The sequence below is a fragment of the Centropristis striata genome, chromosome 18, assembly GCF_030273125.1.
Source record: "Centropristis striata isolate RG_2023a ecotype Rhode Island chromosome 18, C.striata_1.0, whole genome shotgun sequence".
NCBI lineage: Eukaryota > Metazoa > Chordata > Actinopteri > Perciformes > Serranidae > Centropristis > Centropristis striata.
In genome coordinates, this window is record NC_081534.1 from 30,132,692 (window position 1) to 30,204,780 (window position 72,089).

The 72,089-nt window shown below is 39.6% G+C and overlaps 3 protein-coding genes across 3 annotated transcripts; 2 read left to right on the plus strand and 1 right to left on the minus strand.

The window, feature by feature from the left end:
• Window positions 1-4,491: 4,491 nt before the first annotated feature.
• LOC131990732 (uncharacterized) lies at window positions 4,492-5,553 on the plus strand. Its single transcript, XM_059355845.1, has 3 exons — window positions 4,492-4,551; window positions 4,790-5,116; window positions 5,243-5,553. The coding sequence occupies exons 1-3, from the start codon at window positions 4,503-4,505 to the stop codon at window positions 5,551-5,553; spliced, it is 687 nt and encodes a 228-aa protein (XP_059211828.1). The 5' UTR covers window positions 4,492-4,502.
• Window positions 5,554-9,730: 4,177 nt separating this feature from the next.
• LOC131990733 (putative nuclease HARBI1) lies at window positions 9,731-10,795 on the minus strand. Its single transcript, XM_059355846.1, has 2 exons — window positions 10,595-10,795; window positions 9,731-10,510 (listed from the first exon to the last, which is right to left on the minus strand). Exons 1-2 carry the CDS (start codon window positions 10,793-10,795, stop codon window positions 9,731-9,733), a joined length of 981 nt encoding a protein of 326 aa, XP_059211829.1.
• A 12,676-nt stretch (window positions 10,796-23,471) lies between these two features.
• Window positions 23,472-29,098, plus strand: LOC131991485 (uncharacterized). Its single transcript, XM_059356939.1, has 7 exons — window positions 23,472-24,000; window positions 24,463-24,792; window positions 24,944-25,213; window positions 25,315-25,407; window positions 26,305-26,400; window positions 26,498-26,526; window positions 28,707-29,098. Exons 1-7 carry the CDS (start codon window positions 23,949-23,951, stop codon window positions 28,770-28,772), a joined length of 936 nt encoding a protein of 311 aa, XP_059212922.1. The 5' UTR covers window positions 23,472-23,948; the 3' UTR covers window positions 28,773-29,098.
• Window positions 29,099-72,089: the final 42,991 nt, after the last annotated feature.

A 72,089-nucleotide genomic window follows, 5' to 3' on the forward strand; every position in this document is an offset into this window, starting at 1 on the left:
GAAATCTCTCGAGGGGCTGGATTGAGTTCATGTCTTTTTTTTTTTTTCCTCTCTCAATTCCAAAATTCAGGATAAATATGAAGGTGATGCGGTGACCTACAGCACTGTGAAAGTTCCCTTTTCTTCTCCTGCTGCTGCTGACACCAGCGACCTCTACGCTACCGTCGACAAACCAAAGAAATAACACGTTTGAGTCAATATCACCATAAGGCCCCTTTGAGACTTCCCCATTTCCCAAAAAAAGTGGAGATTTTCCATTGAACTTCATATATATTGTATTAAGTAGATGTTATGCTGTTAGAATTGTTGGTCAAGCTCCCACACTTGCAAAATGTGTCATATTTGGCTAATTTAGCATGGATGGACCTTCAGTGAGCAACATGACTCGGTTAGCTAGTTGACTGTGTACTGTTTAGCAAATATATTTCAAATTTCAGAAAGCTTTTTATATCAATTGACATTTCACTATGACAGGGTGGACACATTAAGCTTGACAACATTCAGCTAACACATGATGTGATGAAAATTACAAAATAAAAGCGTAAATACTTATTCTGCAACTAGCCACTGTTTCAGCCCAGGCGACAACCTCCGGGTCTGAGCAGGGAGGCAAACCAGGAAGTGCCTTAAGTTGCATTCTACTGAAAATTCCAGCAGGGGGCGCTAAGTTTGGCTGCAAAAACATTTCTGTCCATTAATTTCAATGCAAAATTTGCAAAATTAAACTTCTCAATGATTAATTACCTCAGAATTTTTTTAGGACAACACTATGGTCTCAATCATGTTTACCAGTTTGGTCTCATAACTTTGACCCTTTCACACTGTATTTTCACTTAATGACGATTTGTTCAGTAAAAATGTCTTGTTCAGCATTTGGTTGAACTAACAGACACTCCAAGGAGTCGCTGTTCATTTTTCTGAGATAAGTAACATACATTTTGTTTTTTGCTAGGCAAAACGAACATCCTATTTAATGCTCCAGTTAATGCTAACATGAATTAGCAGCAGCTTCTCTCAGTCAGGTTGAGGTGTAGAGAGGCTGTAGTCAGTGATCAGATCCCTCTCGCTCCTCCACAGTCCAGATAGGGTCTGCTCGCTGTATCGGAAACAAGATGGTGATGCAAGATGGTGACGAGTGTAACGCTGAACTCGATGCGTCCAACGGGCCGCAAACCAATGGGTGACGTCATGGTGACTACGTCCATTATTTATATACAGTCTGTGTTTCAGCCTCCATTTAAAAGACAAATTGACGGGAAAAATGTCACTGAGAGCGTCAGAGGGTTTCTTAAAGGGGTAGTTACTCCATAATGACAGGGTGGACTGCAATTTCAGGGACACATGGACAATCTTTATGATTATGAAAACAGAATATATATGATCAAAATGACTCGTTTTTATCAAACAACTTGTTGTGAACAATATAACCATGTCATTTTTTTAGTTGAATACGTATAATTTAACCACTACTTAAACACACTGTAGAAGGCTGAGCAGTGAGTGGGACATGCCAAAAATCACATACATCCAATGATAAAAAAACAGTATGAAATGAAGGAAACACACTTTAGGAGACTTATTGTGCTGATATGTGTGTAAATGTTTGGCCATTTATAATAAGACCTCAGAGTTTAATTATTTTGTTACATTTTCATGATGACTGAGCGATTCTTACTATGAAAACATCAGATCTGCTGGCGGAGTTTGACCAACACTTCTGCCGCATCACATCACATAATTTAATTAAATTGAAAATAACAAAAATGAATAATAATAATAATAAAGGCTTAGTATGTGCTTCCAGTCTGTCTTTTTGGTGATATTTCATTCATCCAGGTGAAAGTCAACTAAAGTTGTTAGAAATGCAAAATACAAGCACCTTGAATGACAATTTGAGTAAATATATTACATTTACCTCTTACAGTTACATTTCCATTGATGAAAACTAAACATGATCTGACTGCTTGATGTCATTTTGATGTATCTGTATCGTAGTTCAGTGTTTTTTATTTTAATGGCTTTAGATCGAAGTTACGAAAGCAAACTAGCAGAAAGTTACACAGCACTGATCTTGATTGAGCCGCTGTCGAACGGTATACATTGGAAGGTGACAAAAGAGAAAAAAGGAGGAATGAGGAAGTGATAATAGAGGAACTACATTTCTTTGAGAAGCAACTAGATTAGAGACTTGAAGCAGAGAGACAGAGAGGCACGATGGCTGAACTCAGATGGTCTTTTTGTCTGATACTGCTGCTTCAGTTTACAGGTAAGGATTCATAAAATATGTACAGTATATGAATGACAGAAACATTAAAATCAGCTAGTTTTTTTTTGTATAAAGAAGGTCACAGAGGAGGATGCTGGTGATTATTACTGCAGACAGATCAGATCAGGACAACAACAAGGTGAAGATGCTCTGGTTCTCCTGTCTGTTGTTACCAGTGAGTATTTACATCATAATGATTTCAGCTCTGACTGATCCTGGCCAGGCCATCTGCGAGCTGCTTCCTCACTGTTTTCCCCATCTGCCTGTCAGAGAGATCTGCTGTATAGGTACGACCCAGGCTACGGATGGGTTGACTTGCCAGCAGTGGGATCTCCTCACCGCCCGCGACAAAGGTGGTATGGTCACTTCTGACCCCTTTCCTGAGGGACAGACTGCGCGATTTTGAGGGTTTGATCTTAATCCTCGTCCAACCCACAAGCTCGTCAATCCATCTCCAATGAGTCACTGTCTTGTTATGCAGAATGGACCCACTCAGATTGTTTTATATATTCCAAATATATAATATTAGTTTATTGTTATTGATACAATCAGTACATAATGTACTGTCGTTGGGAATTTAGGATGCCTCATTTATGATTAAATGATGCCTTGTACGGGCATAATTATCATAAATAATTATTAATTAAATTATGTCTTGATTTACTCTTAGTCACCTCCAAAATAGGGCACCACTCTGTAAAACAGAGAAAAATATGTGCAATTCACCTAAATCAGTCTCAGAGTTACTAAACTATCAATTTTGAACACTGATTAATAATTAACTTAATAACTATAATAAAATTACCATATTTATATTTAGTAATTGTTGAAGGAATTTGTAATTCTTTTCATAGAAGAGGTTAACATATCGTTCACGTACATTAAATAGACAGCATTTATATTCCAGAAATATATTTATTCTAAATAGATAAATACAAGCACACATCTATGGAGTATAGAGCTACAAGGTGTGTGTGTGTGTGTGTGTGTGTGTGTGTGTGTGTGTGTGTGGCTCCATGTCTCAAGACGAAGAGTCGTAAATATCACAAGTTCGTGGTTGGGGGGGAAAATTGGCCTTCCCTCTCTTGAAGGACAATGGCCATGTGTTGCTGTGTGAGCTACAAACTGTGTTTATTTAAAGCCAATTGAAAGTATATTGTATGTAAATCAGTGTGTGAGTAAATAAAAGAAGTTACTTCAGTTAGTTTGCATGTACGACTGACTGTATAAAACAAGATTAACATATGACTTCAAATGATGTAGCTACACGAATATCACAAGAATAATACTTAAAACACACATATAAACCAAATTATTGATTACAAGTCAAATCCGTTGTACTTAAAGTCTTCGCCCAGTTGAATTACTCACAGTCTAGTTGAGGAAGGGGAGAAATCCTTTAAAAAAAAAGAGAGCGTCAAAGACAGTTTGGTTTCAATAACTTGTCTTCTTGCAAATTAAGTTTTGCTCATCCTTATTTGTTGAGGAAGTCTTCTCTGGCGGTTACAATGAACTTTGTGTTCATAAATTCAACCTTGATGCGCAGGGTAGATCAGAATTGCAGTTGTTTCAGAATTGCTTACGAGAAGGAGATTTTCTGAAAAAGGCCATCACCCTGAGCAGAGGATCTCTGCAGGGGTTGAGGAAGGAGGTGGGGGCTGGTGAATTCAGGGCTCTTGGTCCCCTCCTGAGGGAGATGTAGGTGTTGCTGCTGGGCCAACAGAGGAGAGAGAGAAAGATCAGAGGTCTGCTGGGCCTTTTACAGGAGACCACCTATGGTGTCATAGGTCTCGTGACCAATGAACTCATCTGGTGGTGTTATAAATGCAATGCATCCTGGGGAAGAGGCGTTTGACTGTTCATGTGTCAAACATCACCATGTTGTCTGTTTTCTAATAGAAACTGTCTAAAAAAACAAGCTGCATTTCTGCAATAATTTATCTCAACTAACAATGTGTACAGCTTTCACTTACTCTGTCCAGCTCTTCTTAGGACTAAACATAATGTGCACTTGGATGGTAAAGAATTAACAAACATGAAAATGCTGAAGTAGAAATTGTGACCAGTGTCGAAATCTTTCAAAGTTCAAAGTTAAGTGACAAAAATAGACACAATTCTGAAGAATCACTATGGGGAAGTTCAGAATTTGCTCACCACACAAAAAAAACCCTAAATAAAGCTCAAGATCGGAGAAGCAGAGCTCAGAGTGTGAAAAGCAGAGAGACTGAGAAGAACGATGAGACGGATCAACATGTTATATCTGATTCTGGTGCTTCAGTTTACAGGTAAGGATTCATATAATATGTATATGAATGATGGAAACATTAAAACAGGAGCTAGTTTATTACTATCTTTAATGTAACATACAGCCAAGAAGTGTCTTTTTGCAGCGAGGTGAGTTTAGTGAACTCTTTTAAAGCAATGATGAGGCATACTTTTAACTTTTTTATTTAAATTGTATCCTAAATGATCGACCCTCTGATGTTACTCGTACATTTCTTTATTTCTCTGTCATCTTCTCAGCAGCTGTAACTGGACAGAAGGACCTCTACTTGACTGTCGGAGTTGGAGATGACGTCACTTTGTCTTGTGAAAGTCTGATAGAGGATCAGAATAACTGTGAGAGCACTACATGGATCTTTAGTGAATCAACAAACACAGCAGTAGATCTGATCTCACGTGGCCAACTTGGTAAAAGTGCTGGAGCTAAATCAGACAGACTGAGTGTCTCAGAGAAATGTTCTCTGGTTATAAAGAAGATCACAGAGAAGGATGCTGGTCTTTATGGCTGCAGACAGATCAGATCAGGACAAATTCAAGACTCTTCAGTTACCCTGTCAGTTGTTACCAGTGAGTATTTACATTATAATGACTTTAAACTGTCTTGTTAGAGCAATACACTGAAACATTATGATTGTTATTACAGTGATGAGGCTAATTTTACTCTTTCTTTCACAATATCTCCATCTTCACCAGTGACTGAAGAGAAAAACACTGTTGATGATGAGGTGAAGTTTAGATGCTCCTTGTCGATATATGATCGATGTCCACGAACAGTAAAGTGGCTGTTTCAGGGTCAAGCTGTGGATAAAAACAACCCACAACTGAAGACATCACAGTCTGACTGCTCCGCCTCTGTAACCTTTCCTACTTCTCACTTTGGTTACACATCAAGGTATAACTCTTTTAAGTGTGAAGTGACTGATGGTAACACTCGTGAGGTGAAGCTGTTTTCCTTCAGCCCTCCTCAGTCCTCAGGTGAGAACATGCTGAGCTGTGTAAAGTGATTTTATCATGATGTAAATAATAACTCAATATATTTATTATAACGGTTTGTTGAGTTGTGTTCTTCTGTTCAGGTGAGGACACAAAAGCAGCAACAGCAGCAACAACAAGTGAAATGCCACCAACAACTGGAAACAACCAACTACAAAGTACTGTCATCTCTTTTTCTTCTCATGTTTATGATTTTTTGGTTTAATTCATGGGGGGAATAGAAAGTGTTCAGGTAGATGATTATTGATTCATTTTGAAGAACTCAGAAACATGAATAATGTTGAACACTTTTAAAAAGATGAAATCTGTTTGCACTGATGTCGTCGAACATTTACACACTGTAACAAATGAAAATGAAGTTTATTTATGATCTCTCTCAATTTTATTTTATTTCAATTCAGTAAAGCTTCATTGGCACGAAAGTTAAAAAACCCTCGCTCTCTGTCTCACTCTCTTGATCTCTCTCTCTCTCGCCCTCTTTTGCTCTCTCACACTCTCGCTCTCTCTTTCTCTCTCATTCTTTGGCTCTCTCTCTACCTCTCTCCCTCGCTTTCGCTCTCTCTCGCTCTCTATCGATATCGCTCCTGCTCTCTCACTCTCTCTCTCTCTGTCTTGCTGTCTCTCCGTCTGTCGCTCTTTCGCCTTTTTGCTCGCTCGCTCTCTCGCTAGCTCTATTGCTCTCTCTCGCACTCTTGCACGCTCTCTGCCCGGCTCTCTCCTGCTCGCTCACTCTCTATCACTCTCTCAATCTCTGTCTCGCTCTGGCTCACTCGCTCTTGCTCTCCTGCGCTCTCTCTCTCTCTCTCTCTCTCTTGCTCACTCTCTGGCTTGCTCGCTGTTGCTCTCTCTTTCACTCTTGCTCTCTTCCGGTCTCTCTCTTGCGCTCTCTCTTTCTCACTCTTTCACATTTTTTTTGCTCACTCTTTCGCTTGCTCTATTGCTCACCCTCTGACCCGCTCTCTTTCCCTCTCCTTCACTCCCTCTCTCTCTATCGCTCTCTCTAGCTCTCTCTCCCTCGCTCTCTCACGATCACTCGCTCTCTCGCTCACTCACTTGCTCTTGCTCTCTTTCACTCTCTCGCTCTGTCTCTTCCTTTCTCTCTTGCACTCTCTTTCTCGCTCTCTCTTTTCTCTTTCTCTCTTTCTTTCTCTCTCCCTCTCTCTCTCTCGAAGTCTAAAATCTACAACTGATTTCTTTCTTTTCATTTCCGTCTCTCCAGCCCACTGGAGGTGGATCGTTGTGTCTGTGGGTTTAGCAGCACTCATCACATCTGTTGTGGCGGTCAACATCTGGATAAGAACTAAAGGTGAGAAGCTTTACATTAAATTTATTAACCAGAAGTTTTGATGAACGTGGATTTCCACTGTGGGAACTAAAGTCGACTCTTTCTCTTGTTTTTTCAGAGAAGGAAACCCAGACGGATGAACTCGCTGTGAGTTTTTTAACAACAACATAATGAAATATTTTTATCGTTGGCACACGTGATAATATAATGCAGCTCATTACAACAACACAAACTACAGCAAATTAATCTGAATCAACACCTCTGTGACACAGAGTCCATAAAACTGAACATAATGAGTTCCAGATTAAAGGGCTGGTTCACCAACATTACATCAGACAAGACTTTTAACTGAACCCTCTGAACCCCACCATCCTGAAACTGATGTTTTCTTTAACAACTCGCCAAAAATACACAATTTATCTTAACAAGAAACTGTAAAAACGGGCATTATTATTGGAATTTTAACTTCCAGCAGTCCTTGAACAGATCATAGGTTAAGAAAGTTTCCCTTATGAAAAATATTAATAAAGGGAACCTTAAACTTGTCATTATCACATTATTAATTTATCTTTTTATCACATTTAAAAAGTTGCCAAAAATAACTAGATCCTTTTAAAAAACAATAATTTTTGCTCCTCAGCGGCACTGTAAAGTCGTGATTGATTCTGCTGAGACCAATGGTCACGTGACAAATATTCACTGAAAATGTGTTTACACAGAGCAGAGAGGAGAGGACAGGATTGGTTGGAAACATGTAAATAGTATAATATGTACAATATGTGGAGACCAATTTTCTTATACAATATTTATTTTTATTATTTATAAAAATTTGGGCACTCGGAAAAGTGTTGTATACACAAATTTAATTTTCTTTTCTTATTTCTACAACATGGCTTAATAAGAAGCTCAACAAAAGTTACCAAGTCATCCCCGTATATATCTGCCAACATGTTGCTTTTACATGTTTGTTTATATGAGAAAGTCACCAACGTTTGAGCCAAACTGGAGCCATAAACAGAGCAGAGTATTTCACCGTGGGCGGGGCTCAGACAGCTCCTCCACACACACACAATGGCCGCGTTTCCCAGATTCGCTCGTTCTTAAGGACTTAAGAAGGCTCTTAAGAAGGGTTCGGCTAAGAAGGAGCGCTAAGATAGGGGTGTTTCCCAGATGCGTTCTTAACTGCCTTCTTAAGATCCCGCCAAAGAAGCTTCTTAAGAAGCTCTTAGTGGGAGCTGTCCACCGCCGTGGTGCTGAAATATAAATCAATCGATGCCAGGCAAATCGATCACCCACCACCTTATCAGCGCTTAAGTCACCCCACCTGTGCAATAAGGCTACGTGTGTGTGTGTGTGTGTGTGTGTGTGTGTGTGTGTGATCACAGCTAACAGGTGTATCCGAGTAGTAATCAAGCCATTAACGCATATATACCCCACTGTGGATACGCACACACACGAGAATGGAGAAAGCAGGCAGCAAACGCAGCAAGAGGTCACCCTCGTTTACTGCAGAGGAGATGGCCACATTAGTGGACGAGGTCTGGCAGCACCGCGAGGTGTTATTTGGGGGAACAAGGGGGAAAAAAGACATAACATTAAAAAACCGCATTTGGCAGGCAATAGCCCAGAAGATGTCCCCCTCTAGTCCCTGTGGCCTGCGAGACTGGTGTGCCGTGCGGAAGAAGTGGCAGGAGTTCCAGAGCCAAACAAAAAAAAAAGCGCACAGGTGAGGCGAGAGAGCATGGGCACGGGCGGTGGCGCACCTGGGGGTACAACCCTCACTCCCGACGAGGAAAAAGTCCTCTCCATTATTGGAAAGACGGCCTCTGAAGGCATTAGTGGGGGCATCGATATTCTGGGGGACGAAGGGCTCTCAGACAACAGCGAAGGCGAGGAGGAGGAGCCATCTGGGAGCGGAGCAGCGACCTGCACGTCCCCAGGAGAGGACGACCCCCTGCAACCGAGCCCTGTCCCCGCATGCCAACCAGCAGGGCCCGGTGTCCGCACACGGGGACGCCCCTCCATAACGACCTGCACCTGCAGCGAGACGCTGGTGCGTCTCGAGAGGGAGAAACTGGCGGTGCTGCGGGGGATAGAGGGCCAACTGGAGAGACAGACTGCCCTCCAAGAGGAGATGGTGCGTCTCAAACGTCAGAAGTTGGAGCTGCACCGGAGACAGCTGACACTTGCCGAGGCGCAGTTCAACAGTCCCTCCATCTCGGTCCCAATAATTCTCCCCCAGGACGCAGGTAAGGGGCATTTCTATTTTTTTCCTCCGCATTGCACAATGTATCCCGTTCAATTTCACTAATCAACCTCTCTTCATGCAGGTGATGCAGACGCCCAGTAAAGACAGCGGTGCCATCGCTTTTTGTTTTGTGTTTTAAATAAACTACTTTTCCTTTTCAATCATGTGTTGTGTGGATAATTTTGTATTGAAAAAAGGGTGTCAAACCTAGTGAATAAAAATCCCAGGCAATTTGTATTGTGTCATTGATTTGAGTAGATTCATGACATGTGCGCCCTGACGCACGTGCTTATCCTATCACTACTTTCAGCACCGCTAATTCCCCACTTGTTACCTGGCCTCCTCTATCCAAAAGTTGGATTTCATGTATAAATTTGCATACTGTATGCAAGAATTATTCCTTTACGTCCTGTGCCAGACCTTAAACAGGTAAAGCACCCAAACATTGCAACAATAAATTGGTGTGCGGGACATTATCCGACACTAATTTATTATTTGGGTGTTTTACCCGCACATCTGTTTCACTTCCTAGCTTTCAAGCCCTATACATGATGGTTGATATAATATGGGTTGTATGATGGTAGTGGGTTTGATGATGGGAGTAGGGTGGTGCTGATATTTGTGTTTGGTGGTGACGGGGGTAGGGGCTGAGACTTCAAAAGAGATTCACAAGCTCCTCTCTAGTCTGGACACCAGCTTGGTGGAGTATTGCTCGGGCTTCGCGGGGGTTGAGGGCGTCGTCTTCCGATGTTTCCCCATCGTCATCCACAGGAGGCAGCTCATCTGCTCCAACGCGCACTGCTATGTTGTGCAGCATGGCGGTGACAACAATCACGCGGCAACATTTCACAGGTGACAAGCGCAGTCCCCCTGACGAACGGTGGACACATCGGTAACGGGACTTCCACCTGCCAAACACCCGTTCAATGTGGGTCCTGGTGTGTGTGTGGGCCTCATTGAACCTCTCCTCCTGTGGTGTTGCTGGGTTGGTTACCGGTGTCACGAGGTAACTCCGGAGAGGGTAGCCACTGTCTCCGAGGAAGATGCTCCTGCCGAACTCTCCTCTGCCAGCCTTCTGCCCCACAGCTGAGTTGGCCCACACGAAGCTGTCGTGTGTGCCTCCTGGCCATCTGGCAACGATGTCGGTGATGAGGCCATCGTGGTCCACCACCACCTGAGTGTTGATGGCAGCGTAATGTTTCCTCCCAATCCAGCACGGATCCATCAGGGAGGGATTGTGGATTGGGATCAATGTGCCATCCACGACACCAATCACCCGGGGGATCCCAGCCATGGCGTGAAATCCACGGTGGACCTCGTTCCGCGTGGTGGGCATCCTGATGTGTCTCCGGGCATGGCGCAGGAGGATCGGTGTCACGGCTGCCACACTCCGTGAAACCGATGCCTTGCTGAGGCCGCTGCCGTCCCCCACCACCTCCAGGAAGCTCCCCACTGCGTAAAAACGCAGCGCGGCCAGGAGCTGCACCTCCGGGCTGAGGGCAAAATTGCAGCGGGTTGCCCTCTGGATGTGTGGTGACACGAGCGTGACGAGGCGGTGGATCTCCTCACGAGGAAGCCGGTACTTGGACTGGACAGCCCGGTCCGACAGCACGTCGAGTGGGGAGAAGTGCTGACGCACATAAGCGTTTATATAAACCGTCTGGCTTCGCGCACGGCGACGCTGTTGGTTCGCAGCGAGAATATGCTGTATTGCAGCCATGGTGTCTCACACGCGTGGACTTCGGCAACGCCTTTATATAGACTTGCAGGTGGAGACCCTCTTGATGAGGTTCCAGCTGAGTTCAATTACACCTGTCAGTTTCCCTCATATCTGTGAAATACCACAGGGTTGTTGATGTTTTTATAGCTACTGTAAACTCATATGCAGATGCCGAATGTGTGTGAAAACGTAAGGAGTGATAGTAATGATGATTTATTTTATTTATGTAGCTACAGGAACACATGGGCAATTCTTTATTTTTATATCGTTATTTTTCTTCTTATGCTATTATTTTTCTTGCGTCAGTGTTCTGCAGTTATGAGCGCACTCATTACGCAGGGTTTTAGTATTCCTTTGTGTCCGATATAACTTTCCCTGATGCGGCTGCACTGAGCGTTTGGTCGCTAAGAAGGCTGTTAAGAGTGGGTCAGGGCGATCTTAGACTTCCTTCTTAGTGAAAGATCTTCTTAAGCTAAGAACGACTCTGGGAAACACTTCCTTCTTTCACAGCGCTCTTAAGAGCGTCCCTAAGACGCTCTTAGCGCTTAAGAGCTTCTTAAGCGCTAAGAGCGAATCTGGGAAACGCGGCCAATAACAGTTCATTGATCTTTGACAGGGTGTGTTTGCATTATTATGCTATATTATTACTTCATCAGTGGCATTAAATCAGATTAAGTGGGATTAAAAAGTCTGATTGTGTCGTGTTGTGTTTCACAGGTGCGTTATGATGTAGAGGATGACACAGTGGACTATGAAAACATCAGACCTGCTGAGGGAGTTTGACCAACACTTCTGCCTCCATCACTCCACCGATCAACAAAGAAACTAAACTTTTCTCACCAGCAGTCAGTTCAGAACTCAGCAGCTGGATTTTAACTTCATTTATCAATAAATAAGAATTTAACTCTTGTTAACCTCATTAAGTCGTCTTCCAGCTGCAGATTTCAGAGCTGATTTTAACATTTACTGCTTGTTGTTGAAGCTGCAGCAGCTTGAGCTCAGTGTAATGTGCAGAATATTCATTTTAATCCGCTTTTTTAGCCTTGCTGTTTTTATATTTGTTGTTATTCATTAGTGTGTGTTTGAATCAGTTTTCAGCCTGAATAGAGTTAATAACAGTCTTGTCTTTATTCTATCTCAATATAATCTGCAAATAATAATAAAAGTTCACCTCTAATGCTACACTGTGTTTTGTGATTCATTCAATAATTTAAAGTAAATATTGTTTACTATGAATGTCTGTTGAAGTGGCTGTTAAAGAGTCAAGCCTTGTTGTTCTGAAGGGGGCTCAGTAAGTTAACTAGTAGAAGTAGAAGTACCAACCAGTGGTGGTACGAGTATTCAGATACTGGACTTAAGTAAAAGAATAATCTTTAAAAGTGGTAACATGATGCCTTTGAGTGTTGTGTTATTATATAGTGTGATATTTGGATTAACATGACTGCTGCATTAATGTTTGTTACATTTTACTGCTGTAGATGTTTCAGGTTGTGCTCATTTTACCTCCTTTATATCCTTAGTGGGTAGTTTAATCTGCAGCAATGCATCATATTATATTCAGTTGATTTCTTTATGGTTTTATATCAAAGTTATTAAAGCAAACTAGCAGAAAGTGACACAGCGCTCATTTCCAGTGAGTCACTGTCAACGGTCTAAATAGAGTGAGTGACAAATGAGAGAAAAGCAGGAAGAGGAAGTGACAAAAGAGGAACTGCATTTCTTTAAGCTTAGAGACTCATGACAACAAGAGACACAGAGAGACACGATGGCTGAACTAAAATGGATTAAAATGTCTTTTTTTCTGATACTGCTGCTTCAGTTTACAGGTAAGGATACATATAATATGTATATGAATGACAGAATCATCAAAAAGTTAGTTTATGATTATCTTTAAGGTTAGTTGCAGTCGAAAAGTCTCTTTTTGCAGCGAGGTGAGTTTAGGGAAGGAAAGCAATGATGAGGCGTATCTTCAAACTTTTATTAAAAATATGTTGAAATCTAGAACATTTCAGCAGAAATGTTGGTTATGTGCTGGAGTTTTACAATACAGCCACACTCTTAACTTCCTATTAAGTTATAATTGCTTTACTTTGCGACGAATACTCACACTCCTTGGTTTCCTGTTAATACAAAGTAACCTCTCAGGCTTTTATTCTACTGAAGTACTTCTTGCTTTTCAATGACTACTCATTGATTCATACATGTTGCACAATATCTAACAGCTGAGAAAGGTCATTTAATGTAGCTCACACCTCTCAAACTCCTCTTGTTTTTTCAAAAACGCTGAGTCTTAACAACATAATATAAGTCTCATCAGAAAGATAAATCTCTAATGAATGTGATGACATAGGTTTCATGTCTGTAGTAAAAAAATGTGAGCAAGATCGCTGGTTAGAAAAATGTCTTTTTCTGTTTCTCCTTGAAACCCATGGTCCTACTTAACATTAGTCTCTATGGGACAGTTGGTTGGAGTTGCTGTCACATTCAGGCTCACTGAGCCAAATCTGAGAGTCTGATTGATTCCGTAGTAGGATGTCTGCGACGGGCACAAATTTATCTGCAACCTTCCCTAAAAATGATTTATGAAGAGAAACAGTTGTGGGAACAAGCACAGGTTTTTCCTCCAAATAATCTGAAAATTTCCCAGCCTCCCTCCACTCTAGCTGTGATGTCATCCACTCTAGCTCTGAACATTCCATCCAATACACACCCATTATAAACTCTGAAACGCTCTGAAAAAAAACTAAAACGTCAACTGCGATTTTGTGAAAAGCGTGCAAGGAGTCAAAATGTCCATATGGCCCGATAAAGTCCCAAGTCTCTTGACCAGTTTAAACTTTAAATATTTTTTCTATGATAAAGTATAGCGAATAGGCATAGCCCCAAAGTGAGGTGTTTCTGGGCTCTTTTTGCATCGATTTCCCGGAACATTTTATCGCAGTTTTTTGCGATTTTTTATGAAAATGGTGAGGCAAAATACATAGCACACCATTCCTGATCATTCTGCATTTTTTCATATATGTTTTTTGATGATGTATCTTTTTTGTCGTTGCTCTGCATGGCAAAGATTAAAAAGGGCTTTGCATACAAAATGATCTGAAATTATATGAAATTGTATCTAAAATGATCTTCCAGCTGATGTTTGTAGTAAATGTAATATTTCAATTCTTTATTTTTATTTCTCTCTCATCTTCTCAGCAGCTGTAACTGGACAGAATGACCTCTTCTTGACTGTCGGAGTTGGAGATGACGTCACTTTGTCTTGTGAAAGTCTGATAGAGGATCAGAATAACTGTGAGAGCACTGAATGGTTCTATGTTCATCCAAGAAGCAGAACACCAGTAGATCTGGTTAGAGGAGGTCAGCTTGTTGAAGCAGCCAGAGCTAAATCAGACAGACTGAGTGTCTCAGAGAAATGTTCTCTGGTTATAAAGAAGGTCACAGAGTACTATGTTGGTCGTTATTACTGCAGACAGATCAGATCAGGACAATATCAAGATTCTACAGTTGATCTGTCTGTTGTTACCAGTGAGTATTTACATCATAATGATTTCAGCTCAAACTGTTGTCTCGTTGAAACAATATACTGAAAGATTGCAGTGTTAACTTTAATTTTCTCATTCATTATTTTGTCTTTCTCTCTGAATATCTCCATCTTCATTAGTGACTGAACTGAACCACAATGATGTGACATTCAGATGTTTGGTGAAGCCATATCTACAATGTCCACGCAAAATTAAGTGGCTGTTTCAGGGTCAAGCTGTGGATAAAAACAACCCACAACTGAAGACATCACAGTCTGACTGCTACACTGATATAACCTTTCCTACTTCTCACTTTGGTTACACATCAAGGTATAACTCTTTTAAGTGTGAAGTGACTGATGGTAACACTGGTGAGGTGAAGCTGTTTTCCTTCAGCCCTCCTCAGTCCTCAGGTGAGAACATGCTGAGCTGTGTAAAGTGATTTTATCATGATGTAAATAATAACTCAAGATATTTATCATAACAGTTTGTTGAGTAGTGTTCTTCTGTTCAGGTGAGGACACAAAAATAAAAACAACAGCAGCAAGAGAAGTGACACCAACAACTGGAAATGAAAGAGCAGGCCCCGATGATGCTTCAACAAAAACTTACTGTATGTAGATTTTTTTTATCACCAAAAGTAAAAACTTCACACGTAGTTCTCTTACAGGATTTTGAAACAAAATGCTCAAAATACTTTATTATCTTTGCAGATATGTTGGTCTACATCATTGTGGCTGCAGTTTTAGCAGCACTCCTGATAATCATTGTGGCCGTCATCAGCTGGAAGAGAACTAAAGGTGAGAACATCCACAGGTTAAACTTTTATCAACAAGACATTTAGTAAAACGTGAAGCTGAATCCAGACCCTTTTTTGTCTTATAGGGAACAAAACCCGGAGGAATGGCGATGCTGTGAGTTATTTATTATGAATTTTAATACTGTTGCTGATAGATCAACATTAGTTGCTGTCTTCTATTAAAACTAAGAGGTTGCTGCACTAAACATCAAACAAATTACTACAAAGTCGCTTTGAGTCCCTTTGAAGCTTTGTGTCTTTTTCAATGCATTTTTTGTCTCTTATTGTTGTAATTTTGAGTCTCTTTGTTGTAGTTATGATCAATATGAACAGGGAAAACAGCCACACAGAGACACAAAGCAACTAAAAAGAGACAAAAAGCAACTACAAAGAGACAAAAAGCAAATAGAAAAAGACAAAACACAACTACAAAGATACAAAAAGCAGCTACAAAGAGACAAAAAGCAACTACAAAGAGACAAAAACAACTTCAAAGAGACAAAAAGCAACTACGAAGAGACACAAAGAAAATACAGAGAGACAAGGCAACTACAAAGAGACACAAAACAACTACAGAGAGATACAAAGCAACTACAAAGAGACACAAAGCAACAACAAAGAGACACAAAGCAACAACAAAGAGACACAACACAACTACAGAGAGATACAAAGCAACTACAAAGAGACACAACACAACTACAGAGAGATACAATGTCATGAGCTTTCTCTCTCTGCCCTGTTAACAGCACTAATTGCTGCTGCTCCAGTCTCAGCTCTGTCTGATCAGCCACACCTGTATCTACTCCTGCACTAATTAACCTGCCAGCTGCACTGCATTCCCTGTTCATCACCCTCTGTATATAAGCCCTGGCTTTCAGTACCTCCTTGTCAGATCGTCTGCAAACCAGTACCAGTTACCCTGCCTGTCTTCATACGCCTCCGACTCCTACCTGTGATATCGGACCTGCTCAACTACGTCTTTCATCTTCTGCCCCGTGACTCCGGACAATCATCGAGTGTGCTCTGGAACCCACCCCGCCATCTCAGTGAGACGCCTCACAGCTTTGGACTCACACCCATACACTCCCTTTCCCCAAATCCTTCAATAAACTGTTTAACGTGACGCTCTTGTGGTCCTCGTCCTGTTTGGTGTCTGACAGTACGATCTGACCAAACATGGACCCAGCGCACGTCCCACCCAGCATGGAACCCGACGAACCTGAACAACCCACTGCCATGCAGCGCCTGGAACACACAGAGAGAGAGGTTAACCGCATGACTGATGACATTGCCTCCCTGCTCCAGGTCGGCCATCAACAGCAACAGCAGTTCCAGCAGCAACAGCAACAGATTCAGCAGCAGCAACAACAACTTGCCATGGTTATTCAACTTCTTACCAACCTTACTCCTCCGTCAGCTTCAGCCAGTCTGCCCACCGGCCCAGCTCCCGAGTCATCTGCCCTGGTCACTGCCGCCGCTGTTGCTGTATCCCCAGAACCCAAGATTGGCAATCCAGAGCGGTTCAACGGCGACCCAACTCAGGTACGGGCATTCCTGACGAGCTGCCGTGTCCAGTTTAGCCTGCAACCCCGAACCTTTGCCACTGAAGGGGCTAAAGTAGGTTATGTGATCACACACCTGACGGGACGGGCTCGACTGTGGGGAACGGCTGAGTTCGAGCGCCAGACCCCTGCATGTGCTACCTTCAACCTGTTCGCCGAGGAGATGCTCAAGGTCTTCGACTTGGGATCCACAACAGCTGAGGCATCACAGACCCTGATGAGTATTCGCCAAGGCAGAAGGACCGTGGCGGATTACTCCATCGATTTTCGAACAGTGGCAAGTCGGAGCTCCTGGAACGTGGAGGCGTTGGTGGATGCGTTCCTCCACAGCCTGGCGGACTACATAAAGGATGAGTTGGTTTCCCATGATCAACCCTCCACCCTCGACGAAGCCATTGCTCTGGCTGTCCGCATCGACCGCAGGATCCAGGCCCGTCATCGAGAGAGAGGGCGCAACAGTCCATCCACCAGCACACGGAGCAGCCCGACTGCTCTCCCGTCTTCTCCTGCCCCACCATCTTACCAGCCGGACCAGCCTGAACTGATGGAAATCGGCCGCGCCTCCCTAACCCCTGCAGAGCGGCAGCGACGCATCACCTCTAACCTGTGTCTGTACTGTGGCGGTGATGGGCATCGAGTCGCCACCTGTCCAGCAAAAGCCGGAGCTCACCAGATGTAGGAGGAATCCGGCTGAGCTCAATGAACATTCAGTCCTCCATCAATCATAAAACCCTGATCCAAGTCTGTCTTTACCTGTCTGATACAACCCACACTCTGGCAGCCCTGGTAGACTCTGGCGCAGAAGCAAACATTATGGACACAGAACTTGCTCGTCAGCTGGGCTTGGAAAGCCACCGCTTGGCCGCTCCCGTTCCAGCCCGGGCCCTGGACGGTCACGTACTTGGCACAGTTACCAGCATCACAGCCCCCATCTCAATGTTGGTGTCAGGCAACCACCAAGAGACCATCTGCTTCCACCTACTCTGCTCCCCGGGCCAACCCCTAATCCTGGGCCACCCATGGCTCCGTCTCCACAATCCTCACCTCGACTGGGCCTCCGGAACTGTCAAAGAGTGGGGAGATGACTGCCACCTGACCTGTTTGCGTGCTGCCTCGCTGCCCACCAGCTCAATACCCCCCAGCACTGCCCCTGACATTTCTAATGTTCCTGAATGCTACCATGGCCTCCGGCAAGTGTTCAACAAGACCAAAGCTACATCTCTGCCCCCACACCGTCCGTACGACTGCGCCATTGACCTTCTCCCTGGATCTGCTCCACCTAAGGGTCACCTCTACTCACTGTCTCCTCCAGAAAGAAAGGCCATGGAGGATTACATCAGGGACTCCCTAGCAGCTGGAATCATCCGCCCATCTTCTTCTCCAGCTGGTGCCGGGTTCTTCTTTGTGGGAAAGAAAGATGGTTCTCTTCGGCCCTGCATTGATTACCGAGGTCTGAACGACGTCACAGTGAAGAACCGGTATCCACTGCCCTTACTCACCTCTGCTTTTGAGCTGCTCCAGGGATCCACAATTTTCACGAAACTGGACCTTCGTAATGCGTACCACCTAGTGCGCATACGAGAAGGCGACGAGTGGAAAACAGCATTCAACACCCACACCGGCCACTACGAGTACCTGGTAATGCCATTTGGCCTCACCAACGCACCAGCGGTATTCCAGGCTCTGGTGAATGATGTGCTGCGGGACATGCTGAATAAGTTCGTCTTCGTGTACCTGGACGACATCTTGATTTTCTCCAGAACTCTGTCTGAACACACTCGTCATGTCCAACTGGTCCTCCGTCGCCTCCTGGAGAACTCCCTCTATGTCAAAGCAGAGAAGTGCGAGTTCCATGTTCAGTCTGTGTCATTCCTGGGATACATCGTGGCTGAGGGAAATATCCAGATGGACCCCGCAAAGGTCTCGGCAGTTACTTCCTGGCCAGTTCCGGAGAATAGGAAGAAGTTGCAACAGTTCCTTGGCTTTGCCAATTTCTACAGGAAGTTCATCCGGAACTACAGCACCGTCGCCGCTCCCCTCCTGAAGCTGCCATCTGCTAGAGAGACTGCCCAGGTTGTTATAGATCATGTCTTCCGTCTACACGGGCTGCCCAAGGACATTGTCTCAGACCGAGGCCCACAATTCACCTCTACATTCTGGAAGGAGTTCTGCCATCTTCTAGGGGCCACAGTAAGTCTCACCTCTGGATTTCATCCCCAGTCCAATGGTCAGTCAGAGCGGGCGAACCAGGAACTGGAGAAGGCGCTCCGATGCATGGCTTCCCGTAAGCCCCAGGCTTGGGCGCAACAACTGACATGGGTAGAGTACGCCCACAACTCCCTCACCTGTTCTGCCACTGGTATGTCACCTTTTCAGTGTGTATATGGCTACCAGCCCCCTCTGTTCCCCAGCCAGGAAGGAGAGGTTTCCTGCCCGTCTGCCCTCGCCCATGCTCGCCGATGCCGCCGCACCTGGTCACAAGCCCGTGCCACACTACTCAAGTCAGTGACCAGCTATGCCACTGGGGCTAACCGTCGGAGGACACCAGCACCCACTTACTGTGTTGGCCAGAAGGTGTGGCTGTCAGCCAAGGACCTGCCGCTGAGGGTGGAATCACGTAAGCTAGCACCTCAGTTCATCGGCCCATTCCCTATCCAGAGGGTCATCAGTCCAACCGCGGTCCGGCTCCAGTTGCCAGCTTCCATGAAGGTGCACCCCACTTTCCATGTTTCGAAAGTCAAACCAGTGCATGTAAGCCCGCTGGTCCCAGCGGCACCTCCTCCTCCTCCTCCTCACCTCATCGACGGTGGGCTGGTGTACACCGTTCAACGCCTGCTTCAGTCCAGACGGAGGGGTAGGGGCCTCCAGTATCTCGTCGACTGGGAGGGCTATGGGCCTGAGGAGAGAACCTGGGTGCCGACCAGTCGAATTGTGGACCGGACTCTCATCGCCGACTTCCACCGTCTGCATCCGGACCAGCCTGCCATCCGTCGGGGTCGTCCTAAGGGGTCCCGTCGCTCCTCCTGCCCAGTTTCTGACCCTGCCCTGGCCCCTGATGGCACCTCTCAGGCCCCCTCGGAGGATGAGGCCATGGAGTCTGACCGCTCAGAGGAGTTCTGACCCTCCGCCGGCTCCCCCTCCGCCCGCCCAGTTTGATGTTTTTTGGGGACTTCTGGGGCCGTCCCTTAGGGGGAGGGTTCTGTCATGAGCTTTCTCTCTCTGCCCTGTTAACAGCACTAATTGCTGCTGCTCCAGTCTCAGCTCTGTCTGATCAGCCACACCTGTATCTACTCCTGCACTAATTAACCTGCCAGCTGCACTGCATTCCCTGTTCATCACCCTCTGTATATAAGCCCTGGCTTTCAGTACCTCCTTGTCAGATCGTCTGCAAACCAGTACCAGTTACCCTGCCTGTCTTCATACGCCTCTGACTCCTACCTGTGATATCGGACCTGCTCAACTACGTCTTTCATCTTCTGCCCCGTGACTCTGGAACCCACCCCGCCATCTCAGTGAGACGCCTCACAGCTCTGGACTCACACCCATACACTCCCTTTCCCCAAATCCTTCAATAAACTGTTTAACGTGACGCTCTTGTGGTCCTCGTCCTGTTTGGTGTCTGACATACAAAGCAACTACAAAGAGACACAAAGCAACAACAAAGAGACACAACACAACTACAGAGAGACACAAAGCAACTACAAAGAAAAACAAAATTACCACAAAGAGACACAAGAGTCTCTTAGTTGTATCTTTGCATGCTTGTTTTGCATGCTGTTGGAGATGTTTTGGTCTTTTTGTGATACATTTGTATCTCTTTGTAGTTTCTTTGTGTCTCTTTGTAACGGTTTCTCATGCGGTTGGGCTCTTTTTGGTCTCCTTTTGTCCTATGTCCTTTGTTCATCTTTTTTTCTTCCCCTCATTTTGTTTTCCTTTGTTGTTGCTTTTTGTCTCTTTGGGGTGATTGGGTGTCTCTGTAGTAATTTTTGCATGTCTTTGTTGCTTCATGTCTCTCTGTGGTTGTTTTACCCTCTTTAAAGTCATCGTAAGTCTCTTGGTGGAGTCTTTTCAGCTGTTTTTTCATTGGATGTTTTGGTTTCTTTGGATTCTTTTTTTCATCTCTTAGTAGTTGCTTTGTTTCTCTTTGTAGTTGTGTTGTTTCATTGTGTGTGTGTCTTTGAAGCTTTGTGTCTTTTTCCAGACAGCTTTCAGTGTCTTATTTGTAGTAATTTTAGGTCTGTTTGTAGTAGTTTTGTGCTTCTTTGTGGTCATTTTGTCTTCCTTTGTAGTTGTTTTTCTGTCTCTTTGGGGTAATTGTGTGTCCCTGAAGTCAGTTTGCATCTCTTTGTAGTTACTTTATGTGTTTTTGTATTTGCTTTGTGTATCTTTGTGGTTGTTTTCCCTGTCAATAGTCACTTTGAGTCTCTTTGCAGCTGTTTTGCATGCTTTTGGAGTTATTTTGGTCCCGCTGGATTCTTTTTGTATCTTTTTGGTACCTGAAACCTGCACAGATTTACTTGATATGCTGCACAGGTGTTATTTGTATTGCAGCCTGACAGCATGTGCATTGACTTGAACTTGCTCTTTGTCCAGGGCCTGACCTCAAACCTTGCAGGGACTCCGTCTGCTCCAGAGGCCAGTCAGGACCCGGTGAGATCACACACTTCACACTGTACAAAGCTGCACCCACTGGTTTGTAGTTCTATGAGACAATTCTTGTTTTCTCTCTGTAGGCTGATCCTGAAGACGGTGTTTCCTATGCCTCCGTCAGCTACACCAAGAAGAACAACAGTAAAGTAAGCTGACTGATTGTTATAATGATGGAATTGTTTAATTTTTTAACATTGTGTTGTGTTTGTGTGGTGCTGGATATCATAGTGATGCATTATTCTAGTCGCTTCATGTCATTTTTGTGTTGTCTTTTTTGTTTTCCAGGTTCGAGGTACAGATGATGATGATGATGGTGAAGGTGATGCAGTGACCTACAGCACAGTGAAAGCTTCTTCTTCCTCTGCTGCAGCCTCTGCTGACCCCAGCGATCTCTACGCTACTATCAAGTAGAGTACTGGAGTACATTTACTTAGTTACATTGAAGAAGATATTCAGATCCTTTCCTTCTAAAGTAAATTTAATAATTATTACAAGTATTAATAGCAAAGTACTTGTTACAAATACTGTTCAGAACCCAAATATGTCAAAAAAAACTAAAAAATATATTGTTTTGGTGGATTTCAATTCTAAATGTACCCTTAAATTAAAAAAAAAAATAATTAAAATATATTGTAATTTTTGATCCTGTCCATTCAAATGGATGGAGAAAATGAAGAGGAAAAATGGTAAAAAAGGACAACAAATTAGTCTTAAAGCAACATCATGTTTCGTTTTGTAAAAGAGGTTATGGTGCCGCTGAAATTACCACTTGCCTCTTCCTGCGCGGTGTAACTTTGGTAGACGGGTACGAACTCTACATGGTTCTGCTGCAACACCAGCTATGTCACGGATTTTGGTGAAACTGGATCATATTTTTTGGATAAAATGGTTTCTGGTCTTCGTCTGACTGTATTGCTGCCAATCTCTGTGATTTATGGAGTTTCCTGATGGACAGAAAACATGAAAGCGTTGCTTGTTGCTGAAGGAAAGCCTCACGCTAACGGCTTCTAGCTCTGCTGCAGGATTACTCAGAGCACTGGGGGAACGTTGTTGTTTACACCACGAGAACAAGAGCTTTGGACCATTGTGAGGACGAGGTTTTCAGGCCCAGGAGGGGTTGTTGTTGGTGTCGTGCAAGACCTGGGGCCCGGTTTAAAGGCAAGAAAACCTGGTTCAGCTGCCTCAAAAAGGCAACAAGACCAGGACGTTATGGAGGAAAATAGTGAGGAAAATAAGAGGGTGACTGAGCAAGAGGCCAGCCAACAAGGGAAAATCTCTGACTGATCTTTAGATTTTTAGATAAAATGTTGCATGACACCAAGACGTCAAGCTGGTCTTCTTGCTTTTGGACTGATAAGTAATATTAGCTGGCTTGTTAGGTTTTGTGTTGTTGCACTTGCTTGAAGTTTGGCTCGTTGTTTTATTTATCCACAAGTAATATATAATATAATTAAGAAAAATCAACAAAATAGAAACATTTAAACATAAGCTATCTCAAGAATTGGTATGTTTTTGTTTCTATAAATATATACAAGTTGTTGTTTTTTAAATACCTGAGTTGTGTATTCTGTGTAAATGATCTATGGGATGCATTATAAGCTGTTTGTGTCATTAGAAAATCAAAACAGAGTACTTGGATCCTCCATCCATTCTAATGGAAGACCCTTAGTAAAAGCTATACATCTGTATAGTTCTGATTGTGCAGCAACATGTTTCCTTTGTGTGTTACGATAATATTTGATGTTTTTGAACTAATATTACTGCTATATTTACTGATGTAGATGTTTAAGGTTGTGTTCATTTTAACTCCTTTGTATGCTGTTGCAGGATGCATCATATTCTATAAGATCATCATATGTTTGTTGCGTGGCTGACCTGTGAGAACCTCGTGTCTCTAAAAAGTCAGAAAAACAGCTGTTTTCAGCTTTGGGAATAGGAGTTTTCCAGCTTATCCAAGAGGGTATATATACAGTCATGGGGAAAAAATCCTCATTTGCTCATTTTACCTACTTGATGTACTGTCATGAGGAGTAGAATTATAAAGTTATAATATAAAATGGAATTACTCAAGTAAAGTACAAGTACCTCAAACTTGTACTTAAGTACAGTCCTTGAGTAAATGTAGTCTGTTATATTCTAACACTGAGGATCACCTTGTTGCTCCAGCTGCATCAAGACAGAAACTCTGCTGGGGGAGGAGTTTCTACAATTCTACAATGTCATTTAGCAGATGCTTTTATCCAAAGTGACGTACAAATGAGAGTTAATACAACACAAGCAAGGATGAAGTCAAGAAACATAGCAAGAGTAACCTTCCACTTCCTCTGTCCAGCTCTTCTTTTTATAACCGTGCAACTAAACATGATGTGTACTTGGATGGTAAAGAGTCATGTCGAAATTGTGGCCAGTGTCGTAATTCCAACAAACATGACAACAGCAACAAACAAAACAAAGGCAACAGATCACACTTTGATAAGTGACAATAATAGACACAATTCTGAAGAAGTCACTCAATGACGAAGTTCACAGTTTGCCCACCACAGAAAAAAACCTTAATAAAGCTCAAGATCGGAGACGCAGAGCTCAGAGTGTGAAAAGCAGAGAGACGGAGAAGAACGATGAAACGGATCAACATCTTGTTATATCTGATTCTGGTGCTTCAGTTTACAGGTAAGGGCAAGTTAAATTATATTACTAATAACTTTAGAAAATGACTTTCATCAGCTCAGACAGTCAAGTGAATGCCAAAAGAGAGAAAATGAGGAAGTGACAATAGAAAAAGTACATTTCTTTAAGATGAATTAGTTTAGAGATTTAAAAGAAGCAGAGAGACAGAGAGGCACGATGGCTGAACTCAGATGGTCTTTTTGTCTGATACTGCTGCTTCAGTTTACAGGTAAGGACTCATATAATATGTATATGAATGATGGAAACATTAAAAAAAAGCTAGCTTATTACTATCTTTAATGTTACATACAGCCAAGAAGTGTCTTTTTGCAGCGAGGTGAGTTTAGTGAACTCTTGTAAAGCAATGATGAGGCATACTTTTATTATTTTATTGAAATTGTATCTTAAATGATCTTCCCTCTGATGTTACTCGTACATTTCCCTATTTCTCTGTCATCTTCTCAGCAGCTGTAACTGGACAGCGTAACCCCTCCTTGACTGTCAGAGTTGGGGATGACGTCACTTTGCCTTGTGAAAGTCTGATAGAGGATCAGAATGACTGTGAGAGCACTACATGGATCTATGTTCATCCAAGAAGCAGAACATTAGTAGCTCTGGTTAGAGGAGGTCAGCTTGTTGAAGCAGCCAGAGCTAAATCAGACAGACTGAGTGTCTCAGACAAATGTTCTCTGGTTATAAAGAAGGTCACAGAGGACAATGCTGGTTATTATTACTGCACACCGATCAGATCAGGACAATATCAAGATTCTACGGTTGATCTGTCTGTTGTTAAGTGTGAGTATTTACATCATAATGATTTCAGATGAAACTGTTCTCTTGTTGAAACAATATACTGAAAGATTGCATTAAATATTATTACAGTGTTTACATTAATTTTGTCATTAATTATTTCGTCTTTCTCTCTGAATATCTCCATCTTCACCAGTGACTGAACAGAAAGACACTGATGTGACATTCAGATGCTCCGTGAATTCGTATTATCGATGTTTCCACACAGTGAAGTGGCTGTTTCAGGGTCAAGCTGTGGATAAAAACAACCCACAACTGAAGACATCACAGTCTGACTACACTGATGTAACCTTTCCTACTTCTCACTTTGGTTACACATCAAGGTATAACTCTTTTAAGTGTGAAGTGACTGATCGTTCCAATGGTGAGGTGAAGCTGTTTTCCTTCAGCCCTCCTCAGTCCTCAGGTGAGAACATGCTGAGCTGTGTAAAGTGATTTTATCATGATGTAAATAATCACTCAAGATATTTATCATAACAGTTTGTTGAGTTGTGTTCTTCTGTTCAGGTGAGGACACAACAACAACAACAGCAGCAGCAACAACAGCAACAACAACAACAAGTGAAATGCCACCAACAACTGGAAACAACCAACCGCAAAGTACTGTCATCTCTTTCTCTTCTCATGTTTATGATTTTTTTGTTTAATTCATGGGGGGAATAGAAAGTGTTCAGGTAGATGATTATTGATTTATTTTTGAAAGAACTCAGAAACCTGAATAATGCTGAAATCACATGAACACTTTTAAAAAGATGAAATCTGTTTGCACTGATGTATTCGAACATTTACACACTGTAACAAATGAAAATGAAGTTTATTTATGATCTCTCTCAATTTTATTTCAATTCAGTAAGGCTTTATTGGCACGAAAGCCAAAAATCTCTCGCTCTCTCACCCACGCTCTCTCTCTCTCGCCCTCTTTTGCTCTCTCGCTCTCTTTCGTTTTCTCTCACACTCTACCTCTCTCGCTCTCGATCGGTATTGCTCCTGCTCTCTCGCCCTCTTTTTCTCGCTCACACTCTTTCTTTCTCTCTCACTCTCTGGCTCTCTCTCTACCTCTCTCGCTTTCGCTCACTCTCTCTCGATATCCATCGATATCGCTCCTGCTCTCTCGCTCTCTCTGTCTGTCTTGCTGTCTCGCTCTCTTGCTCTCTCTTGATCTCTCGCTCTTTCGCTTGCTCTATTGCTCTCTTGCTCACTCGCGCGCTCTCTCTCTCTAGCTCTCTCAATCTTTATCTTGCTCTCACCCTCTATTGCTCTCCTGCTCTCTCGCTCGCTCACTCACTCACTCGCTCTCACTTGCTCTCTCGCTCTATCTCGCTCTCTCACTCACTCGTTTGCTCGCTGTTGCTCTCTCTTTCACTCTCGCTCTCTTTCAGACTCTTCCTGTCTCTCTCTTGCTCTCTCTCTCTCTCTCTCTCTCTCTCTCTCTCTCCCTCTCTCTCTCTCTCTCTCTCAGTCTAAAATCTACAACTGATTTCTTTCTTTTCATTTTAGTCTCTCCAGCCCACTGGAGGTGGATGGTGGTGTCTGTGGGTTTAGCAGCACTCATCACATCTGTTGTGGCGGTCAACATCTGGATAAGAACTAAAGGTGAGAAGCTTTACATTAAATTTATTAACCAGAAGTTTTGATGAACATGGATTTCCACTGTGGGAACTAAAGTCGACTCTTTCTCTTGTTTTTTCAGAGAAGGAAACCCAGACAGATGAACTCGCTGTGAGTTTTTAACAACAACATAATGAGATGTTTTTATAGTTGGCACACGTGATAATATAATGCAGCTCATTACAACAACACAAACTACAGCAAATGGATCTGAATCAACACCTCTGTGACACAGAGTCCATAAAACTGAACATGATGAGTTCCAGATTAAAGGGCTGGTTCACCAACATTACATCACACAAGACTTTTAACTGAACCCTCTGAACCCCACCATCCTGAAACTGATGTTTTCTTAAAAACTCGCCAAAATAAAAAAATAAACAATTTATTTTCCCAAGAAACTGTAGAAACAGGCATTATTATCGGAACTTGAACTTCCAGCATTCCTTGAACAGATCATAGGTTAAGAAAGTTTCCCTTATGAAAGGGGAACTTAAACTTAAACTTGTCATGATCACATTATTTATTTAACTTTTTATATCATTTACAAAGTTGCCAAAAATAACTAGATTCTGTTATAAACATTAAATTCTTCTCCTCAGCGACACTGTAAAGCCATGGTTGATTCTGCTGAGACGAACTGTCATGTGACAAATATTTACTGAAAATGTGTTTACACAGAGCTGAGGGGAGAGGACAAGAGAGGTTGGAAACACATAAATAGTTTAATATGTACAATATGTGGGGACCAATTTTCTTATACAATATTTGTGAAAATTTTGGGCACTCAGAAAAGTGTTGTGTATATACAAATTTAATTTTATTCTGTTATTTAAAAAATATTCATCAGAGAAATTCAACTTGCATTATTTCTTTTGTTCATGATTTATAACTGTGTTATTCAGCACAAAATTGTTCACACTTACAGCCATGATTTTGCTGACTCCATAAAGCTGCAGGACTTTATTATGTTATTATTATTTTACTTGTATTATTCCATAATTAATGTTGTAGACCTGTCACATTTATTACAACATGGCTTAATAAGAAGCTCAACAAAAGTTACCAAGTCTTGAAGACATCCGGAGCTGGATGAGCAGGAACTTCCTCAAACTGAACGGCAATAAAACCGAGGCCCTGCTCATTGGCTCCAAATCCACCCTCACCAATACACAACACACCCCAGCTCCACCCATCATCATCGACGGATTCCCTGTACCCTTCTCCTCCCAAGTCAAGAGCCTCGGCGTCATTCTGGACAACACCCTCTCATTTGCACCCCATATTCAAAACATCACCCGGACTGCATTCTTCCACCTCCGCAACATCTCCAGACTCCGCCCCTTAACTGACCCAATCCAGCACCGAAATCCTGGTCAACTCATTTGTCACGTCACGCATCGACTACTGCAATGCCCTTCTCACTGGACTCCCCACCAAACTCATCAACAGACTGCAAATAATTCAGAACTCGGCCGCCCGGATCATCACCCACACCAAATCAGCTGACCACATCACCCCTGTTCTCATTCAACTCCACTGGCTCCCGGTACAATACCGCATCCACTACAAGAACCTCCTCCTCACCTACAAAGCTCTCCACAACCTAGCCCCCACTTACCTCTGCGACCTCCTTCATGAATACACTCCCTCCCGCTCCCTCCGCTCATCCTCTGCCGGACTATTAATCACCCCCACATCACGCCTCAGTACCATGGGTGCCCGATCCTTCAGCTGCTCAGCACCCAGGCTCTGGAACTCCCTCCCCCTACACATAAGACAGTCTGACACCATCACAACCTCCAAGTCACAACTCAAAACTCACCTGTTCAAACTGGCATACACTCTGTAACTGGACACTACTTCACTTGCTTTTATCACATTGTCTTGTTTTTACCATGTCGTGATGTTTTTACCATGTTGTCTTGTTTTTAAAGATGTTTATGATTTTAGACTTTGTAAGGTGACCTTGGGTGACATGAAAGGCGCCTATAAATTAAATGTATTATTATTAAGTCATCCCCGTATATATATCTGCCAACATGTTGCGTTTACATGTTTGTTTATATGAGAAAGTCACCAACGTTTGAGCCAAATTGGAGCCATAAACAGAGCAGAGTATTTCACCGTGGGCGGGGCTCAGTCAGCTCCTCCACACACACACAATAACAGTTCATTGATCTCTGACAGGGCGTGCTTGCATTATTATGCTATATTATTATTTCATCAGTGGCATTAAATCAGATTAAGTGGGATTAAAAAGTCTGATTGTGTCGTGTTGTGTTTCACAGGTGCGTTATGATGTAGATGATGACACAGTGAACTATGAAAACATCAGACCTGCTGAGGGAGTTTGACCAACACTTCTGCCTCCATCACTCCACCGATCAACAAAGAAACTAAACTTTTCTCACCAGCAGTCAGTTCAGAACTCAGCAGCTGGATTTTAACTTCATTTATCAATAAATAAGAATTTAACTCTTGTTAACTTCATTAAATCGTCTTCCAGCTGCAGATTTCAGAGCTGACTTTAACATTTACTGCTTGTTGTTGAAGCTGCAGAAGCTTGAGCTCAGTGTAATGTGCAGAATATTCATTTTAATCTGCTTTTTAAGCATTGCTGTTTTTGTATTTGTTGTTATTCATTAGTGTGTGTTTGAATCAGTTTTCAGCCTGAATAGAGTTAATAACAGTCTTCTCTTTATTCTATCTCAATATAATCTGCAAATAATAATAAAAGTTCACCTCTAATGCTACACTGTGTTTTGTGATTCATTCAATAATTAAAAGTAAATATTGTTTACTATGAATGTCTGTTGAAGTGGCTGTTTAAGAGTCAAGCCTTGTTGTTCTGAAGGGGGCTCAGTAAGTTAACTAGTAGAAGTAGAAGTACCAACCAGTGGTGGGACGAGTATTCAGATACTGGACTTAAGTAAAAGAATAATCTTTAAAAGTGGTAACATGATTCCTTTGAGTGTTGTGTTATTATAAAGTGTGATATTTGGATTAATATGACTGCTGCATTAATGTTTATGTTACATTTTACTGCTGTAGATGTTTCAGGTTGTGCTCATTTTACCTCCTTTATATCCTTATTGGGTAGTTTAATCTGCAGCAATGCATCATATTATATTCTGTTGATTTCTTTATGGTTTTATATCAAAGTTATTCAAGCAAACTAGCAGAAAGTGACACAGCGCTCATCTCCAATGAGTCACTGTTGACGGTCTAAATTGAGTGAGTGACAAATGAGAGAAAAGCGGGAAGAGGAAGTGACAAAAGAGGAACTGCATTTCTTTAAGCTTAGAGACTCAGCACAACAAGAGACACAGAGAGACACGATGGCTGAACTCAAATGGATTAAAATGTCTTTTTCTCTGATGCTGCTGCTTCAGTTTACAGGTAAGGATACATATAATATGTATATGAATGACAACCATCAAAAAAGTTAGTTTATGAATATCTTTAAGGTTAGTTACAGTCGAAAAGTGTCTTTGCAGCGAGGTGAGTTTAGGGAAGTAAAGCAATGATGAGGCGTCTCTTCAAACTTTTATTAAAACTATGTTGAAATCTAGAACATTTCAGCAGAAATGTTGATTATGTGCCGGAGTTTTACAATACAGCCACACTCTTAACTTCCTATTAAGTTATAATTGCTTTACTTTGCGACGAGTACTCACACTCCTTGGTTTCCTGTTAAGACAAAGTAACCTCTCAGGCTTTTTTTCTACTGAAGTACTTCTTGCTTTTCAACGACTACTCATTGATTCATACATGTTGCACAATATCTAACAGCTGAGAAAGGTCATTAAATGGAGCTCACACCTCTCAAACTCCTCTTGTTTTTTCAAAAACGGTGAGTCTTGACAACATAATATTAGTCTCATCAGAAAGATAAATCTCTAATGAATGCGATGATGTAGGTTTCATGTCTGTAGTAAAAAAAATGTGAGCAAGATCGCTGGTTAGAAAAATGTATTTTTCTGTTTCTCCTTGAAACTCATGGTCCCAGTTAACATTAGTCTCTATGGGACAGTTGGTTGGAGTTGCTGTCACATTCAGGCTCACTGAGCCAAATCTGAGAGTCTGATTGATTCCGTAGTAGGATGTCTGCGACGGGCACAAATTTCTCTACAATCTGCCCTAAAAATGATTTATGAAGAGTAAAAGTTGTCGGAACAAGCACAGGTTTTTCCCCCCAAAAATCTGATAATTTCCCAGCCTCTCTCCACTCTAGCTGTGATGTCATCCACTCTAGCTCTGAACATTCCATCCAATACACACCCATTATAAACTCTGAAACGCTCGAAAAAAAACCCTAAAACGTCAACTTCAATTTTGTGAAAAGCATGAAAGGAATCAAAATGTCCATTTGGCCCAATAAAGTCCCAAGTCTCTTGACCCGTTTAAACTTTCAATATTTCTAGGATTAAGTATAGGGAATAGGCATAGCCCCAAAGTGAAGTGTTTCTAGGCTCTTTTCGCGTCAATTTCTGATTATTTTAAATGGGAAATTTTATCAAATTTTTTTGCGATTTTAACGAAAATGATGTGGCAAATCTCTGACAAAATATATGGCGCACCCTTCCTGATCATTCTGCATGTTTTCATGTATCTTTTTTGATGATGTATCTTTTTTGTTGTTGCTCTGCATGGCAAAGATTAAAAAGTGTGCTTTGCATACAAAATTTCCTGAAATGATATGAAATTGTATCTAAAATGATCTTCCAGCTGATGTTTATAGTAAATGTTTTATTTCAATTCTTTATTTTTATTTCTCTGTCATCTTCTCAGCAGCTGTAACTGGACAGAGTTACCTCTCCTTGACTGTCAGAGTTGGAGATGATGTCACTTTGCCTTGTGAAAGTCTGATAGAGGATGAGAATAACTGTGAGAGCACTGAATGGTTCTTCAGTGATTCAAGAAGCAGAACACCAGTAGCTCTAGCTAAATCAGACAGACTGAGTGTCTCAGAGAAATGTTCTCTGGTTATAAAGAAGGTCACAGAGGACGATGCTGGTCGTTATTTCTGTAGACAGATCAGATCAGGACAACATCAAGATTCTACAGTTGATCTGTCTGTTGTTAAACGTGAGTATTTACATCATATTTTCAAACTTAAAATCATTGTTACAGTGATGAAGTTAATTTTACTCTTTCTCTCTTAATATCTCCATCTTCATCAGTGACTGAAGAGACGGACGCTAATGATGAGGTGACGTTAAGATGCTTCGTGAAGACACAGGGACGATGTGGTCACACAGTGAAGTGGCTGTTTCAGGGTCAAGCTGTGGATAAAGACAACACAGAACTGAGGCTGACACAGTCTGACTGCTACGCCTCTGTAACATTTCCTACTTCTCACTTTGGTTACACATCAAGGTATAACTCTTTTAAGTGTGAAGTGACTGATGGTTACACTGATGAGGTGAAGCTGTTTGCCTTCAGCCCTCCTCAGTCCTCAGGTGAGAAACCAGGTGAGAATAATGATGAGCTGCCTAAAATCACCTCAAACTGATGAGAGTAACTTTCTAAAAGATTTGTTAATTGTTTGGATTTAAAGATAAAATATGACATCACAACAGTTTGTTGAGTTGTGTTCTTCTGTTCAGGTGAGGACACAAAAACAACAACAACAACAACAACAACAACAGCAAGAGAAATGACACCAACAACTGGAATTGAAAGAGCAGGCCCCGATGATGATTCAACAAAACTGCCAGGTAGTCACTCAACAATTTAATTAATCTTATTCTTTATTATTTTGTGTAGTTTTCAACCTTGTCTGAACCACACCTCCTGGAAGAACTAGTAGAGAGTTTTATATACTACTTGAATATTGTGATTTTACTGTATGCAGATTTTTTTTTTTTTTTTAACCAAAAGTAACTGTTTGATTTGGTTCTCTTACCGGATTTTGAGCAGAACAGAAAGCTGCAACCAAAATGCTTAAAATACTTTATTATATTTGCAGATATGTTGGTCTACATCATTGTGGCTGCAGTTTTAGCAGCACTCCTGATAATCATTGTGGCCGTCATCAGCTGGAAGAGAACTAAAGGTGAGAACAACCACAGGTTAAACTTTTATCAACAAGACATTTAGTAAAACGTGAAGCTGAATCCAGACCCTTTTTTTCTCTTCAGGGAAAAAAACGCAGAGGAATGACAATGCTGTGAGTTATTTATTATGGATTTTAAAACTGTTGCTGATAGATCAACATTATTAGCTGTGGTCCATGAAAACTAAGTGGTTTTACTAAAAGGTCACTTTGAGTCTCTTTGTAGCTTTGTGCCTCTTTACAGGATTTTTTTGTCTCTTATTGTTGTAATTTTGATTCACTTTGTTGTAGTTATGATCAATATGAACAGGGAAAAACAGCCAGACAGAGACACAAAGCAACTAAAAAAAGACATAAAACAACTACAAAGAGACAAAAACAACTACAAATAGACACAACGCAACTACAAAGAGACAGAAAGCAACAACAAAGACACAGCACAACTACTAAGATACACAAAGCAATTACAGATCCACTCAATGCAACTACAGAGAGACACAAAGCAACTACTTCTCTTTGTAGTTGTGATGTTTCATTGTGTGTGTCTTTGTAGCTTTGTGTCTTTTTCCCAGACAGTTTTCAGTGTCGTATTTGTAGTAATTTATGTCTGTATGTAGTAGTTTTGTGCTTCTTTGTGGTCATTTTGTCTTCCTTTGTAGTTGTTTTTTGTCTCTTTGGGGTAATTGTGTGTCCCTGAAGTCAGTTTGCATCTCTTTGTAGTTACTTTGTGTGTTTTTGTAGTTACTTTGTGTATCTTTGTGCTTGTTTTCCCTGTCAATAGTCACTGTGAGTCTCTTTGTGTCTCTTTGCAGCTGTTTTGCATGCTTTTGGAGTTATTTTGGTCCCACTGGATTCTTTTTAAATCTCTTTTTGGTACCTGAAACCTGCACAGATTTACTTGATATGCTGCACAGGTGTTATCTGTATTGCAGCCTGACAGCATGTGCATTGACTTGAACTTGCTCTTTGTCCAGGGCCTGACCTCAAACCTTGCAGGGACTCCGTCTGCTCCAGAGGCCAGTCAGGACCCGGTGAGATCACACACTTCACACTGTACAAAGCTGCACCCACTGTTTTGTAGTTCTATGAGACACTTCTTGTTTTCTCTCTGTAGGCTGATCCTGAAGACGGTGTTTCCTACGCCTCCGTCAGCTACACCAAGAAGAACAACAGTAAAGTAAGCTGACTGATTGTTATAATGATGATATTGTTTCATTTTTTAACATTGTGTTGTGTTTGTGTGGTGCTGGATATCATAGTGATGCATTATTCTCGTCGCTTCATGTCATTTTTGTGTTGTCTGTTTGTTTTCCAGGTTCGGGGTACAGATGATGATGATGATGGTGAAGGTGATGCAGTGACCTACAGCACAGTGAAATCTTCTTCTTCTTCTGCTGCTGCTGCAGCCTCTGCTGACCCCAACGATCTCTACGCTACTATCAAGTAGAGTACTGGAGTACATTTACTTCGTTACATTCCACCACTGATACATTTTTATTAGAAATATTTCCAGTCCCTTTTGTGAAAAGGATAAGTGGTGGAGAAGGTATTCAGATCCTTTACTTCTAAAGTAAATTCAACAATTATTACAAGTATTAATAGCAAAATACTTAACCCGTTCAGAACCCAATTATGTCAAAAAAACAAAAAAAAAATATTGTTTTGGTGGATTTCAATTCTAAATGGACCCTTAAATTAAAAAAAATATGTATTAAAGTATATTGTGTTTTTTGATCCTGTCCATTCAAATGGATGGAGAAAATGAAGAGGAAAATGGTAAAAAAGGACAACAAATTAGCAACATCGTGTTTCATTTTTTTTATGCTACACTGGCTTGTAAAAGAGGTTATGGTGCCACTGAAATTCCCACTTGCCTGTTCCTGCACGGTGTAACTTTAGTAGACGGGTATGAACTCTACTCGGTTCTGCGGCAACACCAGCTATGTCACGGATTTTGGTGAAACTGGATCATATTTTGTGGATAAAATGGTTTCTGGTCTTCGTCTGACTGCACTGCTGCCACTCTCTGTGATTTATGGAGTTTCCTGATGGACAGAAAGCATGAAAGCGTTGCTTGTTGCTGAAGGAAAGTCTAATGCTAACTGCTTTTCGCTCTGCTGCAGGATTACGCAGAGCACTGGGGGAACGTTGTTGTTTACACCACGAGAACAGGAGCTTTGGACCATTGCAGGACGAGGTTTTCAGGCCCAGGAGGGGTTGTTGTTAGTGTCGTGCCAGACCTGGAGCCGGGTTTAAAGGCAAGAGAACCTGGTTCAGCTGCCTCAAAAGGCAACAAGACCAGGACGTTATGGAGGAAAATAGTGAGGAAAATAAGAGGGTGACTGAGCAAGAGGCCACCCAACAAGGGAAATTCTCTGACTGACTTTTAGAGAGCGTTGTGCAATAAAATGTTGCAAGACGCCAAGCTGGTCTTCTTGCTTTTGGACTGATAAGTAATATTAGCTGGCTTGTTAGGTTTTGTGTTGTTTTATTTATCCACAAGTAATATATAATATAATTTAGAAAAATAAACAAAATAGAAACAATCAAACATAAGCTATCTCAAGAATTGTAATGTTTTTGTTTCTATAAATATATACAAGTTGTTGTTTTTTAAATACCTGAGTTGTGTATTCTGTGTAAATGATCTATGGGATGCATTATAAGCTGTTTGTGTCATTAGAAAATCAAATCAGAGTACTTGGATCCTCGATCCATTCTAATGGAAGACCCTTAGTAAAAGCTATACATCTTTCATATAATATGTTGACTAGTATTATTACTATATATATAACAACATTTTAAATTTATTTTAAACACAAATTGTGTACTTTAACAATATGAATAATAGATTAAAATGTGCCTTATGCTGAAAAAGGGTGTGTGGCTCTACTGCTATCCACTTTAGTTGATGTGAAATGCTGTAATTGGCTGATAGGCATCCAATCAAATATATTTGAGCTTTTTGGGGGGAGTGAGATGACAGTAATGTAGAGATTCTAGAAAACCTATGTCCGTTGGATTGGAGTATATTTCGTAAGGTATAGATTGTGCAGCAAAATGTTCCCCTGTGTGTTACTATAATATTTGATGTTTTTGGACTAATATTACTGCTATATTTACTGATGTAGATGTTTTAGGTTGTGTTCATTTTAACTCCTTTATATGCTGTTGCAGGATGCATGATATTCTATAAGATCATCATATGTTTGTTGCGTGGCTGACCTGTGAGAACCTCATGTCTCTAAAAAGTCAGAAAAACAACTGTTTTCTGCTTTGGGAATAGGACTTTTCCAGCTTATCCAAGAGGGTATATATACATTCATGGAAAAAATTAGATTAAAAAAATATTAGTGCATTGTTTTCTTGAATTTTTAATTGAATTGTTAAATGTACATTTGTTTGGACACATAAATGGCTCGAAATCAGCTACTTTTGTTGTTATCATTATATTTGTCCCAAAAAATTTACCTTTAGTTGTTATCAGGCATTAAAAAGAACAAGAAATTGAAGCAAAAGGGTGTTCTAATATGACATGACTCTATATATATATTATATATACACACACACACACACACACACACACACACTCAAAAACACACTGGCAACTGTATTAGGTACAACTGTTCAACTGTTCTCAACTTCCTTAAATCATGCAGAAAAAATATTTTTTCATTGCTTTTTTTAATATATATTTGTTAGGATGTGTGTGTGTGTGTGTTTGAATGAGTTTTCAGCTGATAACATAATCTGTAAATAAATAAATGTTCACCACTAATTCTACACTGTGTTTTGTGATTCCTTCATGTGCTCTCAGTGTAATAATTTTCAACTAGAAAATTTCCTCTGGGGAAATTCTGAAAGGGACACGGGGACTACTGCTGGTGTGTATATTATATAATATATATATATATATAAGGAGCACACCTACAACGAGCATTCCTTTTCAAGTATTTATTTATACAGCAACCTATGACCTTTAACCTCAAAATGTGTGTGTGTGTGTGTGTGTGTGCGCGTGTGCGTGTGTGAAACGTGTATATGGAGGAGTGTGCATGCTTAAGCGTGCATGTGTGTGTAACTAAAATCATATAAAGTTACGTGTGTGTGTGTGTGTGTCTGGTTCTCTCTTTCTGTTAGAGATGAATCAAAGGCTTTGGGGTTCGACCAATCAGAGCAGAGCAATCAACGGAACTAGAGAAATTTTGATTGTGTCAATGCCTCTGAACCGTGATTATCGTGGCTTATCGAAAGGGGCAGGGATTAAACAGGGACTCTGTCCTGAGTTCACTGACACCTCATACAAGTCTCTAGGACAAACGGTTCACTAGTTAGTAAAAGGGGCGTGGTTAATCAAAAGGGGCGGGGTTATCAATGACTAGTTAAACAGGGACTCTATGCCGAGTAATCTGACACCTTATACAAGTTTCTAGGACAAACGGTTCATTAGTTATGAAAGGGGGCGTGGTTAAAGCAAAAGGGGCGGGACTCTATGAAATATTGTTATGTAGAACTGGTAAATGATGAACCATCATCATGCATGACAAGTTTGAGGCAGATTGGACAATGTATGGTCGAGTTATAAGGTCTTGTGTTTTATGAAAAAATGCCATGTCTGTTCAGTTAGAGTAAACTGACAGTTTTCAGTTAGAATGTCTGTTTTCGAAGCCTTGGTAGCCAAGCAATCAGGTGGCCAGGTGGGGTCGACCAATCAGAGCAGAGCAATCAACGGAATTAACTGCCGCTGTAGAATGTTCCGGCACAGTGACAGCAGCTAGAGGTGGACAGACTGGAATTTCTGGCCTCTAACAGAAAGCCTTTTTGGCAAAACCATAATACCTATCATTGATCCGACTTCACTTTGAGCGTCCAGGCTACACATGTTTTTTTGTGAAGAAAAATGAAGAAATAGCTTTGTAACAGCGATCTGAAAAACTATTAAACTATTAAATATAAATAATAATAAATATAAATATAAATAACTATTAAATATGTTTTTCTACAGAAAACTTCCTGCGTTTTTAATATGGGAGCCAATGAGGCTGTTGGTGCGTGTTGGTGGCGCATCTGTGCGTTGTACGCCTAAACTATAACTCTGACACCTTTACCAGAGGATTGTGAGTGAGAGGACAAATTTTCCTACATTTCTATGTATAAATTATTTCTGTAGAGTGGAATTTGCAGCCTGGAGCGCAGTTTTCAATTTTATTTTTTGACAATTTTTTTCTCTCCCTCTACACTCTGGCGATGATGTCACACACTGTGACACAAACAATCCGTGCAATACACACCCATCATAATCTCAGAATTTCTCCAAAAATGATCATGGTCATTGAACAGGGATTGATAAAAAACTATATGACCTATCGAAATGTGGATTAATACACCAATACACAAGACTTGTGTCTACTGTTTAAAGTTTAAATGGAGTCTGTAGGTGAAATTATGCCGAAGAAAAAGACGTTTGAAAATCTCCAATTATTGTTCTTCTTCGCTCATTTTTTTTCGCCCGTCCCATTCACGTCAATGCAAAATTTCGCCCAGTTTTTCGCGACTTACGTCACGAAAAATTCATATTCCGTAAAAGTAATAGCACACCGATCCCGATCAAACCGCACATTTTGATATATAATTTGTCCTGCAACTTCTCTAGTTGCGGGATGAAATTGTGTCCGGAAGAGGAAGAAGAAAAAATCCACAGTGTAACAATAGTGCTCGGGGCTTTGCACAGTGCACTGGTCCCTACAGCTAGTTGCTGAGTTCATTGGCGTCTCTTTGTCCTAATAATGTGGACTGTCTGTTCCTGTGAGCCTCGTGTGTTTCTGGTGTTTATCCAGTTCTTATTAGAGGGTAAAACCTCCAGAGCTCTGCTACCCACAATGTTACCAAATCACTTCTCCTTTAGTTTAAGATGAAAAAACAACCTCATGCAAAGAGGAACCGAAGGGTCTCAGACCAGTAAAACTTCATCTTATGTGTGTTCTCTCCCAGCTGCTACAGTATCATCATGTTGCTCCAGCTGCATAAAGAGGGAAACTCTGAATATGTTTTCTAATAAACACCATCTAAAAAAACAAGCTGCATTTCAGCAAACATTTATCTAAACTAACAATCTGCAAACGATCAACTTCCTCTTCTTCTTCTTTTTTGCTTGATGAACTTGCTGTCAGCCACTTTAATGTGTTTGTTCAAAATCATGTGTTTTACATTGGGATACGTAGTTTATACAGGTATTGCAATTTATACTTTCAAACAGGTATTGCAATTTACAGAGGGTTAAAGTTAAAAGTTCAAGTTAAAAGTTATTAAAGCAAACTAATAGGAACTGACACAACACTCATCTTGGTTGAGTCACTTCAGAGTAAACTTGCGACATATGAGACAACGTAAGGATATGAGGCGGGGAGGGGGGTGGAGGGGGGGTAACATCACCAATTACAGGAAGTACAGACAACACACGGTCAACTCCTTTTTTTTTCTAATTAAAGCAAACTAACAGGAAGTCACACAACGCCCAGTCACTTCTTTAGAATAAACTTGTGACATATGAGAGAAAAGAAGGGTGACGATAACTATGACGAAGTGACATTTCACCAATGAGAGAAAGTTAATGCAACATTTGTCCATAAGAAGCAAGTCTTTCAGAGTCTTAGAGGAAGAAGAAGCAGAGAGAGACACAGAGAGGAACGATGGCTGAACTTGGAGGGATTAAACCGTCTTTATTTCTGATGCTGCTCCTTCCGTTTACAGGTAAAGATCTGAATTACAGAAACATGATGAAAATACATTAATATCAGAAATGTTACTTTATTACCAAATGTTAATTTAACCAAGACAGACGAGCAGCCAGTTTGTTTTCTAGTGAGTTTAGAGAAGTCCTGAAAACCAGAGCAAAATGTTATTGTCTGTAGAATGATCTTCATACAGACTTTAATAGTATTTATACTTTATTTTATTCTTTATTTTTCAGTGATTGGGCAGACAATCAAAAAAGTCAAAATTGGAGATGACGTCACTTTGTCTTGTAAAAGTCTGATGGAGTATCAAAATAACTGTGACAGCACTACATGGCTCTTCACTGATACATGTACCGCAGGAGTAGAACTGATCACACGTGGCCAGATTGGTGAAAGGGCTGGAGCTAAATCAGACAGACTGAGTCTCTCAGAGAAATGTTCTCTGGATATAAAGAATGTCACAGAGGAGGATGCTGGTCATTATAACTGTGGACAGATCGGATCAGGACGACGAGACTCTGTGGTTATTCTGTCAGTTGTTACCAGTGAGTATTTACATCATCATGACTTCAAACTGCCTTGTTGGAGCAATAAATTATAGCAATACATTATAATGATTGTTATTACAGTGATGAAGCTAATTTTACTCTTTCTCTCACAATATCTCCATCTTCACCAGTGACTGAAGAGAAAAACACTGTTGATGATGAGGTGACGTTCGAATGCTCCGTGAAGTCAAATGACCATTGTAGACACAGAGTGAAGTGGCTGTTTCAGGGTCAAGCTGTGCGTAAAGACGACCGAGGACTGAAGACATCACAGTCTACCTGCTCCGCCTCTGTAACTTTTCCTACTTCTCACTTTAGTTACACATCAAGGTATAACTCTTTTCAGTGTGAAGTGACTGATGGAGTGACTGATGGTGGCACTAAAAAGATGCAGCAGTTTGCCTTCGGCCCTCAGTCCTCAGGTGAGAACATGTCCAGCAGTTTAATATCTGATGGGGATAATTATCTTAAATATTTGTTAATTTTAAAGATTTTAAGTTATGACATCACAACAGTTTGCTGAGTTGTTTTTCTGTTTAGGTGAGAACACACTAACAACAGAATCAACAACAACAACAACAGAAGCAACACCAACACCAAAAACCAACAAAACAGCAGGTAACAGTGATGCTTCATCAGAACTATCAGGTAGTGACTCAGCACTTTGTGGATCTGTCTCTGTGACACTTGTTGCTGTGGGTTTATTTTCTCTAATCCACTCAGTTTTCTGGTTTGTGTTGCTTCATAATTAAACGGTTAAATGTTTTGACATGTTCCAAGCAGCTGATTTTGACACCTCAGTATTTTGAAATGTTTGATCCATTGGCACACACACACTGATAGAAGCAAACAGAGCTGTTAGAGTGAGGAAAGGTTGGAGCATGTAGCAATGTTCAACTTCTGCTTTTAAAATTTATAATACAACAAAATAACTAAAGAGATGCTTTAAAGATTTAGATAAGATGGAACACAACATGCTACTGGTTGAATTAGTTGTTGGGTAGAAATATGATTTCAACTTCAAATTTTAGGGGAAACCCCATTTTATTAAAAAACTACAACTCCCTAGACCTCTCTTCAGTACTTATGTCAACATCAGTACCATAGTTGTAGTTCTTCCGTTTTAGGGTTAGGGTTGTGAAATCATATTTCTACCCAATATATCGAATATCACACACTGTCTAATAAATAATTATACTGCATGTAGATTATCTATACTAAAAAACTACAACAATGTTTGTTTAATGAAGATATTTTAACTAAAACAGGAGAGCAGCGCCGACTGCTCTGCTCACGAAATGGAATGGAGCCCGAGGCATTTACAGTGAAGCGCAATTCAATGAGGTCACACCACACATCCGGTAGATTACAAAATAAAACAGCGGACAAATCTGATCGTAAGTCGTCACTTTGTCAACATTAGTGTCTCCCTTCAACAACAAAATTATCCCGTTATCTCGAAATAACAACTGTCGTTTTCCGGAGATAATTTTATCAAGATCTATGAATGCATGGCCGTTTAGGGCTTCCGTAGAGAACATCTAGTTCTATTTCTTATACTGAATATATTTGACCTTATCTCCGGTTTTACTTGGAGCTTGAAGGCAGAATGAAAATCCAGAGGGTCACTAAAACCAGCAGGCTGCATCCTCAGGAGATCACAAAGTGTTCACGTCAATCTATTTAATAGTTGTTGAGATATTTCAGTGTGGAACAAAGTGGAGACAGGAGTGTGACTTGTGCTTCTGATGTGCTTCTGTGTTGTTGTGTGTTGCTCAGCTTGTGCAGGCTGGTCCTCTCTGGACTACGTGGTGTTGGTGATGCGTGTGGCTGAACTCCTCCTGGTGACTGTGATCACTGTTCTTCTCATCAAAGATCGAGGTCGGTGACAAAGTTCACACCAACATTTAGTTCACACTGATTCACACAAACTGTCACTGTGGCAAAGAAACTAAGTTCATTAACTACCTGAGTACAATTTTGAGATACTTGTACTTTACTTGAGTATTTTCATTTTATGTAACTTTATACTTCTACTCCACTACATTTTAAGGCAAATATTGAACTTTTTACTCCACTACATTTAGCTGACAGCTTTAATTACTTTTCAGGTTGAGATTTAACATAAAATATATCCATCCATCCATTCTCATCAGTTTATCCGGGGCCGGGTCGCGGGGGCTATGATCAATTTAAAGTTATTCAACTTTTTTTTCAGTATACAGTATACATGCAGTATTATACAGTATATTAAGTAGTTAAATAAACCCTGTCTTTATTAAATTAAAACACTGCTTACATAAAAGCATCAATACAAATAATGTCATAATATATTTAGAATATATAAAACAATCTGCACTGTGAAACCCAATATTGCTTGTTTGTTATCATAATTATTTTTTCCGTTTCAATTCAACAAAGATTTGTGCAAATAGTCATTATAACTTAAAATATTGAGTCAAATACCAAGATTTATTTGAGTTAGCTCCATTCTCTTTGTTGTCTGTGTCCATTCTGCATAACGAGTACTTTTACTTTTGATACTTGTTCCGACCTCCAAGTTCCGACTTTCGGTGTAAATTAAACACACCATAAGATGTTACAGTAAGAACCTTGACCCGCCTTCAAAATAAATCAAACACATGTAGCTTTCAAAATAAGAGCACATGGATGTGTTAGCAGAGTCCACCACAGAATTTGCAAGAAGACTGTCAAAATAAGATACCTTAAATAAAACATAGAAGAATCCTTATTATCCCTAGCAATAATTCATTAAAATATGCAATGATTAAGATGGAATAGTGGCATTAGAAAGTGCGAGAGGCACCAAATTTAGGCTTTTAGGGCAAAAATGTTCTCTGGGACAGCATGCACCCGGACCCCCCTACTCTGTTTGGGTCCCTCATCATAGTCTCAGAAAATCCTGACAGATGGAAATTGCTCAGCAGTATGTTGAGGGTGATGAAAGGAGGAGAGATGTTTTTGGGTCCTTTATTGAGTCACCTTCAAGTCAGTAAATTTGTTTGGCTGCACTGGGAATTTCATGTACAAACTTCTGTTTATTTATGTAAATATGTTGGTTGTTGTTTACACTAAATATCTTTTAAATAAAACATATTTGGGTTAAGGCATGGAGCAGTAAAATAACTTTTGAACCCCAGTTCAAAAATCCCATCTGCATCCCTGCTTTTACTGCAGTAAATGATCTGAATACTTGTTCCACCTCTGCAAACTGTCACTTTTTCATCCTAAACTGTGTTTTATTTTCCAGGGAGCCAGAGAGCAGCTGGTGACAACAAGGTGAGTAGAAAAGAACTAAAGTCAGTCGGCGTAAATGATGTTAATCTGTGGCTGCTGATGTAAAGCAGGACAGTGAGGCGTTCAGGGGCAGCAGGCGGGAACTGACGGTGCGTTCAGGTTCTGTGAGAGTGAGGGTTTGTTTGTGTTGTGTTTCACAGGTGGATAATAATAATAAAGGTGGAGACGGTGGTGTGGTGAACTATGCAAACGTTGGAGAGCCTTCTGTCTCTGTCAGAATGTGATGAGCAACCAGCTTCATATCAACATCGACTCAGCAGCAGAAAGACTCCACTGCAGCTGCAAACATCACATTTATACCAGCAGCTGAAGCTCCCAGATAACAAAAGGCTCATCACATCATTTTGTTGTTTATTTTCCATCTTTTTTTACAATATTCAAGTCTCAAGTTTCATCACTTATCAGGGAACTCACTGTGAGTTTTATTCAATTTATTTTCCTTCATCAGTTGTAAAAAACAAACTTCAGTTAAGAATTCAACAAGCTGGATTTCAACTTGAATTCTTTTTAGTTTCCTTCAATGTTTTCTTCCAGCTGCAGATTTCAGAGCTGATTTTATATTTACTGCTTGTTGTTGAAGTTGCAGCAGTTTGAGCTCAGTGTGCAAAAAAAATCATTTTAATCATTGTTTTTGTCATTGTTGTTTACATATTTTTTGGGATGTGTGTTTAAATTCATACAGGTTATTTTCCAGACATTTACTGTTTTATTTTACTTTTTTCTTGTTTTTTTTCTTTTCTACATTCAGTGTGAATGCCATGAAATGGTCAATTATTTTATGACAAATATTTATTTTTATTCTATTTATTTTTTATTTAATTGCTTAATGATGAATGTTTAATTACAATTTAACATAAAATTATATGTAAAAATACAAAAAATACACATATTGCTGAATGTAAAATTAAGGAAAATTTCTGTTTAATGTCAAAAAAAATGTGAAAAGAAATTAAACCTGTAAAAATTAAAATGCAGAAATTATCCATATTTTTTAAAGGAATTATCTGTAAAAAAAATAACTTACAGTTTAAATGTTCACTGTTACATTAAAATGTAACTTAAAACTTTTCTCCCCTGCAGTCAGTTCAGAACTCAGCAGCTGGATTTTAATTTCATATATCAAGAAAAGAGAATTAAACTTTCGTTAACTTCGTTAAATCATCTTCCAGCTGCAGACTTCAGATCTGATTTTATATTTAATGCTTGTTTTTGAAGCTGCAGCAGCTTGAGCTCAGTGTAATGTCTCTGTGTGCAGAATAATTATTTGAATCTACTGTTTGGGGATATTGTTGTTTTTAAAGTCAGTAAGAGTCTTCTCTTCATTCTGTCTGATAACAATATAATCTGTAAATAAATAAATGGTCTTGAATGTTAAATTACAGTGATTTCTATTTAAAAAAAATACAAAAACTATACATTAATTGCTGAATGTAAAATTAAGGAAACTTTCTGTTCAATGTAAAAACAAACAACGTTAAAATAAATATTAAAGAAAACATGTAAAACATTTGGCAGCAAAAATTTAAAACACTCACTGTCATATCAAGTTAAAAATAAATAAAAAATGCTAGTTAGTCCACAGTTATACCAGATTTATAAAGAAATGATCCGTAAAATAACTTACAGTTGTTTACTGTTATTTGTGAGTAAGTATGATTTTTTTATATATATTTTTTAAACATTTTTCTACAGTGTACTTTCCCTCTTCACCTCTTGATAGAGTAACACAGTGTTTACCTTAAAAGGATCACCAAATATACATTGTTTATCATAGGAAGAAACTGTAAAAAAAACAAAACAAAAAAACAGGCATTATCATCTGAATCACTTAATTCTACATGTCTCTTTTAAAATTTTGCAAAAAATAAAGCTTTTGCAATAATCAGATCCTGTTAAAAACAATAAATTCTGCTCCTCAGAGACACTGTGAAGACATGATTGATTCTGCTGAGACCAACGGTCACGTGACAAATATTCACTGAAAATCGGTTTACACAGAGCTGAGAGGAGAGGACAGGAGAGGCTGTTTACACAGAGCTGAGAGGAGAGGACAGGAGAGGCTAAAAATGCAAATAATAATTTGGTCATATGGGGACCCAATTTTTTTGGAAAAGTATTGTATGTATAAATTCCATTTTATTCCAATTAAAAAAATGTCAAAGCAATTCAACTTGTGCTTTGTCTTTTTTCTGTTATTCTGCATAATTTTTTTTGAGTTGTTCCCACTTCTAGCCACAATTGTGCTGATTCCATAGAGCTGCAGGACTATTTTAGGTCCTTTAGGAGTATTTTTATAAACTGTGTTTTTCCGTCTTTGACTTAAATAAAGGGCCTGATTATTTCTTCCACCACTGCCAAATTACAAATGAACTCTAATGAGACTTCTTTAGACTCTGTGCTAGGCAGTGTTCGGAGGTTGGGATTCAGGCTTGTAACTGGAGGGTCACCGGTTCGAATCCTAAGAATGACGGGTCAAGACTTGAAGTGCCCTTGAGCAAGACACCTAACACCCCCACACAGCTCCCCGTGTGCATTAATGTGCTGCCCACTGCTTCTTGCATGGTGTGTTCACTGGTGTGTGTAAAAAAGGATGGGTTGAATGCAGACGTTGAATTTCACGATTGTGGGACTAATAAGGGAATCTTAATCTTAATGAATAACCATATCTTCACAATCGAACCTTGTGCCCAAGCCCAAATATTCAAGGACCAGGTTAAGGTTGATAAACCATAAAAACATTTTAATGTTTGTAAATTTAACTTTCGACAACATCTGTTCCTCTTTCCTCTGTTGTTATCAAACTATTAAGAGTGCAAAAATTTTCCTTGAAGCAAAGTACATTATCTACTTCCTGTGATCAGTAAAGTGTTGCTTTATCATTGTGAATTAATTTAATTAATTAGTATTAATTTTGCGGTTTTTGTGATTAAAAAAGTCTTCACTTATTTAGCTGTTTAATAAGTTTATTCACATTCCACCTCCTCTTAGTTGGCTAAGACTTTACTTGGATAAAAAGAGACATCAATGAATGAATTACTGCAAAACAAACATGAGCAGGTCAAGCTTAACAAAATATTAAATAAATTAAATCAACATGAGAAAATCTGCTCGACTGTGATATACAGTTATTGCATGTCAACCCCAATTTGGCAATACATGTAATAATGGCAATACAGACAATACATGTTATATAAAACTCAAATAGAAACACACTCATATACTGTTATCTAAGATTAGCACATTACTGAGCACAAGAAAGTTCATGACGACAACTTCCTCAAGCAAAATGTGTCATATTTTTATGCGATTACATTTTAAGCATCTACCCGTCCATGTGTTGCATTATGACTTCCCCTTTGCAACACAAGTTAACTTAAGACATCCACTTTTAAGTGAGAAGCTATTTACATTCATCCATCCTGGACATGATCACTAGAAACATGAACAGAGATCAGCAAAGACTCTGTTTGTTACTTCAGTGTAGCATAGAGGTTGCCTGGATCAGCAGAGGAAGCGTTCACCGTGCTGTAGGTCACTGCATCTACGTCATCATCACGTTTTCTCCCAATCTTGATAGAAAAAACAATATGTAAATGACACAAAAGGATATGTCACTACTTCTCCTAACCCCCCCCCCCCCAAAAAAAAGAAAGACTATTACCATAAAGAGACACAAAACAACTTTGATAAAATGCAAAATGTCGACAAAATGATGATAGAGAGGAAAACTACAAAGTTACTCAACATGGAGAAACAGAATAACAATAGAGATAAAAACAGTAATAGGGCCTAAAACGACTACAAAAGGACACAAAAAGACTACAAAGTGACACACAATGACCACAAATAGACACAAAATGAACACAAAGAGACAACAAAATTACTACAAAGGGACACAAAACAACTACACCCCCCCCCCTAAAAAAAATGACTACAAAGGAAAAACGACCATAAAGAGTCACAAAACCACTTCGAAAAGATGCAAAATGTTGACAAAATGACTATAGAGACAAACAAACTACAAAGGGAGTCAACATGAATACAGAATAACAACAGAGATAAAAACAATAATAATAATAAGACACAAAGACACACACATAATGACCACAAAGAGACACAAAATGACCATGAAGAGACACAAAGCAACTAAAAGTGACACAAAATCACCAGAGAGAAATAAAACCGCTAAGAAAAGAAGCAAAATGTTACTAAAATGACTATAGAGAGGCAAAGTACATAGACACAGAATGACAATAGAGACAAAAACAACAATCGGGCCTAAAAAGGACTATAAAAGGAGCCAAAAAAAACTACAAAGAGACACAAAACAACTAATAGAGACACAACAACCATAAACACAACAACAGATGACAAAAAACATCTCCACCAAACCTCACTCAACCAGCTCAAACTGCTCTGTTAAATAAAAACCTGGCTTCAAACAAATTTTCTCAAACGAAACTGCGACAAATCTGAAATCATCATCATCGGTCTAAAATCAGTCATCAAATCCACCAACAGCTTCTCCATCAACATCGTCGGGTTCCCAGTATCCACCTCCTCCCACATCTGGAACCTCAAACCCCTCTCCTTCGACCAACACATGAGAAAACTCCCCAGGACCGCCTTCTTCCACCTTAAAGCAGAACAATGCAGCATTTTCAACTTAATAAAACAGTTTAGGAATCATTGTGATGGTAACATGACCTATGTGGGCGCAAATTTCAATCTTCCCTGCTGTCTCTGGGTGGAAAACCAGCCCTGCAAGATCTGAACTTGCCACCCGGTAATGGTAAATGGACCTGCACTTATATAGCGCTTTTCTAGTCGCTTTGCGACCACTCAAAGCGCTTTACAATACAGACTGCACTCATTCACCCTTTCACACACACATTCATACTGGTGGCAGAGGCTACCCTAAACTGTCCCACCTGCCACCATTGGGAATTCATTCACACACCGATGAACACAGCGCATCGGGAGCAATTTGGGGTTCAGTATCTTGCTCAAGGATACTTCGACATGTAGGCTGCGATGGTCAGGGATCGAACCACCACTTCGGTTGGGGGCCAACCAACTCTCCCAACTGAGCCACAGCCGCCCCGGTATTGGAGGATTGGAGAGTCTTGGCGAGAAAAAGAAAGGCTTTACGGCAATTCTACACTCACTCACACACCTTTCAAGCACGGGTTAGCCACGCCAGCTAGCTATAAGAACAAGCTGTTCATGTTTGTACTGTTACATGTTCGTCAGGGCTGAGCCACCAAAAATACCTAAGAAATGGTGTTCGGTGGAGGAGGTGAGGGAGAGGAAGAAAGCAAGAGACAGTTAAAGAGGGAACCTCGGTCGGGCGTTAGCCAAATGTTGACAGCTACAGGAAGCAGAGGGATCCAAAACAGATGCTGACCTGGAGATTCTGCTCATGACATTCTAATTACCACTTAATCTCCTGCTTATTTGGTATAGTAGTGTTTGTAAATGTGTTCAGTCCATTACCATTGTTGGTCACTGGCTGGCTATCGGCTAGCTCCAAAGCTAATGTTTGTTTTCAGCAGCAGCTGGATTGCTATCGACTGTTGCATTGGGTTGTTGCTATCAATGTCTACAGACAACTGAGATTATGTGTTTGGTCACTGTATGTCTCTTATATGGAAGAATTCAGAATTGCATTTCACTTTGTGTCTTACGGTGCTACATAATAACCTATGCTAATAACTCAGAGTCTATGTTGGCTCCGTTAACAACAAATGCACATGTGAGTGAGGGTTTTTTACGATAGTCTGTTTTGAAATATACACCCCAAAATTGTAGGGAGAGCTCCCGGACCTCTTTTAAAAACCTCCCCCGCCTCTGCCCATCCCTCTCATCAAAGCCTTCATCACCTCCAGACTTATTTACTGCAGCAGCCTCCTCTATGGCCTACCATCCAAAACCCTCAAAAACTATCCAAAACTCTGCTGCCCGCCTCCGCACCCTCACACGGACCGGCAACCACATCACCCCTGTTTTTTATAACCTCCACTGGCTTCCTGTTCCTCAAAGGATCCACTACAAGCTCCTCCTATTGACCTAAAAATCTCTCTATAACAAAACTAAATAAAAGCAAAGTGAAAATATACGATTCTACGCCGATGATGTTGGTGTTTACAGGTGCATCAAATTAGAATATCATAGAAAAGGTTATTTATGTCAGTAATTCAATTCAAACAATTCCTCATAAATCATCACAAGTAAAAGCAGTTAGTCAGCTGACCTTGGCTTTGCTGTTGGTCTTCTTGGTGTAGCTGACTGAGGCGTAGGAAATACCATCTTCAGGATCAGCCTACAGAGAGAAAACATCATGGCTTTATATGGTTATTTGATGTCTAAATCTTAGCTTTACACCCACATTCTCTTCTGGTAAAGAAGAGTTACACCATTGAACTTCCCCTTTCCATCTTGATTGCACATTCTCAAGCCCTGAGAACTGTTAGGTCTATATATAGTTTGGAGAACAAACTTGTGATTTCACCTTGTCCTGGCTGGTTTTTGGAGCAGACGGGGTCACTGCAGGGTTTGACATCTACACATATTTAACTACAATCTAATAAATGAATGCAATATGACTTTGTTTTTCTTGACACTGTCAGTTTGTGCAGAGATGGATAACTGAACAGGCCTTCAGCTGCACAATGTCACTCAAAGAGACCACGAAGAGACGCAAAATGATCACGAATAGACACAACAACTACAAATGGACACAAGTTGACTATAAACAGACAAAAACAGCTTAAAGAGACATAATATTACCACTGGCACATCACATTACAACAAAGACACAAAACAACTACAAATTGATACAAATTGACTACAAAAAAACTCCAACACAATTACCATAAACACAACACAGCTAAAGAGACACAAACAAACTACAAAAAGGCACAAATGAAGAGACACAAAACAAGAAAAAGAGACACAAAATGACTACAAAGGGACACAATACAACTAAAAAGGACACAAAATTGCCGTAAAGAGACACAAAACCACTTTGAAAAGATACAAAATGTTGACAAAATGACTATAGAGAGACAAACATCAGGAGGGGCGACCGCCCACCCTCGTGCCTCCATGGTTGAAAAAGCGCGCTAAAGTGTCCTCTAGAGTGGTGAAAATGAGAGGAAGTGCCTTATTGGCTGCTCTTTACTCGTGCAAAAATGAATGGGTGCCCTCTAGGGTGGTCCTTCATATCATTAATTATGATGATTTGCCCTCTAGTGCAAAAAAACGTGATAATGTGCCTTAATAAGTGCCCTTCTAGTGCCCTTCTGGTGCCATGGTGCCTGTCTTTGGTAGCCGACGAACTGGGAACGCGAAAGAGGCGTTGCTTTCATGTGGCGTCGCTATGACGAACAGCTACATCGAGTGGTACGCAATACGCAATGGATAACGAAGCAAAAAGTGGGTTAATAGTCTGCCTGTACTCGTTGTAGAAAAGCGCAATTAGATGCCAAGTTAGAAAACACGTTGAAGTACCCTTTACCCTTGGAATAGAGAGAAAAAGAATCCCAGTGAAGAAAATGATCTGCAGTGATTAAAAAAATGTCACAGGAGGATATCAATAAAATTATATAATACAATATCACCGAACTGTGAAAAATGTTATGTGAGGTTTTTGCTCTCATTTAGCTACAATGATAGCCTGGGTATACCCAGACTGCCTTGCGCGCTCGAATTTGATTTCGAACCTCCAGGCGGTCTGGCAACGAGGCGATTATCTTAGCCCTGTTTTAGGGATCCAATCACAGAGCGGGGAGGGACGGTGAGACGATGACGCGTACTACTCGGCACTTGGAAGCTTTCCGGATCCAACATGGCTGCTGCGGACGCGAAACTCTCTTTAGCTGTAGATGGTGTTTTAAATAGTTTAGAGCGAAAGTTGAAAGGCGAAAGGTCTCTCGGCAGCTCCGCTGTCCCCCGGCTCGTAGCGAGATCACCGGTAGCGGGACTATTAGCGCCGCACGGGCGGTTTCTGCGGCTCGTTGCGCCGAGCCGGTGAGACCGCCGGTCACCGCCGGTGATCTCGCTCCGAATCGGGGGACAGCGGAGCCCCCAGAGACCCGCAGCAGCTTGTTTGTTGCCCATAAAATCAGTGGATGTGTGTGGCTGAATGACATGAGGGGGAATAAAGCGTGAAAATAAATAATCTTGCAGAAAGCGAGAACTGGAGAAGCAAAGCAGCAGCAACACTCTCTCACAGACACACACACAACAAACATCCATCTCTGTTGCTCTACTACGTCATCTGGTATAACTGATCTGATTGGCTAAGAGCTACCTACAGACGCTTTGATAGACATTCTAAGCGCCCAATAAACGGCTCTGGAGGATCGTAAACCACACCTCCTCTACGGAGAAATACATTGTAGGTGTCCAGACCTAATCTCCAATGAGATTTGGTCTGGTGTTAGCCAGGCTACTACAATGATGCATTTTACTTAAAAATGTACACATTTTATCCCGGGGGGATCCCCCTAGATGGTTCAGTTTGATGGTTTTAATTGTCAGTACCATATCATTAATTACTTTAATCTTCTTTTAACTTCATGCTAATCTTTATCAAGGATGAGGACTATTTCATTAAACATGATGCATCATAGCTTTTTGCGCATTTTGTGGAGCCCCATGTTGTGCAGAATGTGCCCTTTTTATTTTTTCGCCCCACCCCTTCAAACAGCCTGAGTCCGCCACTGGTGAGATGCAGTAAAGAACAGTTTTTATACTCACAAGCTCGTCATTCCTCTGCGTTTTGTTCCCTGAAAGACAGAAAAGGGTCTGGATTAAGCTTCCAGTTGATTATTAATGTCTTGTTGATAAAAGTTTAGCCTGTAGATGTTCTCACCTTTAATTCTCTTCCAGCTGAAGACGGCCACAATGATTATCAGGAGTGCTGCTAAAACTGCAGACACAACGATGTAAACCCACATATCTGTAAAGATAATACATATATTTTAATCACCTTGGCTGCAGCTTTCTGTCCTTCTTGTAAGAGAACTGCGTGAGATGGTTTCAACTTCCAGGTGTTAAAGGTTCTGTTGTTGTTGTTGTTGTTGTGTCTTTACTTGAACAGATGAACACATCAACAAACTGTTGACTGTGATGTCATATTTAAACTTTAAATCTACATAATTCTCATCAGATTAAAGTAATCGTAAGCAGCTCAACCTGGAATTTTACCTGAGGACAGAGGAGGGCCGAAGGCAAACAGCTGCACCTTTTTAGTGCCACGATAAGTCACTTCACACTGAAAAGAGTTATACCTTGATGTGTAACCAAAGTGAGAAGTAGGAAAGGTTACAGAGGCGGAGCAGGTAGACTGTGATGTCTCCAGTTCTCGGTCGTCTTCACGCACAGCTTGACCCTGAAACAGCCACTTCACTGTGTGTCTACATTGATCATATATCGACACGGAGCATCTGAACTTCACCTCATCATCATCTTCCGTCTCTTCAGTCACTGGTGAAGATGGAGATATTGTGAGGGAAAGAGTAAAATTAACTTCATCACTGTAATAACAAACATTATAATGTTTCAGTTTATTGATCCAACAAGACGGTTTGAAGTCATTATGATGTAAATACTCACTGGTAACAACTGACAGAATAAGTGTAGAGTCTTTAGGTGGTCCTGATCTGATCTGTCTGCAGCCATAACGACCAGCATCCTGCTCTGTGACGTTCTTTATAACCAGAGAACAGTTCTCTGAGAGACTCAGTCTGTCTGATTTAGCTCCAGCCCTTTTATCAATCTGGCCACGTGTGATCAGTTCTACTGTCGGTACGTTAAGTTTAGCAGTGAAGAGCCATGTAGTGCTGTTACAGTTATTTTGATCCTCCATCAGACTTTTACAAGACAAAGTGACGTCTTCTCCAATTTTGACAGGGATGGAGGGCTCTGACTGCCCGATCGCTGTTGTTAAGAAGATGAGAGAGAAAAATAAAGAATAAAATAAAGTTAAAGTAACACTATTAAAGTCTGTATGAAGATCATTTTACACACAATAACAGTTTGCTCTGTATTCCGGGACTTCTCTAAACTCACGAGAAAACAATCTGACTGCCCGTCTGTCTTGGTTAAATGAACATTTGGTAATAAAGTAACATTTCTGACATTTATGTATTTTCTAATTTATGTTTCTGTAATTCAGATCCTTACCTGTAAACTGAAGCAGCATCATCAGAAATAAAGACGGTTTAATCCCTCCGAGTTCAGCCATCGTTCCTCTCTGTGTCTCTCTCTGCTTCTTCTTCCTCTAAGTCTCTGAAAGATTTGCTTCTTATGGACAAATGTTGTATTAACTTCCTCTAATTGGTGATGTCACACCCCCTCATATCCTTACGTTGTCTCATATGCCGCAAGTTTACTCTGAAATGACTCAACGAAGATGAGCGTTGTGTCAATTCCTGTTAGTTTCTTTTAAATCAGAACTTGAATCCTCTGTAAATTGCAATATCTGTTTGAAACTGTGTCGTTTTTGAATTTAGACAAAAACTACACTGAACAAAAATATAAACGCCCCATGTCAAATTTTAGAATTTTCATTATCATTGAAGCGATTAAAAGTACATTTTTGTTAATGACTTATCTTCAGATCACCGTCCATTACATCTTGATATTGGCATCTGCAAAGGAGTGACAATCCTTTGAACACGTTGGGGGTCAGGTTGAAGAAACTGAACGTTCAATATCTTGTACATGCCCCCAAAAGACTACAAAAAGACGCAAAATGACCACAAATAGACACAAAACAACTAAAAGAGACACAGAATGACTACAATGGGACACACTACAACTACAAAAAACCCAATACTACAAAAAGACACAAAACAACTTTGATAAAATGCAAAATGTCGACAAAATGATTATAGAGAGGAAAACTACAGTTACTCAACATGGAAAAACAGAATAACAATAGAGATAAAAACAATAATAGGGCCTAAAACGATTACAAAAGGACACAAAAAGACTACAATGAGACACACAATGTCCACAAATAGACACAAAATGAACACAAAGAGACAACAAAATTACTACAAAGGGACACAAAACCATAAAGAGTCACAAGACCACTTCGAAAACATGCAAAATGTCGACAAAATGATAATAGGGAGAAATAAACTACAAAGGGAGTCAACATGAAGACAGGATAACAATAAAGACAAAAAGAATAATAGGGCCTAAAACCACTACAAAAGGACAAAAAGACACACACAATGACCACAAAGAGACACAAAATGACCACGAAGAGACACAAAACAACTAAAAGTGACAAAAAAACTACGTAAAGAAGCCAAATGGGGACAGAAAGAATACAAAGAGACACACAATGAACATGAAGAGACACAAAACTAATAGAGACACAGCATTTTCAACTTAATAAAACAGTTTAGGAATCATTGTGATGGTAAAATAATCTATGTGGGAGCAAATTTCAATCTGTCCTGCTGTCTCTGGGTGGAAAACCAGCCCTGCAAGATCTGAACTTGCCACCCGGTATTGGAGGATTGGAGAGTCTTGGATAGGAAAAGAAAGGCTTTACAGCAATTCTACACACACTCACACACCTTTCAAGCACGGGTTAGCCACGCCGGCTAGCTATAAGAACAAGCTGTTACATGTTCGTCATGGCTGAGCCCCCAAAAAGACCTAAGAAATGGTGTTCGGTAAGTACCACTTTGTTTTCAGCTTATTTCTTGTAGTAGTGTTTGTAAATGTGTTCAGTCCATTACCATTGTTGGTCACTGGCTGGCTAACAGCTAGCTCCAAACCTTCCAGAGTTCATTAGCGTCTCTTTGTCCTCATAATGTGGACTGTCTGTTCCTGTGAGCCTTGTGTGTTTCTGATGTTTGTCCGGTTCTTATTACAGGGTAAAACCTCCCACAATGTTACAAAATCACTTCTCCTTTAGTTTTCAGATGAAAACAAACTGCAAAGATGCAAAGAGGAACCAACAGGGCTCATGTTGTTTGAACCAGGAATGTTTTGTTGTCTTTTCCTCCGGGGAGGTTGGGAAATGTAGTTTCTGTCTAAATTCAGTCTGAAATATTACACAGTTTTAAACAGGTGTTGCAATTTTGTCTCAGAGGGTTCAAGTTTTTATTCAAACTAATAGGAAGTGACACAACACACAGGCACTTCTTCAGAGTTAATTCACGTCACATAAGAATAATAACTAGACAAGGTTGCACATCAACAATTAGAAGAAGTTAATGCAACATTTGTCTATAAGAAGCAAGTCTTTCAGAGACTTAGAGCAGTGTTATTCAATTATTTGATTGCTTAATTGTCTTTAATGTTAAATTACAGTGAATTCTATGTAAAATATATTTATATATATATATACATAGCCGCTTGAGCTCAGTGTAATGTCTTTGTGTGCAGAACAATTGTTTGAATCTACTGTTTGGGAATATATTTGTGTTTAAAGTTAGTAAGAGTCTTCTCCTTATTTTGCCTGACAACAATATAATCTGTAAATAAATAAATGGTCTTGAATGTTAAATTACAGTGGTTTCTATGTAAAAATGAATACATTATATATATATATATATATACACACACACAAACAAATTTTATTGCTGAATGTAAAATTAAGGGAACTTTCTGTTCAATGTAAAAACAAACAACGTGAAAATAAATATTAAGGAAAACATGTAAAACATTTGGCAGCAAAAATTGAAAACACTGTCATATCAAAGTTTTCAAAAAATAAAAAAAATAAAAAACGTTAGTTATTCCATAGTTAGTTTTAAATGTAAAAAAATAATCCATATTTTTAAAGAAATCATCTGTAAAATAACTTACAGTTGTTTACTGTTATTTGTCAGTAAGTAAAAAAAATGTATATCTTTTAAAAAAATAAATTTTACAGTGTACTTTCCCTCTTCACCTCTTGATAGAGTCACACAGTGTGCTTATCTAAGCCCAGTGACATTACTCACAGTCAAGCTGAAACAGGGGGGAATCCTTTTTGATGGCATGGAAGGAAGGATGTTCCAGGTTGAATTTCAATAATTTGCTGTCTTGCAAATTAAGTTGCTGATTCGTCCTTGTTGTTGAGGTGAAGCTTTCTCTGGCAGTTGCAATGAACTTTGTGTTCATTAATGCAACTTTTGTGCGCAGAGAAGGTCGGAGTTGCACTTATTTCAGAATTCCTTATAAAAGGAGATTCTGAATGAAGTCTCAGAAGGAAGAAGGGCTCACCTCAGCAGGCTCTACAGGGGATGAGGGGGAAGGGCTGGTGACTCCAGGGTCCCCTCCTGGAGGGAGCTGCTTCAGCAAGCACGGTAGAAGAAAATCATCATGGTCTCACAGGAATCCGTGAAATAGCCACGGATTTGCTTAACTCAAAATCCGTGGAATAGCCACGGAATCACTCAAATTTCCGTGAAACTGACATGGATTTTGTTACAATGCAAGTTAATGAAAGTTTAGTGAAAAAAATCAATGTTTTGACTTAGTTTCTGCATGAAAATGGATTTTGATTACATTTCTAGTGAGAAATACATGTTTTATTTTCTAAATATTCACTCAGTGAATGTACATAATCACTTTGTGGCGAAGATCTCGCCAGAAAAAGACGATCCGCTATGTTTTATTTTGAAATCTCCCTGATCCTCTGTGTATTTAACGGATCAAACCTTCGCCCATTACATGCCTTGTGTCTGAGGTTGATTTGCTGATCAACATATTATTCTGTTGCAGCGGGAGACACTAATGTTGACAAAGTGACGACTTACGATCTACGAGTTACGATCTACGTTTGTTCGCTGTTTTATTTTGTAATCTACTGGATGTGTGGTGCGATCTCATTGAATCGTGCTTCACTGTAAATGCCTCGGGCTCCATTACATTACGTGAGCAGAGCAGTCGGCGCTGCTCTCCTGTTTTAGTTAAAATATCTTCATTAAACAAACATTGCTGTCTTTTTTTAGCATAGATAATATACATGCAGTATAATTATTCATTAGACAGTGTGTGATATTCGATATATTGGGTAGAAATAAGTTTACACAACCCTAACCCTAAAACGGAAGAACTACAACTATGGTGCAGATGTCGACATAAGTACTGAAGAGAGGTCTAGGGAGTTGTAGTTTTTTAATAAAACAGGGTTTCCCCTAAAATTGGAAGTTGGAAATACTTAATTAGTGGCTTTCCATGGGTTTGAGGGGATGTCAATCACATTTTTGGCATCAGACTTTAAATATTGTCTTGTTCAATGGGGGATTTTTTATTTTTTCAGCATATCTTAAAGCCCCCCCACTCCCACCCCTTAGTGACTATGCTCACATTATAGTCCATGTCAACACATTTCTATAACAGTAGGTCTCATGTCTGTAACCATTTTTGTCCCTTAGTTATAAGCCTTCAAATATGTCCCAGGGTTAAGGTTCAAAGGTCAATATCTCAAAGCAAGAATATTATAGAACCTTGAAATTGATATATGTTACTCTCCAGGCCAAGACCTTTCCGGTGATGTATTTGGTTTAGCTCTATGACAAAGTTTTATTGTTTTCACATCTCGCACTCAGAGCACTCAAAGTCATGTCTGAACATTAGCCTCTTACGGCACATGTCCAAGATTTGAAAGGTATGAAAACATATTTCTACCCAATATATCAAATATCACACACTGTCTAATGAATAATTATACTGAATGTATATTATCTATACTAAAAAAAGACAACAATGATTGTTTGATTAAAATATTTAGTCAAAATATTGATTTTTTCACTAAAAATGAGAGAACTGACCGCCATGTTTTTTGTTCTGACCGCCAGAACCTTGAAAGTCACGTGACTTGGAACAAACCAATAGGAAAAAATATCCATGGAATAGCCACGGGATATGACTGTCATTAACTTGCATTGTAGCGAAATCCGTGTCAGTTTCACGGAAATTTGAGTGATTCCGTGGCTATTCCACGGATTTTGAGTTAAGCAAATCCGTGGCTATTTCACAGATTCCTGTAAGACCAGGTTGAAGAAAAGAAAAAAGAAGGGAGGGAGGACTGGTTCCCTGATAGCAGACCAGTGGACCACCTGCGGTGTCAAAGGTGCCTTGACCAATGAGGTGACCTGGAAGGTGTCGTAAAATGCAAGGCACCCCGGGAAAGTTCCTTAAAAATGGCGCTGACCTGCCATTTTTGTGAGTTGACTCAGAAAGCTGTTGCATTTAGTCCACAAATGTTAAAGTCCACAAATGAACCCAAGATTTACCTGTGGTACAATCCCAACACCTGTAAAAATTTAAATGCAGAAATTATCCATATTTTTTAAAAGAAATTATCTGTAAAATAAGTTACAGTTCATTCACTGTGACATTAGAACCTAAAACTTTTCTCCCCTGCAGTCAGTTCAGAACTCAGCAGCTGGATTTTCATTTCATTTATCAAGAAAAGAGAATTAAACTTTCGTTAACTTCATTAAATCGTCTTCCAGCTGCAGATTTCAGATCTGATTTTATATTTACTGCTTTTTGTTGACGCTGCAGCAGCTTGAGCTCAGTGTAACTTCTCTGTGTGCAGAAGAATTATTTGATTCCACTGTTTTGGGGATATTTAGTGTTTAGAGTCAGTAAGAGTGTTCTCTTTATTCTGTCTGATCTAATCTTTAAATAAATAAATGTTCACCACTAATTCTACATTTTTTTTTGTGATTCCTTCATGTGCTCACAGTGTAATAATTTAAAATAAGTTTTAACTGTTTAAACTGTTTGTTGGAACTCGTCTCAGTGGCTCCAAACCTTCCAGAGTTCATTAGCGTCTCTTTGTCCTCATAATGTGGACTGTCCGTTCCCGTGAGCCTCGTGGGTTTCTGATGTTTATCCGGTTCTTATTACAGGGTAAAACCTCCAGTGCTCTGCTACCCACATTCTTACCACTTTTCAGATGAAAACAAACTGCAAAGATGCAAAGAGGAACCAACAGGTCTCATGTTGTCTGAACCAGGAATGTTTTGTTGTCTTTTCCTCCGGGGAGGTTGGGAAATGTAGTTTCTGTCTAAATTCAGTCTGAAATATTACACAGTTTCAAACAGGTGTTGCAATTTTGTCTCAGACGGTTCAAGTTTTTATTCAGAAGTAATTAAAGCAAACTAATAGGAAGTGACACAACACCCAGACACTTCTTCATAATTAATTTACGTCATATAAGAATGTTTACTAGACGAGGTTGCACATCAACAATTAGAGGAAGTTAATACAACATTTGTCTATAAGAAGCAAGTCTTTCAGAGACTTAGAGCAGTGTTATTGAATTATTTAATTGCTGAATGGTCTTTAATGTTAAATTACAGTGAATTCTATGTAATATATATATATATATATATATATATATATATATAAATGTAAAACAAGCTGTAAATGTAAAACAAAGAGGAACCAACAGGTTTCATGTTGTCTGAACCAGGAATGCTTAATTGTCTTTTTTTTTATTATTTTTTGGGCATTTTATTGCTTTTTATTGGATAGAGACAGATAGAAAGGGGGAGACAGAGGGGAAGACATGGAGCAAAGGGACCTCAGGTCGGATTCGAACCCGGGTCCGCTGCAGCAAGCACACAGCCTTTATGGTAAGCGCTCTACCAGTGTGAGCCACCAGGACGCCCCCTTTGTTGTCTTTTAATATTAAATATTTATTTCAAACAGGTGTTGCAATTTTGTCTCAGACGGTTCAAGTCTTTATTCAGAAGTAATTACAGCAAACTAATAGGAAGTGACACAACACCCAGACACTTCTTCACAGTTAATTTGCATCATATAAGAAGGATGACGGTCACTGTGACGAGGTTACATGTCAACAATTAGAGGAAGTTAATACAACATTTGTCCATAAGAAGCAAGTCTTTCAGAGACTTAGAGGAAGAAGAAGCAGAGAGAGACACAGAGAGGAACGATGGCTGAACTCGGAGTGATTAAATCGTCTTTGTTTCTGATGCTGCTGCTTCCGTTTACCGGTAAGGATCTGAATTACAGAAACATAAATTAGAAAATACAAAAATGTCAGAAATGTTACTTTATTACCAAATGTTCATTTAACCAAGACAGACGAGCAGTCAGATTGTTTTCTAGTGAGTTTAGAGAAGTCCTGGAAACCAGAGCAAAATGTTATTGTGTGTAGAATGATCTTCATACAGACTTTTACAGTGCTACTTTAACTTCATTTTATTGTTTATTTTTCTGATTTTCTTAACAGCGATCGGAAAGTCAGACACCTCCATCACTGTCAAAATTGGAGATAACGTCACTTTGTCTTGTGAAAGTCTGATGGAGGATCAAAGTAACTGTGACAGAACCACATGGCTCTTCACTGCTAAATTCAACGGATCGACAGTAGAACTGATCTCACGTGGCCAGATTGATAAAAGGGCTGGAGCTAAATCAGACAGACTGAATCTCTCAGAGAAATGTTCTCTGGTTATAAAGAATGTCACAGAGGAGGATGCTGGTTTTTATGGCTGCAGACAGATCAGATCAGGACGTCAAGACTCTACAGTTCTTCTGTCAGTTGTTACCAGTGAGTATTTACATCATAATGACTTCAAACTGTCTTGTTGGATCAATAAACTGAAACATTATAATGTTTGTTATTACAGTGATGAGGTTAATTTTACTCTTTCTCTCACAATATCTCCATCTTCACCAGTGACTGAAGAGAAAAACACTGATGATGATGAGGTGACGTTCAGATGCTCCGTGTCGATATATGATCGATGTAGACACAGAGTGAAGTGGCTTCAGGGCGAAGCTGTGGATAAAAACAACCCACAACTGAAGACATCACAGTCTGACTGCTCCGCCTCTGTAACCTTTCCTACTTCTCACTTTGGTTACACATCAAGGTATAACTCTTTTCAGTGTGAAGTGACTTATCGTGGCACTAAAAAGGTGCAGCTGTTTGCCTTCGGCCCTCCTCCGTCCTCAGGTGAGAACATCTCGAGCATTATATCTAAAATATTTGTTAATATTAAGGATTTGAAGTTATGACATCACAACAGTTTGCTGAGTTATGTTTTTTTTCTGTTCAGATGAGGACACATTAACAACAAAAACCAACAAACCAGCAGGTGACAATGATGCTTCATCAGAACTATCAGGTAGTGACTCAGCACTTTGTGGATCTGTCTCTGTGACACTTGTTGCTGTGGGTTTATTTTCTCTAATCCACTCAGTTTTCTGGTTTGTGTTGCTTCATAATTAAACGGTTAAATGTTTTGACATGTTCCAAGCAGCTGATTTTGACACCTCAGTATTTTGAAATGTTCGATCCATTGGCACACACACACTGATAGAAGCAAACAGAGGTGTTAGAGTGAGGAAAGGTTGGAGCATGTAGCAATGTTCAACTTCTGCTTTTTTAATACAATAAAATATCTAAAGAGATATCTTAAAGATTTAGATAAGATGGAACACAACATGCTACTGGTTGCATTAGTAGCTGTTGTAAATGTGATTTTATTGGAAACCATTATTCCATGGTTTTCTTGACAATGATTTTGTTTATTATCAAGAAAACCATGTTTAATGTCTAGATATCAGCTCTCAAATCAAACTTATCTGCTTTTTTTGTTGTTATCATTATATTTGTGCAAACAAATGCACCTTTAGCTGTACCAGGCATTAAAATGAAAATTATAGCGATAGAATTAATTGAAGAAAACAACGGTGGTCTTATAATTTTTTCCATCACTGTATATATATATATATATATATATATATATATATCGATATATATATTTTTTTAAATTTTTATTATTATTTTTTTTTTTATTTATGTATTTATTTATTTTTTTCATTTTGACTTACTGGATCAACATTTTGAACACAAAAATGTTTTTTTCATTCAATCATGCTCAATGAAGAATTTAAAATATTGGTCACATATATAACATATTAGAGGTAAACTGAGGTGAACATCTAGTTCTATTTCTTATACTGAATATATTTGACCTTATCTCCGGTTTTACTTGGAGTTTGAAGGTAGAATGAAAATCCAGAGGGTCACTAAAACCAGCAGGCTGCATCCTCAGGAGATCACGAAGACCCAAGTGTTCACGTCAATCTATTTAATAGTTGTTGAGATATTTCAGTGTGGAACAAAGTGGAGACAGGAGTGTGACTTGTGCTTCTGATGTGCTTCTGTGTTGTTGTGTGTTGCTCTGCAGGCTGGTCCTCTCTGGACTACGTGGTGTTGGTGATGCGTGTGGCTGAACTCCTCCTGGTGACTGTGATCACTGTTCTTCTCATCAAAGATCGAGGTCGGTGACAAAGTTCACACCAACATTTAGTTCACACTGATTCACACAAACTGTCAGTGGTGGAAAGTAACTAAGTACATTTACGACTTGAGTACAATTTTGAGACACTTGTACTTTACTTGAGTATTTTCATTTTATGTAACTTTATACTTCAACTCCACTACATTTTTACGCAAATATTGCCATTTTTACTCCACTACAATTAGCTGACAGCTTTAATTACTTTTCAGGTTGAGATTTAACACAAAATATATGATCAATTTAAAGTAATTAGACTTTTTTTCAGTATACAGTATACATACAGTATTAACGGAAGAGGATTAGGGCCACACATGAAAAAAATATTTCAGTTCTGACTGTATTCCCAGAATTTTGACTTGAAAGTCATTTTTGACTTTAAATTCAAAATTTACTTTAAAGTACAAATTCTGGGAATAAAGTCAGAATTCTGACTTTATTCCCAGAATTTGTACTTTAAAGTCAAAATTCTGACTTTAATCCCAGAGTTCTGACTTTATTCTCAGAATTTTTACATTAAAATCAATTTTGACTTTAAAGTCAGAATTCTGACTTTATTTTCAGAATCCTGAGAATAAAGTCAGAACTCAAATATAAGTGTTTTGACAGAACAAGCATGAATAAAACTTGTGCAAAAATAAGAAACCAACAATGAAGAAGAAAAAATACCACACAGGTTAAAAAGACCAACATCACGTGAATGCAAGTCTGTAAAAATGTGTTTTGAGAAGCGACTTAAAATAATTCACTGATTAAGTACATTTTGATGCTTTTACGTTTGTACTTTTACTTCAGTAAGTTTTGAATGCAGGACTGTACTTGTAGTGGAGTAATTTCACAGTGTGGTATTAGTACTTTTACTGCAGTAAAGGATCTGAATACTTGTTCCACCTCTGCAAACTGTCACTTTTTCATCCTAAACTGTGTTTTATTTTCCAGGGAGCCAGAGAGCAGCTGGTGACAACAAGGTGAGTAGAAAAGAACTAAAGTCAGTCGGCGTAAATGATGTTAATCTGTGGCTGCTGATGTAAAGCAGGACAGTGAGGCGTTCAGGGGCAGCAGGCGGGAACTGACGGTGCGTTCAGGTTCTGTGAGAGTGAGGGTTTGTTTGTGTTGTGTTTCACAGGTGGATGATAATAATGAAGGTGGAGACGGTGGTGTGGTGAACTATGAAAACGTTGGAGAGCCTTCTGTCTCTGTCAGAATGTGATGAGCAACCAGCTTCATATCAACATCGACTCAGCAGCAGAAAGACTCCACTGCAGCTGCAAACATCACATTTATACCAGCAGCTGAAGCTCCCAGATAACAAAAGGCTCATCACATCATTTTGTTGTTTATTTTCCATCTTTTTTTACAATATCAAGTCTCAAGTTTCATCACTCATCAGGGAACTCACTGTGAGTTTTATTCAATTTATTTTCATCATCAGTTAAGAAAAAGATGCAGATTTCAGAGCTGATTTTATATTTACTGCTTGTGTTTGAAGCTGCAGCAGCTTGAGCTCAGTGTAACGTCTTTGTGTGCAGAAATGTTTTTATTTTGATACATTTTTCTACATTGTTTACATATTTTGGGGGGATTTGTGTCTTTAAAATCACAAAAGTTATTTTCCAGACATTTACTGTATTATTTCATTGTTTTTTTCCTTCCTTACATTCAGTGTAAATGCTATGAAATGGTCAATTATTTTTACGACAAATATTTGCCATAAAATGGACATTGAAATCTGTAAATTAATATAATGGGATATAATATTTATTTTTATTTAATTACTTAATGATGAATGTTAAATTAAAATTTATCATACAATTATATGTAAAAATACCAGAAAAATACACATTATATTGCTGATTGTTAAATTAAGGACATTTTCTGTTTAATTTAATGTAAAGAAATATTTAAAAAACAACCTGTAAAACATTTGTAAGCAAAAGTTGAAATCACTTACTGTCATATATAAATAAAAAATGATAATATTAATTTTGATACATTTTTCTACATTGTTCACATTTTTTTTTGAGGATTTGTGTCTTTAAAATCATAAGTTATTTTCCAGACATTTACTGTATTATTTTCTTCATTTTTTTTCCTTCTCTACATTCAGTGCAAATGCTATGAAATGATCAATTATTTTTATTACAAATATTAAGTTGAAATCTAAAATAATTTATTTCTCAGTATTATTTAATTATATAATTGCTTAATGGTCTTGAATGTTAACTTACAGTGAATTCTATGTAAAAAAAAATGTGGGGATTTTTTTTTACGTGTGTTTAAAGTCAGTAAGAGTCTTCTCTTTATTCTGTCTGATAACAATATAATCTGTAAATAAATAAATATTCACCACTAATTCTACATTGTGTTTTGTGATTCATTCATGTGCTCACAGTGTAATCATTTTTTTTACTGGGATTAGATATGGTCTGCTCTCCGTATCTGAAACAAGATGGCGACGAGTGTAATGCTGAACTCGATGCTTCCAACGGGCCACAAACCAATTGGTGACATCACAGTGACTCTGTCCATTATTTATATACAGTCTATGCACCTGCCACCATTGAGAATTCATTCATACACCGATGAGCATCAGGAGCTATTTGAGGTTCAGTATCTTGCCCGAGGATACTACGACATGTAGACTCCCACGGTCAGGGATCGAGTCAGTGACCGCTCTACCAACTGAGCCACAACCGCTACCCACATTCTCACCAATTCACTTCTCCTTTCTTAAAAAAAACTGATGCAATGATGCAAAGAGGAAGCAACAGGTCTCAGACCAGCGAAACATCATCTTATGTGTGTTCTCTCCCAGCTGCTACAGGATCACCATGTTGCTCCAGCTGCATAAAGAGGGAAATGGTCTTTTAACCCTCTGAAACCCCAGTTTTTATGTGTATTTTGTTCTCCTTTTCAAACTACGTTTAGAAACCTCTGATTAAGAATATAATGTTGTTTTTTTCCTCTTTTTTATTTCTTTGTTTTGTTTTTTCAAAGACTTTGTGAAAGTTGCAAAACTGCAGCAGCAGGTCTTAGTGTCACTTCTTGAATTGTATTTATAATTTTAAAGTCCATATAGGCTGTTATTATTTATTGATTGCTCAATGAATTCAAAATATGTATTTAAAAAATATTTATTTTTTCACATATAATTGAAAACAAATTAATCTGACATGTTAAATTTTAAATTGTAATCAAAGTTATAAGGCATTTCGGCTCGATAAAAAAAAATTCACAATTGGAATTTGTTTTCTATATATATCTATATATATACACACATATATATATATATATGATGTTTTAGAGTTTTCCTAACATCTTTAGAATAAATGATACAAATGATTGAGGTAAAAAAGTTAAGAATTGTTCCAATAACAAAGCTGGGGGAGACAACCATGTTGAATGTGTTGTGTGTTTTCCTCCGGGGAGGTTGGGAAATGTAGTTTCTGTCTAAATCCAGTTGGAAATATTACACAGTTGTTTCAAACAGGTGTTGCAATTTTTCCTCACAGGGTTTTAAGTTCTGATTAAAAAGTAATTTTAGCAAACTAGCAGGAAGTGACACAACGCTCATCTTGGTTGAGTCACTTCTTCAGAGTAAATTTGTGACAAAGGAGAGAAAAGAAGAATATGTGGAAGGGACATTTAATGAGGAACCAACAGGTCTCAGACCAGTTAAACATCATCTTATGTGTGTTCTCTCCCAGCTGCTACAGTATCACCATGTTGATGATGCTCTGAATATGTTGTAGTATATTTTATGTTACATGTGGTATATTTTATGTTACTTTAATCACAAGACTTTTGCTGAAGTTTAGGCCCATTCTGACTGAGTGCATAAAAGCCAGCATCAAGCCAGAGGCTCCTTGTAAGGTAATAACTTGCTATAGGACTTTGAGATGATGTCAGAGATTGGAGGCGTTTGGGAGCATAATATGAACAATATGAGTTGTTTCCGTTTAAGGTTTAAAAGTAGACCTAGAGGCTTGCAAGTATACGTACACATGCACCATGCATTGAGCTGTATTGTGCAATTGTGGTTTGCAGAGGTGTTAAATACGCCCCGACACAGAAAGAGAGAGAGAGAAAAAAGGAGTGTATAGGAGATGGGACCCTTTTTTAGCAGTCCTCAAGATCTGACAAATTGTTCTCCCGCTGTACCTGGGCAGTGTATTTGACGTCTGAAAATAAAGAAAAAACAAAGTGATTTCACTACACTGTTTTCTAATGAACACCATGTAAAAACATTTGTCTAAACCAACAATCTTCACACGGTCAACTTCCTCTTTTTCTAATTAAAGCAAACTAACAGGAAGTCACACAACGCCCAGTCACTTCTTCAGAGTAAACTTGTGACATAGGAGAGAAAAGAAGGGTGACGTTAACTATGAGGAAGTGACATTTAACCAATGACAGTAAGTTAATGCAACATTTGTCCATAAGAAGCAAGTCTTTCAGAGACTTAGAGGAAGAAGAAGCAGAGAGAGACACAGAGAGGAACGATGGCTGAACTCGGAGGGATTAAATCGTCTTTATTTCTGATGCTGCTGCTTCCGTTTACAGGTAAAGATCTGAATTACAGAAACATGAAAAACACATTAATATCAGAAATGTTACTTTATTACCAAATGTTCATTTAACCAAGACAGACGAGCAGTCAGATTGTTTTCTAGTGAGTTTAGAGAAGTCCTGGAAACCAGAGCAAACTGTTATTGTGCGTAAAATAATCTTTATACTGGCTTTAATAGTGTTACTTTAACTTCATTTTATTCTTTATTTTTCTCTCTCATCTTCTTAATAACAGCGATCGGGCAGTCAGACCCCTTTATCACTGTCAAAATTGGAGAAGACGTCACTTTGTCTTGTGAAAGTCTGATGGAGGATCAGAATAACTGTGACAGCACTTCATGGCTCTTCACTGCTAAATTCAACGGATCGACAGTAGAACTGATCACACGTGGCCAGATTGGTGAAAGGGCTGTAGCTAAATCAGACAGACTGAGTCTCTCAGAGAACTGTTCTCTTGTTATAAAGAACGTCACAGAGCAGGATGCTGGTTTTTATGGCTGCAGACAGATCAGATCAGGACGACGTCAAGACTCTACAGTTCTTCTGTCAGTTGTTACCAGTGAGTATTTACATCATCATGACTTCAAACTGTCTTGTTGGATCAATAAACTGAAACATTATAATGTTTGTTATTACAGTGATGAAGTTAATTTTACTCTTTCTCTTACAATATCTCCATCTTCACCAGTGACTGAAGAGAAGGAAGATGATGATGATGATGATGATGATGAGGTGAAGTTCAGATGCTCCGTGTCGATATATGACCATTGTAGACACACAGTGAAGTGGCTGTTTCAGGGTCGAGCTGTGCGTGAAGACGACCGAGGACTGAAGACATCACAGTCTGACTGCTCCGCCTCTGTAACCTTTCCTACTTCTCATTTTAGTTACACATCAAGGTATAACTCTTTTCAGTGTGAAGTGACTGATCGTGGCACTAAAAAGGTGCAGCTGTTTGCCTTCAGCCCTCCTCTGTCCTCAGGTAAAATTCCAGGTTGAGCTGCTTACGATTACTTTAATCTGATGAGAATTATGTAGATTTAAAGTTTAAATATGACATCACAGTCAACAGTTTGTTGATGTGTTCATCTGTTCAGGTAAACCCACAACAACAACAACAACAACAGCAACAACAGAACCAACAACACCGCCCAAATGTATGCATCTTATTCTTTAACATCATGTTAAAAAACTATGCAATTAATGTTGAAACCATCTCACGCAGTTCTCTTACAAGAAGGACAGAAAGCTGCAGCCAAGGTGATTAAAATATATGTATTATCTTTACAGATATGTTGGTTTACATCATTGTGGCTGCAGTTTTAGCAGCACTCCTGATAATCACTGTGGCCGTCTTCAGCTGGAAGAGAATTAAAGGTGAGAACATCCACAGGTTAAACTTTTATCAACAAGACATTAATAATCAACTGGAAGCTTAATCCAGACCCTTTTTTGTCTTTCAGGGAACAAAACGCAGAGGAATGACGAGCTTGTGAGTATAAAAACTGTTCTTTACTGCATCTCACCAGTGGCGGACTGAGGCTGTTTGTAGGGGCGGGGAGAAAAAGTAAAAAGGGCACATTCTGCACAACATGGGGCTCCACAAAACACGCAAAAAGCTATGATGCATCATGTTTGATGAAATAGTCCTCATCCTTGATAACGATTAGCATTAAGTTAAAAGAAGATTAAAGTAATTTATGATATGGTATTGACAATTAAAACCATCAAACTGAACCGGGATCCCCCCAGGATAAAATGTGTACATTTTTAAGTAAAATGCATCAGTGTAGCTAAATGAGAGCAAAAACCTCACATAACATTTTTCACAGTTCGGTGATATTGTATTATAGAATTTTATTGATATCCTACTGTGACATTTTTTAATCACTGCAGATCATTTTCTTCACTGGGATTCTTTTTCTCTCTATTCCAAGGGTAAAGGGTACTAACTTGGCATCTAATTGCACTTTTCTACTACGAGTACAGGCAGACTATTAACCCACTTTTTGCTTCGTTATCCATTGCGTATTGCGTACCACTCGATGTAGCTGTTCGTCATAGTGACGCCACATGAAGAGGGCAAATCATCATGATTTATGATATGAAGGACCACCCTAGAGGGCACCCATTAATTTTTTGCACGAGTAAAGAGCAGCCAATAAGGCACTTCCTCTCATTTTCACCACTCTAGAGGGCACTTTAGTGTGCTTTTTCAACCATGGAGGCACGAGGGTGGGTGGTCGCCCCTCCTTTTTGTAGTTGTTTTGTGTCCTTTTCTTGTCGTTTTAGGCCCCATTGTTGTTTTTGTCTCTATTGTCATTCTGTGTCTCCATGTTGAGTCCCTTTGTGGTCTGTCTCTCTATAGTCATTTTGTTGACATTTTGCATCTTTGCAAAGTGGTTTTGTGACTCTTTATGGTCATTTTATGTCTCTTTGTACTCTTTGGGGGTTCTTGTAGTTGTATTGTGTCCCTTTGTAGTCATTTTGTGTCTCTTTTAGTTGTTTTGTGTCTATTTGTGTCCATTGTGTCCTTTTGTAGTTGCTTTAGGCCCCATTGTTGTTTTTGTATCTATTCTGTCTCCATGTTGAGTCCCTTTGTATGTTCCTTTCTATAGTCATTTTGTCAACATTTTGCATCTTTTCAAAGTGGTTCTGCATCTCTTTAAGGTGATTTTGTGTCTCTTTTAGTTGTTTTGTGTCTGCTTGTGGTCATTGTGTGTCTCTTTGTAGTCTTGGGGGGCAGTTGCTTTGTGTCCCTCTTTTTGTAGCCTTTTTGTTTTTTTGTAGTTGTACTGTGTCCCATTGTAGTCATTTTGTGTCTCTTTTAGTTGCTTTGCATCTCTTCATTTGTGCCTTTTTGTAGTTTGTTTGGTGTCTCTGTAGCTGTGTTGTGTTTATGGTATTTTTTAAATTTCTCTTATTGTTTTGTGTCTCTTCATGTTCATTTTGTGATGTGTCAATGGTAATATTGTGTCTCTTATAGCTGTTTTGTATCTCTCCATTTTTGCCTTTTTGTAGTTGTTTTTTGTGTCTCTTTGTGGTCATTTTGAGTGACATTGTGCCGCTGAAAGCCCATTCAGTCATCTATCTGAGCACAAACTGACAGTGTCAACAAAAATTGAACATCATAAGCCTCATAGACTATTTTAGGTGGTTGTGTTGTATTGCATCTCAAGTCATATTGCTTTAATTTATTGGATTATAGTTTAATATGTGTAGATGTTTTGGCACTCCCGTCACACTGCAATTACCTGAAAGCTGCACACATTTACTTGATATGTTGTGTATTTTTTTAATCATGCCCTGACAACATGTACACTGACTAAACTGTAACATGCATTATGTCCAGGGGCTGACCTCAAACCCTGCAGCGACCCCGTCTGCTCCAAAAACCAGCCAGGACAAGGTGAAATCACAAGTTTGTTCTCCAAACTATATATAGACTTAACAGTTCTCAGGGCTTGAGAATGTGCAATCAAGATGGAAAGGGGAAGTTCAATGGTGTAACTCTTCTTTACCAGAAGAGAATGTGGGTGTAAAGCTAAGATTTAGACATCAAATAACCATATAAAGCCATGATGTTTTCTCTCTGTAGGCTGATCCTGAAGATGGTATTTCCTACGCCTCCGTCAGCTACACCAAGAAGACCAACAGCAAAGCCAAGGTCAGCTGACTAACTGCTTTTACTTGTGATGATTTATGAGGAATTGTTTGAATTGAATTACTGACATAAATAACCTTTTCTATGATATTCTAATTTGATGCACCTGTGAACACCAACATCATCGGCGTAGAATCGAATATTTTAACTTTGCTTTTATTTAGTTTTGTTATAGAGAGATTTTTAGGTCAATAGGAGGAGCTTGTAGTGGATCCTTTGAGGAACAGGAAGCCAGTGGAGGTTATAGAGGACAGGTGTGATGTGGTTGCCGGTCCGTGTGAGGGTGCGGAGGCGGGCAGCAGAGTTTTAGATAGTTTTTTAGGGTTTTGGATGGTAGACCATAGAGGAGGCTGCTGCAGTAATCAAGTCTGGAGGTGATGAAGGCATGGATGAGAGGGATAGGCAGAGGCAGGGGATGTTTTTAAAGGCCTACTTGGTAGTTTGGAGGTCCCAGAGCTCCCCCTACAGCTTTGGGGTGTATATTTGAGAACACTGTCGTAAAAAACTAATTCACAGTAAGACCCAAAAGTGGAACGCAATTCTGAATTCGTCCATATAAGAGACATACAGTGACCAAACACATAACCTCAGTTGTCTGTAGACATTGATAGCAACAACCCAATACAACAGTCGATAGCAATCCAGCTGCTGCTGAAAACAAACATTAGCTTTGGAGCTAGCTGATAGCCAGCCAGTGACCAACAATGGTAATGGACTGAACACAATCACAAACACTACTATAACAAATAAGCAGGAAACTAAGTGATACTTAGAATCTCATGAGCAGAATCTCCAGGTCAGCATCTGTTTTGGATCCCTCTGCTTCCTGTAGCTGTCAACATTTGGCTAACGCCCGACCGAGGTTCCCTCTTTAACTGTCTCTTGCTTTCTTCCTCTCCCTCACCTCCTCCACCGAACACCATTTCTTAGGTCTTTTTGGTGGCTCAGCCCTGACGAACATGTAACAGTACATGTTGTCTCATTCTGTCATTCTGTGTCTCCATGTTGAATCCCTTTGTAGTTTGTTTCTCTCTATAGTCATTTTGTCGACATTTTGCATCTTTTCAAAGTGGTTTTGTGTCTGTTTGTAGTCTTTTGGGGGGGTTTGTAGTTTGTGTCCCTTTGTAGTAATTTTGTGTCTCTTCGTGTTCATTTTGTGTCTATTTTTGTTCATTGTGTGTCTCTTTGTAGTCTTTCTGTGTCCTTCTGTTGTTGTTTTAGGCCCTATTTTTTAGGGCCACAGGGCAATCGCACAGAGCACTATTGTTATACTGTGGATTTTTTCTTCTTCCTCTTCGGGACACAATTTCGTCCCGCTACTAGTCCTGCAACTCGAAGAGTTGACAAATTATACATCAAAACGTGCGGTTTGATCGGGATGGGTGTACTATTACTTTTCTCTACGGAATACAAATTTTCCGTGACGTAAGGCATAACTTCACCAAAAGACTCCATTTAAACTTT

Excerpts from the sequence above, each read along its gene's own strand:
- LOC131990732 (XM_059355845.1), top strand. The coding sequence starts at position 4,503 with ATGAGACGGATCAACATGTTATATCTGATTCTGGTGCTTCAGTTTACA. Across the intron at positions 4,552-4,789 it reads TCTGGTGCTTCAGTTTACAG|CAGCTGTAACTGGACAGAAG; the intron begins GTAAGGATTCAT and ends TCATCTTCTCAG. Across the intron at positions 5,117-5,242 it reads TACCCTGTCAGTTGTTACCA|TGACTGAAGAGAAAAACACT; the intron begins GTGAGTATTTAC and ends CATCTTCACCAG.
- LOC131990733 (XM_059355846.1), bottom strand. The coding sequence starts at position 10,795 with ATGGCTGCAATACAGCATATTCTCGCTGCGAACCAACAGCGTCGCCGT. Across the intron at positions 10,511-10,594 it reads TGTCACCACACATCCAGAGG|GTGGTGGGGGACGGCAGCGG; the intron begins GCAACCCGCTGC and ends AGCTTCCTGGAG.
- LOC131991485 (XM_059356939.1), top strand. The coding sequence starts at position 23,949 with ATGAAACGGATCAACATCTTGTTATATCTGATTCTGGTGCTTCAGTTT. Across the intron at positions 24,001-24,462 it reads TCTGGTGCTTCAGTTTACAG|CAGCTGTAACTGGACAGCGT; the intron begins GTAAGGGCAAGT and ends TCATCTTCTCAG. Across the intron at positions 25,408-26,304 it reads TGGAAACAACCAACCGCAAA|TCTCTCCAGCCCACTGGAGG; the intron begins GTACTGTCATCT and ends TTTTCATTTTAG.